The sequence below is a fragment of the Rutidosis leptorrhynchoides genome, chromosome 2 (assembly GCF_046630445.1).
Source record: "Rutidosis leptorrhynchoides isolate AG116_Rl617_1_P2 chromosome 2, CSIRO_AGI_Rlap_v1, whole genome shotgun sequence".
NCBI lineage: Eukaryota > Viridiplantae > Streptophyta > Magnoliopsida > Asterales > Asteraceae > Rutidosis > Rutidosis leptorrhynchoides.
Genome location: NC_092334.1, coordinates 421,133,188 through 421,205,276, shown reverse-complemented (window position 1 = coordinate 421,205,276; position 72,089 = coordinate 421,133,188). Strand labels below are relative to the sequence as shown.

General features: G+C 32.7%; 2 protein-coding genes across 2 annotated transcripts; one reads left to right on the top strand and one right to left on the bottom strand.

Annotated features, from left to right (window-relative positions):
- Positions 1-56,014: 56,014 nt before the first annotated feature.
- Positions 56,015-56,947, top strand: LOC139889185 (uncharacterized). Its single transcript, XM_071872147.1, has one exon. It carries the CDS (start codon positions 56,015-56,017, stop codon positions 56,945-56,947), a length of 933 nt encoding a protein of 310 aa, XP_071728248.1.
- A 3,431-nt stretch (positions 56,948-60,378) lies between these two features.
- LOC139889184 (secreted RxLR effector protein 161-like) lies at positions 60,379-61,059 on the bottom strand. Its single transcript, XM_071872146.1, has one exon. It carries the CDS (start codon positions 61,057-61,059, stop codon positions 60,379-60,381), a length of 681 nt encoding a protein of 226 aa, XP_071728247.1.
- Between the last annotated feature and the right edge of the window lie 11,030 nt (positions 61,060-72,089).

The window sequence follows — 72,089 nt, the reverse complement described above, 5'->3', positions numbered from 1 at the left end:
TTGGGATGATTGCAAATCAGAAACATTATTCATAATTTAACCTCGGAAAGAAGGGCCAAAAGAAGAAATAACTATTGACTTCCAAAGTTGTTTGTGTGAGTTCATTCTCTCCCACCATTGAGCAAGAGGCGATTCTCATGGTTTTGGGATTGTAGCGGGAGATTCATTATCCACCATATCATCCATGAATACACAAAAGTTTTGCAATTCCTCTTTGAAAGTCAACTTTTTTGCCCCGAATTGCTTGCCATTGATCTTGCTTTTTGTATGAGTTGTTTCGTTTGCTACAACATGATTAATTTCGCTTGTAGTATCAAAAGCTAGTGAGAAATCAGGTGTATCTTCCATCCATTTACTATTATCTTTGTTAGTTGCCTTCTTTTGCACGATGAAAGGTTCGATGGGATTGTTAATGCTTAAGCATCGAGCTTTAATCTTTTCACAGGAGCTTCGACATCCCTTATCTATGCACTGATCATGTACACCTTGTAACTCCTGTTCAGAGACTTTCTTGGCAAAAGAACTTCACTATTGACGAATGAAGGGAAAATGACAGGAGGTTTGTTTGCAGTAATTGAAAGGTTGGAAGTATTTTTTGGTGAAAAGTTAGAAGTGTTGGATGTATTATTTGGTGGAGTGTTTGAAAGGGTAGGATAGTCTTTTGAGTTATAGTTAAAAGGTGTCTTTTATTTATTGGAGGAAGGGATGGTAGCAGGTGAATTCATATTGGACAAAGGAGATTTTTGTGAAATACTGTTTTTGGGTACAAACAAACTCTTTTTAATTTCCTCAGCAGCTTTAGACATCTCATTACATAAAGCATTGTTGACTTTTTCCAAAGAAAAATGAATCTCATTAGGTTCATCTGTAACTATCTTAGTTACCTTTTCAGGAGTTTTAAAATTTGAATTTTGTTCCCCAACGGTCTTATTGGGTAGCTCCACCTCCGATTGAGTTTTCGGTATAACTTGCACCGATTCCGTCGAGGGTGTTGTGTTCTTGCACTGCTTCTGCTCATTCATTGCTTTAAGAGTAAATAACAGAGCATCATTGTATTCATTAATTAATTTGATAGAAATAATTTCAATAGGTTCATTTTGAATAACTTCTTCAATCCATAACCTGCAAGTTGAATCGTCTGCCAAACTTGCAGAGACATGTTTTCCAATGGGACCATGAGCACTTGTTTCGATCAATGCATACATGATTTCTGGGTTTTTAAGATGATGTGTGTCGTAATCGATATAAATAACCCTGCCAATATTCTTGACAGCTTCGATGGTACATTCGAGGGAACAACAGTCAAACGGAATGCCTTTCACACCCACCCTTAAAATCCTTGTGAACCTGTTTTTTCTTTGAGCCATTGGGATGACATCTACAAATTCGAATTCGTTCAAACTAGGACCTAAAGTCATTCTCTTGAAACTTTCGGTGTCTTTGCATTGAACGATGTATGCAAAGGGTCCCCATGATGAGATAGAATCAACAGCAATGTAACGGCTTTTAAGCCATTTAATTAAATTGATTGCCTTGACTGGGTTTTTTGTCAAGACCCGTCCTAATCCATCCGGACGAAGTCCATATCGATTATAAACGATTCACAACAGTTGATTACATCGCGAGGTACTTGACCTCTATATGATACATTTTACAAACATTGCATTCGTTTTGAAAAGACAATCTTTCATTACATCTAAAGTTGACAGACATGCATACCATTTCATAATATATCCAACTATAATTGAATTAATAATGATCTTGATAAACTCAACGACTCGAATGCAACGTCTTTTGAAATATGTCATGAATGACTCCAAGTAATATCTTTAAAATGATCAAATGCACAGCGGAAGATTTCTTTCGTACCTGAGAATAAACATGCTTTAAAGTGTCAACCAAAAGGTTGGTGAGTTCATTAGTTTAACATAAATAATCATTTCATAATTTTAATAGACCACAAGATTTCATACTTCCATTTCTCATAAACATACGTCCCGTGCATAGAGACAAAAATATCATTCATATGGATTGAACATCTGGTAACCGACATTAACAATATGCATATAAGAATATCCCCTATCATTCCGGGATCCTCCTTCGGGCATGATATAAATTTCGAAGTACTAAAGCATCCGTTACTTTGGATGGGGCTTGTTGGGCCCGATAGATCTATCTTTAGGATTCGCGTCAATTAGGGTGTCTGTTCCCTAATTCTTAGATTACCAGACTTAATACAAAGGGGCATATTCGATTTCAATAATTCAACCATATAATGTAGTTTCACGTACTTGTGTCTATTTCGTAAAACAGTTATAAAAACAGCGCATGTATTCTCAGTTCCAAAAATATATATTTCAAAAGCATTTAAAAAGGGATTAATGAAACTCACCATACTGTATTTTGTAGTAAAAATACATATAACGATATTTAATCAACTGAACAATGCATGGTTGGCCTCGGATTCACGAACCTATATCATTTGGATATTTATTAATACACATAATCGTAATCGAATGATTTTATATATATATATATATATATATATATATATATATATATATATATATATATATATATATATACTTTATTAATTATATTATTTTTATCTTAATAACATATGTATGTTTCATATACTTATTTTTTTTTATGTGAAAATATAATTTTTGTTATGTTATATGTATTAAACATATTTATATATAAATACCATTTATATATTAAAGTAGTATTTTAAGATAACATTTAAAGTGATAATAACACTTCTTTTGTTTATAATAATAAAAATTCCAAATGTTACTAACACTAATATTAATGATAAATATAATAGTTTGTATTATTTTCAATAATAATAATAATAATAATAATCCTAAGCATAATAATACTTATATCAATATCAATAATACAATAATAACACTACCAATACTTAATGATGTTACTAAATAACTAAAATATAAAAGAAATGATAATAATAATAATCATGGTAATTATATTAACATCATAACAATAACTAATGATAATAATAATAATAATAATCATAATAATATCACTTGTATCAATATTAAACTTAATAACTATAATACTTGTATTAATATTAATAACTAATAATAACAATATCAATAACAATAATAAAGATAATAATCATAATAATAACACTAATAATAACAATAACAAAGATAATAATAATAATAATAATAATAATAATAATAATAATAATAATAATAATAATAATAATAATAATAATAATAATAATAATAATAATAATAACAAAAGGCTACCTTTAATTGTTTTTCCTAAAAAAGATGCCCATGACCAGACTCGAACCTCCGACCTCTAGAATACCCGTCAATGCCTCGAACCAGTTGGGCCGTCGCCCTTTATCCTAAATTATACAAACCAAAATATTATTTAACCTGTAATTTAAATGACTCATCATCTTCTTCAGTCAAGTCGACACAGCTTCCTTTATAATCTTAATAATAATCACAAGCCTGAATTTGAAATTACTAATCAATCGCAATACAACTATCTCTGATTAATTGGATTAACAACAAAAATAATAAAACAGAAAATTAAAAGAAAAAGTTGCTGCTGTGCTTCGTTAGATAAAAAAAAATATTGATCTCAAGTTTGAAGATGTTTTACAGTATATATACAACATGAAACGTTTTTAAGATCATCATTAAAAACTTTCTGTAACTCCAATTTATTCTAAAACATCAAAACCAGGTGGAATTTTAATCAAGAACAAGGTTTGAGTTTTTGAATACGAAAGTTTGACTCGAAAATTCGGTTTCAATTCGAAGAATTAAAATCTAAAACTTTCCATATAGTTTGAGTTGAAGATTTCAAGTACATCTGCATTATTACTTTTTGAAAATATTTTAAATTCGAATTTTTAGCAAAAAGCTACTCGTACAGGGGATACGTTCTATTTTTTTTGAGTTTTTGGCTTTTTAATTTCGATTTGCAGAAGAGTGGTGTTTTAAATAATCTTAGATATCATATAATTGAAGTTTATTACAAATTATTCGATCAATTTTGTCTGTAATGCCAAGTGGTTCGATCTGATAGCGAATATGGAGACAGAATACCTAATCAGATAGGTAAAATAATCAATAGATAACTAATTTCAACAATTCGTACACCTTATACAGTTAAGTAACGAGTTTTAGTGATAAAAACAAAAATCTATTACAGTTTGAGTGTGAAGAAAATTTGAACTTAGGATCCTATGAATATAATACCTATTTATCTATAATTGTATACATATATATATATATATTAGTTATATATATTTATCCATATATATGTATTTATGTATATATATATTTTTATATATATTTATATATAATTGTATTTTATATATGTATATGCATTTATATATATATTTGTTTATATATTTAATTATATATATATAATTCGAAATCTTTAATATTAATAATGTTATAAAAAAATACTAATACAATAATAAAGTTATTAATAACAATAACGAATTATTAACAATTATACTAATCATAATAATAATATCAAAATATTAAATAAGAATAATAATACAGATATACTAATGTTAGTAATGATAATGATTCTTAATGATAATAGTATTAATAATAAATAAGAAAACCAATATTATTCATAAAGAAAATTATAATATTATTACTAGCTATAATGATAACGATATAAATAAAAAGATAGTTTTTAGTATTCTTAATATTAATAATCATGATAATAACTAAAATTATAATTTTACTATTAATTATGATATCAATAATGATAACAATAATATTAGTAATCATAATATATCAACTTTCATATAGAGTAACATTAATAACACTGATACTAGTATTAATATTAATACCTATCTTAATAATAATAATGAAATTAATAATAATATTAGTATAACAACAATATATATATCTTGCAATTACATTGTATCTATATTAATATACTTGAAATTACATTTAGCATAATAATGTTACAATTTATTAATTATATCATAATTACTAATTATATAATATATATTATAACATATTTTGAATATTTAATATTTATTATTTTTATATATATTACAATATATATAATACTACTTATGTATAGAATTTATATCTATTCATTTTAGTAGTAACTTAATTAGTCTATATATTATTTTACATTTAATTCTAATTGTCTAAATGTATTTTATCAATCAAAGATATTATATATATACTTACATATTTTGTCATACACAATGGTTCGTGAATCGTCGAGAATAGTCAAAGAACAATTGCATTCATGTAAACTGTTCCAAAATTTTAAGACTCAATATTACAGACTTTGCTTATTGTATTGAAATCATATAAAGATTAAGTTTAAATTTGGTCGGAAATTCCCGGGTCATCACAGTACCTACCCGTTAAAGAAATTTCGTCCCGAAATTTGAGTGAGGTCGTCATGGCTAACAATAAATATGTTTTCCTAACGAATATGAGCTGAGAAATAGAGTTTTATCATTATTGAATAATACAGATAAAATAATTCGAGTATTCGAAGAGCACGAATGAAGCTATTACAAAAGAGTGAAATGTATAAATGAAGTTTCGTTTTAACTTTTGACGTAATTAGATTTAGATTTAGAAAATAAGATGCGTCTTAACTTTTGACGTTGTCTTGGTTGAATTCCGTAATTCAAGGGCTTTAAAGAAAATCTTCGGAATATAAAAGATTTGACTCTTCGGCGAGTAAGGAAATTAAGATCTCTATAATTAAATACGGTGATCTGCCTCGATTACTCTGTCTGATATTTAATTATAAATTAAACTCTTCCGTTCCATTATTCTCACCATTACTATACTTTCTTTCTTAGTTCGTACATTCAAAAGATTGTGACAATGCTTAATCCAGTTCTAATCCTTGATATTTTTCTAATTATCTTTTCTGTCATCCTTCTTTTCAATCTTCCACCAGAAAATTTGTTTACTTCTACTATTGCCTTGGGGGAATACTATTCTTAATTATACCGTGTCTTTATATTGCTATTCGTATTAATATCCACAGTTTGTAACTTCTGTGTTGTTATTGGGTTTTATATCTTCCTTTATATTTCAATGTCCCTACTTCTGTCTCCTATAATTATTGCCATCCACAGTTAATGCGCTCTCTTATTTGCTGTAATTTATACCCCCTTTCTATTTCGGAGCTTCATGCTTTTGTTTACTTTTTGCAAGTAACGGTCCAGAATTCATAGGTATGGAGTTTCGAATTATCATAATATACAAGGTAGAAAGGAAAGGTAATAGCACGATTTGTTTTGTCAAATTACCTAAATCACTGAGAATAGAACTATCAAGAATATATTTTCTTGATATGTTCAGAAGTTAAGCAGAATGAAAGAGTTATATAACATGGCACATGATGACGTTATAGTCTGTGAATCATCCTGTTCCATTTAGAAACTCAGCATGACTTACTGTAATATAATCACGTTGATCAAGTGTCATTATATTATACTAACTCATGCATCAATTTCCCAACATTACTTCAATAGCTTTCATATGTTAAGCTCGAAAGTTTACAGAATATAGAAACTAACAGTTTCTATATGATGTAACACCGATAGTACGAAAAGATTAATGATTTCAGATAAGAATAGTTATAAAAATATCTTCAGAAATATGGAGGATATTTATAATGAAAGATACGATAATATCTCGGAATATCTAAGATCAGAGGATGATAGAAACTATTGTCTGCAAGGGTTTAGAGTAATGAGCAAGATATTCACTAAAGACCTTAGCAGACATTGAATCATTTGGATTCTTTGAAGTCAAACTTATTCTTTGTGATTTATCCACGGCTTTCTTCATAGTTTCGCATACTCTGCTTTTCGGTACTAAATTTTCTATTGAATATTTCCATTATAATGATACACAGGAAGCACGAAGAGGTATATAATTTCGGACGAGAATATTTATGAAAATATCCTCAGAAATATCGAAGATATTGATGATGATATTTTGGAATTTCTAAGTTCGATGGTTGATGAAGAAAGATTTTTTGCAAGATTTTAACATGACTTCGGAGTAGGATATTCTCTAAAGATTTCATCGGATACAGAATCATCTGGATCCTTTGAATATAGGGTATGGTCCTTGTATTTGTCCTTGGTCTCCTTCGTGGTTAGCTCAATCCGTTTTTCAGCTCCAATTTTTTTTTCTTGGCTTTTCCAACATACTATTCTTTATCATTAAACTTCTGACGATTAAGGTCGTTTACGGTTGTCTACAATTTCTGCTGCTTCATTCAGCTTTTTCAACATCCAGAATATTGATTTGTAGACTGAGTGCTGTTCAGAATTTCAGAATGAAAGACCATAATTCTAAAAGATTAATGTTATACATATAACTGTTGATGTAGATATGCTGTGAGTTTTCAAAGTACTGATTGCTGATTCCCGGTAATTGTTATGGCAGTTCTCTTTACAAGATGCGGATGAGTATATGATAGGGTTTCAATGAATAAATATAATGATCTGTCAGAGAGATTTAAGCCAGGGAACGACGAGGTTGTTGGTACGTCTACTGATAATATGGTGGGATATAAAAGATTCTTCGGTAACGAAGGCGAAAAGACAACATATATCAAGGCTCTAATAAGGCTAATCCGAATAAAAGTCGAAGTTGACTTGCTGGAGCTGTGACAAAATTTGCTAATTTGAAAAGAGATTGCAAAGTTATTTTCAGTAATAACAATGCTAAAGGAACTAGCACAGATACGCGTTAAACATTTACTCAAGTTCCGAGTGTTTTCAGGTGCATAACTATATGCATTAATCTTTTCTTCCGTAGATGAAGTGCGGTTGTTTCATCCTCTCGATTGAGGTGTTTTCAAGAATAATGAAAGGTTTGAACGCAGATTGTAATCGTCGAGATACAAATGAGGTTTAAGATGAAATCAAGTGGCAAACTTGAAGAAATGTTATGTTTCATATGTTATAATCAATATTTTAATTCATTTAAATTGTCCAATCTTATTAGTCCACAGTCGATAGTCCACAATTGACAGTCCAATAATTTATATATAGTTTAATATATAATATTTGAATTAATTAATACGTGTCGTGACCCGTATACGTCTCAGACTCGATCACAACTCAAACTATATATATTATTGTAGAATTAACCTCAACCCTGTATAGAGAACTCGATCTTTACTGCATATAGAGTGTCTATGGTGATTCCAAATAATATATATAGATGCGTCGATATGATATGTCAAAACCTTGTATACGTGTCCCGATATTTAAAGTGCGTAAAATAAATAACAGAAATTAAATAACGATAAATAAAGTGCGTAAAGTAAATAAAAGAAATTAAATGACGATAAATAAAATTACGAGAATGTAAATTGAGATAAAGAAAATGTAATCAGTTAGCTAGGAACAATTAGCTAGGAACAGTTAGCGTGGATTCTTAACAAAATTTCTCATAGTTAATTTGTTTGTTTCTAATAAATTTTATTTTGTCAAATGTTTTCTTCATTATGCCACTTGTTGGATTCTGATAAATCAAAATCCAAATATGAAATTGAATGAAAATGGTTATTCTGCGGTGAACGGATTCGTATCTTTGTAGATGTAAGTACGATAGTAAAGGAATGTTGAATCAGATTTGAAGAATGTACAGTGTAACTTATTAATGTGAAATCTTAAATATTCCTCGGGTATTACCTACTCGTTAAAATATTTTCATCATTAACAGTTTGTACAATAAAACTTTTAATTACAATCTTTATGAAAACATATACACATATATTGAACGTAATCATAGATTTAATGAGTCAATGTGATATTAAACTCATCTGATTTATGGCTAGAACTAGAGTACATAATCTCTAAAACATTAGAGATTACATAATTGCCATGAAGGACGAAGATAGTTTATGTAGAACGATTCGTAGAATGATGATTATATTTGAGGTATAGATTGTGAGGTTGAGACGTGTGATGATGATGTTGTTGTTGGTACTGGTTATGCTGCTGGTGCTGCTGATGGTGGTACAAGTGTTGTTGGTGCTGAGGTTGGTGATGATGTTGATGTAGTAAGTATAGCTTGTAGATCACGCACCATTCTTGTCAGGTTTTCTATCCTACCCTCTATCATTTCTATCCATCCACTCATCTGATTCGATAGATCTTGATTATCAATTCGAAGTTCCCTAACTTCTTCTAATATTCCCCTTCGATTGGTATTCGGAAGTAGAGATTGAATATTTTCTGAGATTGCAGTAATGCGACCTTCGAGGTGGAAAACTTTAGCAAGAATGGTGAATACAGTGTTGCGCATAGGTTCACCGGTGAGTACATCGTTTTCTCCGATGTTAGGAGGTAAGTTTGGTTCGCGGTAGGGCTCGCCTTCTTCATTTCTCCATCGAGTGAGTAAGTCTCGGACCCACCCCCATCTCCTCCAGAAAGAAAAATGACTAAATGGTTGAGGCACTTCTGGTTCATTGACTTCGGAGTCTGCTTCAATATACATCTCAAAATCGCTTCCGGAACTAATGGAATCCAAGCTAGGTGTAGGATCCATCTCTCACGATCAGTTAAAGGGTTTTGATATGAAATGATTTTTGAATATCGAATGATATTCTAATTATATATAGAATATCTATACGTACGTCAAAAGATCCCGTGAATTACGGAGAAAATTAAAGAAACGTGTCAGATAAGGTCTACAGTGACAGATACACTAAGATATGGATTTTGTCTATACACTATTCATGCAATCATTGCAGTAAGATGTGTCTAGACAAAGAATGATAAGCAGGTAATTTCCTAAGGATGATAAACTGATGATTTCCGACAAAGATGATAAGCAAAATTTTTGACATGCAGACACGGTCGAAGTCCAGACTCACTAATGCATCCTAACGACTTATCAGTTATGCACACTAATGCAGACCTGGTTCGCTAAGACCACCGCTCTGATACCAACTGTCAAGACCCGTCCTAATCCATCCGGACGAAGTCCATATCGATTATAAACGATTCACAACAGTTGATTACATCGCGAGGTACTTGACCTCTATATGATACATTTTACAAACATTGCATTCGTTTTGAAAAGACAATCTTTCATTACATCTAAAGTTGACAGACATGCATACCATTTCATAATATATCCAACTATAATTGAATTAATAATGATCTTGATAAACTCAACGACTCGAATGCAACGTCTTTTGAAATATGTCATGAATGACTCCAAGTAATATATTTAAAATGATCAAATGCACAGCGGAAGATTTCTTTCGTACCTGAGAATAAACATGCTTTAAAGTGTCAACCAAAAGGTTGGTGAGTTCATTAGTTTAACATAAATAATCATTTCATAATTTTAATAGACCACAAGATTTCATACTTCCATTTCTCATAAACATACGTCCTGTGCATAGAGACAAAAATATCATTCATATGGATTGAACACCTGGAAACTGACATTAACAATATGCATATAAGAATATCCCCTATCATTCCGGGATCCTCCTTCGGACATGATATAAATTTCGAAGTACTAAAGCATCTGGTACTTTGGATGGGGCTTGTTGGGCCCGATAGATCTATCTTTAGAATTCGCGTCAATTAGGGTGTCTGTTCCCTAATTCTTAGATTACCAGACTTAATACAAAGGGGCATATTCGATTTCGATAATTCAACCATATAATGTAGTTTCACGTACTTGTGTCTATTTCGTAAAACAGTTGTAAAAACAGCGCATGTATTCTCAGTTCCAAAAATATATATTGCAAAAGCATTTAAAAGGCGATTAATGAAACTCACCATACTGTATTTTGTAGTAAAAATACATATAACGATATTTAATCAACTGAACAATGCATGGTTGGCCTCGGATTCACGAACCTATATCATTTAGATATTTATTAATACACATAATCGTAATCGAATGATTTTATATATATATATATATATACTTTATTAATTATATTATTTTTATCTTAATAACATATGTATGTTTCATATACTTATTTTTTTTTATGTGAAAATATAATTTTTGTTATGTTATATGTATTAAACATATTTATAAATAAATACCATTTATATATTAAAGTAGTATTTTAAGATAACATTTAAAGTGATAATAACAATTCTTTTGTTTATAATAATAAAAATTCCAAATGTTACTAACACTAATATTAATGATAATTATAATAGTTTGTATTATTTTCAATAATAATAATAATAATCCTAAGCATAATAATACTTATATCAATATCAATAATACAATAATAACACTACCAATACTTAATGATGTTACTAAATAACAAAAATATAAAAGAAATGATAATAATAATAATCATGGTAATTATATTAACATCATAACAATAACTAATGATAATAATAATAATAATAATCATAATAATATCACTTGTATCAATATTAAACTTAATAACTATAATACTTGTATTAATATTAATAACTAATAATAACAATATCAATAACAATAATAAAGATAATAATCATAATAATAACACTAATAATAACAATAACAAAGATAATAATAATAATAATAACAAAAGGCTACCTTTAATTGTTTTTCCCAAAAAAAGATGCCCATGACCAGACTCGAACCTCCGACCTCTAGAATACCCGTCAATGCCTCGAACCAGTTGGGCCGTCGCCCTTTATCCAAAATTATACAAACCAAAATATTATTTAACCCATAATTTAAATGACTCATCATCTTCTTCAGTCATGTCGACACAGCTTCCTTTATAATCTTAATAATAATCACAAGCCTGAATTTGAAATTACTAATCAATCACAATACAACTATCTCTGATTAATTGGATTAACAACAAAAATAATAAAACTGAAAATTAAAAGAAAAAGTTGCTGCTGTGCTTCGCGAGATAAAAAAAATATTGATTTCAAGTTTGAAGATGTTTTACAGTATATGTACAACATGAAACGTTTTTAAGATCATCATTAAAAACTTTCTGTAACTCCAATTTATTCTAAAACATCAAAACCGGGTGGAATTTTAATCAAGAACAAGTTTTGACTTTTTGAATACGAAAGTTTGACTCAAAAATTCAGTTTCAATTCGAAGAATTAAAATCTAAAACTTTCCAGATAGTTTGAGTTGAAGATTTTAAGTACATCTGCATTATTACTTTTTGAAAATATTTTCAAATTCGAATTTTAAGCAAAAAGCTACTCGTACAGGGGATACGTTCTATTTTTCTGAGTTTTTGGCTTTTTAATTTCGATTTACAGAAGAGTGGTGTTTTAAATAATCTTAGATATCCTATAATTGAAGTTTATTACAAATGATTCGATCAATTTTGTCTATAATGCCAAGTGGTTCGATCTGATAGCGAATATAGAGACAGAATACCTAATCAGATAGGTAAAATAATCAACAGATAACTAATTTCAACAATTCGTACACCTTATACAGTTAAGTAACGAGTTTTAGTGATAAAAACAAAAATCTATTACAGTTTGAGTGTGAAGAAAATTTGAACTTAGGATCCTATGAATATAATACCTATTTATCTATAATTGTATACATATATATATTAGTTATATATATTTATCCATATATATATGTATTTATGTATATATATATATATTTTTATATATATTTATATATAATTGTATTTTATATATATATATGCATTTATATATATATTTATTTATATATTTAATTATATATATATATAATTCGAAATCTTTAATATTAATAATGTTATAAAAAAATACTAATACAATAATAAAGTTATTAATAACAATAACGAATTATTAACAATTATACTAATCATAATAATAATATCAAAATATTAAATAAGAATAATAATACAGATATACTAATGTTAGTAATGATAATGATTCTTAATGATAATAGTATTAATAATAAATAATAAAACCAATATTATTCATAAAGAAAATTATAATATTATTACTAGCTATAATGATAACGATATAAATAAAAAGATAGTTTTTAGTATTCTTAATATTAATAATCATGATAATAACTAAAATTATAATTTTACTATTAATTATGATATCAATAATGATAACAATAATATTAGTAATCATAATATATCAACTTTCATATAGAGTAACATTAATAACACTGATACTAGTATTAATATTAATACCTATCTTAATAATAATAATGAAATTAATAATAATATTAGTATAACAACAATATATATATATCTTGCAATTACATTGTATCTATATTAATATACTTGAAATTACATTTAGCATAATAATGTTACAATTTATTAATTATATCATAATTACTAATTATATAATATATATTATAACATATTTTGAATATTTAATATTTATGATTTTTATATATATTACAATATATATATAATACTACTTATGTATAGAATTTATATCTATTCATTTTAGTAGTAACTTAATTAGTCTATATATTATTTTACATTTAATTCTAATTGTCTAAATGTATTTTATCAATCAAAGATGTTATATATATACTTACATATTTTGTCATACACAATGGTTCGTGATTCGTCGGGAATAGTCAAAGAACAATTGCATTCATGTAAACTGTTCCAAAATTTTAAGACTCAATATTACAGACTTTGCTTATCGTGTCGAAATCATATAAAGATTAACTTTAAATTTGGTCGGAAATTCCCGGGTCATCACATTTTTGTCGATAACCATAGCGGTTAAATCTAAACGGGAGCAAGTAGATTGATTCGAAGATATAAAAATTGGAAGGTTGGAGGGAATATCAGTGTGATCTTGAGCAAAGGTAACAGGGAGGATCTTAGTATTCAAATCGTTTTTAGCAAACCCAACATAAACAATTTTACCATTAAAATTCTTACCATTCATTCTGATGGCACCGGTTGCTTGAAAAGAGTTCTCGAAATGAACAAAAGCAAAGTTCTGATCCTTCTTCCATTAAATTCCAACAATGATTCCATATCTCTGGAAGGTATTTTTGATGATTACAGGGTTGATAAATTTGGATAAGTTACCTAGAAAAATTGTGGATTTTTTTGAGAAATTAGGCTTCGATCGGTTGGAATAATGGGTCGATTGGTTAATGTTAGGGGATGGGTTAGAACAATTGAAAGGAAACTGATGGTGAAAGTTGTTGATTGGAATTGAATTGGGATATGAAGGTTTGAAATTGGGTAAGTTTTTAGGTTGAGAGAGAAAAGGGGCCATCAATCAAACTGTTTTCTATATTTCTATTTTTATAACATTTTTCCCACTAGTTACTTGTATGTTGATTGATGTGATGAGAATTATTAGATCAATTAATTTATCTAGGTTATTGAGAAATAATTAGATAGGTTGAATTGCATGCGGGACACCAGTGTAATTAGACTAATAATTAATCACATCAATTAAGTATGTAATTGTGAAGCCTAAAGAGGGACACCGATTTATCCTTCAACTGAATCATAATCTTGGGTAGTTATAATTTATTGATTGTGTTCTTCAGAAGTGTGCGGGAAACCAGCGTGAAAAACTGACACTTTCATGATATAATTAGTATCTAAGTGCGGGACACCAGCTTATCTTACTAATTGATTAATGAACTAGGTTAACGAGAGTTATACTTAGGGATTTAATTACATTGTTCTTAATAAAAGCAATCCGGAACCTAGAGTATTGAATCTAAGTGAATACCCCTTATCTTTTTGAATTCATTTTTTGTTTACTTTGTTTTAATTTATTTTAAATCACAACCCCATTTACAACTTAAAACTTCGAAATAATTATTAGTTTTCAATAACCTAAACTCTGCTCTATGTGGACGAATTCGTAATCATATTACAATAAGATTAGGTGTGCTTTGCGCATATCAAATCCGTTATCTGTTATATTACATGTCAACTACGGTGTTGAACTTGATCGTGAAGTGAAAACTTATACCGGCTGCTGGCATACAGAGTACAATATAGGTGTGCCCCAGTTTGGGATATCGAATTTAATTGCTTTTTTTTAAGGAAAACATACCTCTCGAGCACAAACATGTATGGTATTAAAAAGAAGCCAATGTTCCGGAAATTGCATCGGGACGTTCCCTCGAATACAAAAAATAATCGGGAGTATCACTACTATTATAGTTAGATATACTTTCGATGATTCGGAGAAATAATTGACGACTCATTCGATAAAGTCGCTTAAAAGTTTTTCACGATACTTTGGCATTTCCGAATAATAATCATTGTATAAACTTATGGCCACATCTTCACGATCCCTTGGAATATATATACGGGCTCGAGGGACTCGTTAAATAGTAGCCTCTCCCTCCACTTCTCTTCCGTTAAATTATTGACAAAATGAACAAATTTTTCATCATCGGAATCGGATTCAAGAAGGAACTCAAGCATTTTGTATGTTTTATTCATTACAAACATTTAATATGTATGTAATTTGATAGAAAATTTAAGATTAAAATGAAGAATTATATGTGTATGAGTAAATATAGTATAAATAATTTTGGATTAATCTTTTGTAATATTTAAACTCATGCCAAACGTTTATTTTCGAAAACAAATCAAAATCAGACACGAGTACAAACTGCCCGTTGGAGCTGCCGTCGGATACCAACCCACGCCCCTGAAACGCCATGCAACGCCGCGATACGCCACCATCGGGCATTGCTTTTCTTCCACGTGTGATTGGACGTTTCTTGTTCCACATACAAATGGTCTTATAGTCATCTTTATTTAGCATTCACTCTAACTAGCTTTAAAGTCGTTTTAATCTATTTGGGTGTTTTATGTGTGTTTAGCCCGTTACTCTTGATAATGGTGTAATTTTTTTGATTAGTCAAATAAATTACTGTAATTGAGTTGAAAATTACATCCCTGACTTATGTTATATGATGTTAATATTAGAATAAAAAGATTGATACGATCCATAAAGTAGTTGTACAGTTGTTAGTTGTTGACGGAGTAGTAGTTATTTCTAGAAAATGAGTAATAACTTGAAATGTACAAGCAAAATTAGAATGTCTAAATTTCTTAGTGACTATGTTAGAGTTGTCATTAAATAACTTGATGAAAAAAATTAGTATTAACGCATCTACAACATGGGTCGGCAAAATATCAAATGATTTTGTTGAGTGATAGGTGAGTAGAACCAGCAAAACAAGTCTATAAGTTCTATTAAAATTTTAAAATGATAATGTAATAATTACTCTTTTCCTTCTATAAAAAAATTAAAAAAAAAATAAAAATTGTGATGACATGTAGATGATGTCATCATAAATAGAATTATTTCTACAATTAAATTAAATCTACTTATATATTAAACTAAATCTTTTTCAACAAATAATAATTGTTGCACGGCTTCTCTATCTCTTCAATTAGGGCTTCTTTATATCAAAAAAACACGTCACTGTACTTCATCCTCAAGAATCGTTCCTTTCCTAAATTCAAAACATGCACGCGTGCCTGACATATCGGTAGAAAATTCATTGATTACCTTAAGCACGCCTCTTCTTTTTAGTCTGTTTTCTTTCATCTCTCTTCTTTTTTGTTTCTGGATTCAAATTGAAGGTGCTCGATGAATTTGGATTTGAAGATTTTTAGGGTTGAAATCCGTGAATTTGTATATTTTCTCTTATGACGTAACTTCTTCAGCTTCTAAACTAGTAATCATGATTTCGTGAGGTTGAACCAGGTATTTTGAGTTCCTCTTTTAATGTTAAATAAGTACCATTTATGACAAAGAAAATAGTAATTGTAATGAAAATTGTAAGAAGGTGGTGGGAGAATTAATGTGGTTCATTTATTCTAACCAAATTAACAATGACAAGTTTCTTAGTCGAAATATGTGGTTTCACGGGTTATTAAACTAAATGACTTTAGCATTTACATTTACTTAATACCTAAAACATATTATTAAACTGTTTCGTTTAAATAACCCCGTAATTCCACGGATCATTTCACTGGTGTACTAATATATTTGAAATATATTTGACGTCTGTGTCACTCCATCTCTGTCGATCTCCACCAAATATTACAAACAGACCATATTTGGTACTATATGTTGCAATATTACTATAACTGAATACAACCCACTAAAACTGAATACAACCCACTATAGTGAGGTTCACGTATTCTGACCCACATTCAAACATGCAACCCCATTTCATCATAGTAGCTTTATCTAATCACAAAAATATATAAGCATCTTCCACAAATCCTTAATCCGTCCTAAAATATTCATGTGTGGCGTTGTCAAATTTTTATCCATTAATTGACTGGTAACATACATATGCTCTTTATTTATTTATATAAAAAGGAAAACAAACGTATACGACATTGACAGTTTAAATTTAAATACATGATAAATTAGGGCTCTATTTATGAATCGTTACCTGGGTGCATCTCATCAAAAAGCATTGTATAATAAAATAAAAGATAAAATAATCAAAAAGCATGTTATTCATGTTGCTAAAGCTTCTTCCGAATTATCTCAACTCGGAATTGCTCTTAACTCTTGTGTCGGTGTGGCTCTAGTGTTTGTTGAATGGGATAGCCCTTCTCCGATATCGAGCGTGGAGAAAGAGATCATGAACAATTTAAATGTCGACTCTTTTCTCATCCGAGTTAGCGAAATTACTGACTTTAAGGATGTTGATCGTTTTTATCACAAGGGTTTTTCACCGGAGTTATTACTTTTTTTTAGGCAAAAAAAACTCTAATATATAACAGATAAACAAAGATATATACACAAAGATATAAACATACGCACAACTTTATAGACCCGCCCTCATAGAACAAACAACATTGAAACAAACCAAAACAAAATACACGCAAATCAACATGACCCAACATATGCAAAACTCTTATTCTAAAGCGTACATATTTCATGACGCTACAAATAAAAGCCAAAACATCTATTACTTTACTTCAATATACAATATAGCTTTTGATTTTCCCATCTCATACCCCATATTCCTGCAACTTTGACCAGGTCCGGCCCAGAGGTAGTGCAACGAGTTCAGTTGCACAGAGCTAAAATCCATATTCCTGCAACTTTGACCAGGTCCGGCCCGGTCCGGCCCAGTGCAACGAGTTCAGTTGTACAGAGCTCAAAATTTTTGGGGGCCCAAATATTATTTTCTTACGCCAGGCCCAACACAATAAGCCAACAATTTTTCTTATAAAAGGTGGGGAATTCTCCAAAATACACTTTTTTAAAAAGTTTTATTCCAAAATACACTTTTAGGAAAAAAAATTGTCTATTTACACCGTTAAGTCGACCACCCATTGGGTCGACTACCGCTATACCTGGTCAACCACACCAAATTTAAATGTGGTCGACCACCGTTTATAACTAGCAAGGTCGACTTTTGTTGGATATCGGTCGACTACTATATTCGACCCCAAAAAACACGGGCGACCTTAATGATGGTCGAGTATAAAAAAAGACACTGAAATAGCGAGTTGGGATAACAAAATTCAAATTTCAACTCTAACATTGCAGATCGTAACCTGATTCATCAACCCTCATTCATTGCAGATTCAATCAAGAGATCACTTCAATAGTTTGTATAGTTTGTAGATAAACCCTAATTCCATCGTCAGTGTATCTATTTCGTCCCTAGATTCAATCAAGACTTCCCTTCAAAGATGACAGATATTGAGGTAAAACCTATTTCGTTGTTGTATGTATATGTTAGTTTATCTGTATGTGTATATATGTATATCTATGTATGGGTCCCTGTATTTATATATATGTGTGTATGGATGTATTTGTATGTGTGTATATGTCAGTATATGATAGGTATCTGTAATTGTATATGTATATGTATATGTATATGTAACTATAGATATACAATTCTCCCATTGTTTTTGCTAAAGTGTATATACCTGTAAATGGTTATGGGGATGCCTTAGGTCAGAAGATCACTTGCATACTCGACCATTCAAAGGGTCGACTTCCAAAAAAATACACTATAGTCGACCCCATTTTGGGTCGCCTATAGTTGAATAAAACTTTAGTCGACCAAAACGAAGGTCGACTATAGTGTATTTGCTTTTCAATTGTATGTACCTGTATGTATGTGTATGTATATTAACATTTATGTATAATGACATTATCATTGTCTGATTACAGGTTTGGTTCGAGGCCAAGGTCACCATTCGAAGCAAGATGTCTCTTATAAGGGAGATTAAGAACAAACTCACTCCGGCTCAGACAAAGATTTTCAGAGAGACGTGTTTCGGTCATTGGTTAGATATAAAGTGTGATGACAATGATCCGGGATACATACATTGCTTATTAATGAATCAGACTGACCGTCCGAAAAAGTTTGTAATCAATGGACGCGAAATATGTGAGGAGCCAGAAGAGCTATGGTTTCGAGTTACCCGAGACCATGTCATTAGGTGTGATAGACGTGAGTTTTGCTTGGTTACCGGGATGCGGTTTGGTCCAGTTACATCTTTTATAGAGTGGATAGGTCAAGAGAGGTCGGATTTTGACCACTCGGTTTCATCTCGTGTTTTTATTAAACGACATATTGGTCAACGTCATCTTTCGGAGTTTCACGACGCCTTTTTTAAAGATGAGTTGAAAGGAACTGACAAGGATAAGGTCATAGTCGCTATTGCGTTGATAATTAACTTATGCTTCCTTGGGAAGCAGTTGCGGGATAGCGTAAACGATGACATGCTTCTTTTATTAGAGGACTTTGAGTTGATGAACAAGTATCCGTGGGGTTCTTTCTTATGGACCAAACTTTACAATAGTTTGCATCACGTGTTAGTACCTTATAAAGAGAGGGTAGTAGATCAAACCCGGAAGGGGGTAATGACATACCATTTGAGCGGCTTCACTTGGGCATTTAAGGTAGTAATCCGTACTTATGAATTTTAAGCAATTAACATGTTTCATATTTAACCAAATTTGGTTTTTGTTTGTAGATGTGGATATGGGAGGCATACAAACACCGAATAGAAGCATATGCTTTTAAGCCGGAAAGTGAAGGCATACCTCGTGGAATCCACTGGAAACGGAAGAAGAAAGTCATGGGCTGGAATGAGTACGCTGAGTTGATGCAACTCCCGGTGAGTATAATTATACCAAATATGGGCGAAAATATTTATGTATGTGTTATGTTTATATGTATGTGTATATCTATATGTATATGTAACTGTATATGTATGTGTATATGTAACTGTATATGTATATGTATCTGTATTTGTATATGTAACTGTACATGTATCTGTATATGTATATGTAACTGTAACTGTATATGTATATGTACATGTATATGTACATGTATATGTATATGTATATGTATATGTATATGTATATGTATATGTATATGTATATGTATATGTATATGTATATGTATATGTATATGTATATGTATATGGATATGTGTATGAATATGTGTATGAATATGTGTATGACAGGATGATATCCCGGACGAAGAACGACCTCTCAATCGTTTGAGGCCCACCAAGACAGAGGTTAAGTGTGAGTGGTGGGTTGCTAGTGCAAACTATTTCAAGAACCCTGATGCTAAAGTACCGGTGAAGAAAGATGATGATCCGAAGAAATTTGATGATGAGACGAAGAAGGAGTTGACGGATATGATTAAGAATTTGACAAAGAGATTAGATGACCAGGAAAACAAACATGCCAAGGAGATTAAGGAGATGAGTGATCGGGTTGAGGCTGGCATCCGTGTTACACGTGAGACACTAAAGATAGTGCAGAGTTTATATGTTTCTAGAGACTAACACAAGACAATGATTTTAAAAATCCATTCTACGATACAAAACCTACAACAGCATATCCGTCAACAAGAGCAGGTAATTTCTTATTATATAATTCATTTAAGCAAGTTGGTAAGTTATATAAACTGTCCAGTGTGCAGATGAGTAGTCGACCCTTCAATGGATCGACTATCACCACGATTACAATGTAGTCGACCAATAACTAGGTCGACTATATTACATTTATACTATAGTCGACCCATGTCAAGGTCGACTATATATATGACTTTCTGATGACTTACTGCTGTGTGTTTCTGTGACAGGATGATGGTGGTTTCATTGGTGGATATGTGTCAGATGTTGAAGTTCAGACAACCAAGAAAGATATGTATGATAATGTGAAGGTTGCTTCACCGGTTTATGTGAGGAGAAGCAAAAGGGACCGTCGGGTTGCACGGGCAAGGATGTCTCCCTTCGTTACACCGTCACAAATGATCAAAAAGGGTGCAAAAAGAAAGCCTGACATATCAGAGAAAGAAATCCCGATAAAACAACAGAAGACGGGGAGACTGAGTGCCCCGGTAGTGCCTGATAATGTTATTCTAGAAATCATTGACGATTTGATTCATAAGTCTGGACTTATCTATCCCGGCCCGTCCACATTATATCATGATGAAAGGAATCTGGACGGCCCTAAGACACAGGAAGAGATGATGACTCCACATTACGAGTGCTTATCGGTATTTGTTCGGGGCCTATCCGACGGATTTATATTCATCACTGACGAGTTTTGGGAGCGTATCTACAACAAATTTGAAGGCGGTTACTTAGATAACTTTGTAAGTGTTTTATAAACTTATTATTAAAGTGGTCGACATTTAACTCTGCTAACTTGAGATTGACTAAGTGATTGTTAATGGGTTAATTTCAGAATATTAACGGTTGGGGATCTATGTTGTTATGGTAGAGCTACCGTTTAGATCAAATGGATTTTCAGCCACTAAAGGACCGCCAAAGATGTACGATCATGCCGGTCGACATGATTAACTGGATGGGGATTTTTTAAAACGGGTGTAACACTTGACCCGAATTACACCAATCCCAATATTACTTGCTATGCAGACGGATCGAGACTCCCTTTCCCACATTGGTCGAAGTGTCAGAAGGTTACAATATCAAATACATATACATATACAGTTTAAATATACATTGACATATACATTCAGATTAGAGTTATCTGTATAACTTTCTAACGTTAATTGTAGGTCCTATTCCCAACATGTTTGGAAGATGCGGATCACTGGGTGCTTATTGTGCTTGATCTTAAGGACTTCACCGCCGTCATTTACGATAGTTTTGTTAAGCACAAGTCAATTGACCACCGCGCTTATTATGTTTCCGAGTTGGGTAAGTGTCTGCCAGAGTTTTTGAGGGCAATTAACTACACTCCTCCACCACACGTCTCGATGCCATCTACATTTACGTATATCGACTCACCTCAGCAGTCAGGATATTACGGTGACTGTGGTGTATGGGTTTGCATAAACATGGAGCGTGTATTTTGCCAGCTAACCTACCCATTCGAGAAAGATACTGCGAAGGTTGCATTAGAATACAGACATAGGATGGGGAAGACATTCTTTAGATCTCGAATCGAAGTACGTAAAAGGTAGATCTAATGTTTGTGTTGGTATTGTATTTTGAACAGGCTCCACTATAAAAGGTAGCTCTAATGTTTGTTTTGGCATATTAGGTCAGCAGGTTGAACATGCTCCACTGTAATCTTTTGACAGTCACCAAATGACTGGTCGACCACTGGTGTAAAATGTGGTCGACCACTGCTTACATACGATGTGGTCGACCCTGATGTTGGTCGACCACTTAATAAAAATGACATAGTCGACCACCGTATATGAAGTAGTCGACCACAGTGGAAAATGTGGTCGACCCCTGCTTAAATACACTGTGGTCGACCCTGCTGTGGGTCGACCACTTAATAAAAATGACATAGTCGACCACCATATATGAAGTAGTCGACCACAGTGGACTTTCATGATTAAAAAGGCAACCTAGGTCCCACATTTAGATAACATTTCTTATACTTATTAGCTACGGATAGGAAATCCACCTTTCATGAATTTAATTGGATAACGTAGATCCTTTTATTCCTGTTATCCATTTGTACTCTATAAGTAATGGGATCCCATAAGTAATTCCCATATTTAATAAACACCATACTTGATCGATATTCAAACACACCAGATTCATATTCACAACAACTTAGTAGTTGAAGTTAACTCTTTGCGCAGTTTGAGGTCATCACTTATTGGTGAGTAATCCCTACTTTTATATGTCTTTACATATTAAGTGATGAGTAAGTTAAAGATATATATATTTGTTCAGGAGGTTATTTTGAACATGTCAATAATCATATAGTTTATATGCCACTTAATTGTCCCATAGTACCTTTGAAACTTACAATCGCGCCAAACAAACCCTTAAATCGTACGCTTTTGTTAAAATATGTGTTAAAAAAAATCGTTGTTTCACAAGATTTAGTTATATCTATGAAATACGTTGTCGATAACTGTGTCTTGGATATAACTGATGATGAAGATGATTTTAATGATTTTATGAATTTCGTCATCTCAAATCAACCCGTTCACATATATCTAGAAGATATTACGAATTCAATGCATGTTTTAGGTCGAAACCTTACTAATCCTAATGATCAGTTCAACCTACAACAACAATACAATAATCGGTTAAACCTACAACATCCGACCAATTATCAGTTCAACCTACAAAATCCTTACAATAATCAGTACAACCTTAATCATCCATCCAATAATCAGTTCAATCTACATCAGCAATCCAATCAACAGTTCAACCTACATCATCCATACAGTAATGAGTTCAACCGACAACAGTCATCCATCAATCAGTTCAACCTACAACAGTCAACCATCAATCAGTACGACCTAGAACACCAAAGTAACAATCAGTTCAACCTACACCACCCATACACTGATCAGTACAACCAACCACATCCATACACAAATAATTCGAACCTATAAAATCAATCTGTAAATCAGATCAACTTACAAACTCACACCACAGATGAAATCAACCAACAAATACAATACACCAATTTGTTGAATGATAAACAACCACCGTTTGAAGGTAACGAAGATCATTACATGGTTGACCTACCTACATCTGATCAAAGCGGATCTGAGCATGATGATATGGAAAATGTGAATCCAATCAAACCAACAAAACACCCTTTTTCTAACTACATAGTTGATGAGGATGATGTTCCTGATAGTGATGATGAATACGAAGATGAATACGTCAACCAAACACAAACTTATGACCAGCCAATTAAGTATAATCCCCAACCAGATGATATATTTTGGAACATGCCACCGTTACTGTCGAACACCCAACCCGAAATGAAACCTAGATCAATGACAATATATGAAACCTCAGATCTAGTTAAATTGAATCAGACTTTCGAAAACAAGGAAGATTTTCTTATGCAATTACGTACAAAGTGTGTTACTGAAGGGTTCCAGATAAAACCAAAGTACTCAGACAAGTCAAGGTATACAGCTACATGCATATCACCAAATTGTTCATGGCAAATTATTGCTAGGTGTATGATAATGCTAAAAACGAACATATATTTCATAGCATTATTCCCCAAGAAAGACAAGCTTTTAGTTGCAAATGTTCTATTTACAAGTGATATTCGTTTAAATATTAAAAGGTGAAGACAAAAGACAGATTTGACGAATTGAAGACGCAAACGACCAAAAAGCTCAAAAGTACAAAATACAATCAAAGAGGTTCCAATTATTGATAAGAAACGTCTCGAAATTACAAGAGTACAAGATTCAAAACGCAAAGTACAAGATATTAAATTGTACGCAAGGACGTTCGAAAATCCGGAACCGGGACCAGAGTCAACTCTCAACGCTCGACGCAACGGACTAAAAAATTACAAGTTAACTATATATATAAATATAATATAATATATAATTAATTATATTAATTATATATATATTATATTTATAAAATAAATCATCGGCAAACAAAGAGCCAAATGTGGGTGAGCTGTAAAAACGATCTCCGTGACTCGCGGAGTTTGAAGAAGAAAAGGGTCGCGAGTCGCGGAGCCCCAAATGTTGAAACTGCCTATAAAGCTCGCGCATTCTGATCGTAAAAATAATCATAATATATCAATCTCTCTATCTATATACGTAATATTTATTTATAATTTATATTTTAATTTTAATTTTAATTTTAATCCTAATAATAAGGGTATGTTAGCGAATGTTGTAAGGGTGTAAGTCGAAATTCTGTCCGTGTAACGCTACGCTATTTTTAATCATTGTAAGTTATGTTCAACCTTTTTACATTAATGTCTCGTAGCTAAGTTATTATTATGCTTATTTAAAACGAAGTAATCATGATGTTGGGCTAATTACTAAAATTGGGAAATTGGGCCTTGTACCATAATTGGGGTTTGGATAAAAGAACGACACTTGTGGAAATTAGACTATGGGCTATTAATGGGTTTTATATTAACTAAACAATACCTTGTTAATTTAATATACAAACTTATAATTCGACGTATTTATATATAACCACATACGCTTGACTGGGTACGGTGGGCGGGATATCTATAAATACCAATAATTATTCATTTTACCGGACACGGAATTGGATTAATAGTTAATAGACTTGTTGAAACAGGGGTGAATTACATTCAAGGGTAATTGGTGTAATTGTTAACAAAGTAGTAAAACCTTGGTTTACACGCAGTCGATAACCTGGTGTATTCATTAAACAAAGTATTAAAACCTTGTTACAATTCGAATCCCCAATTAGTTGAAATATTTGACTTCGGGAATAAGAATAATTTGACGAAGGCTTTCGCTCTTTATATTTATGACTGATGGACTATTATGGACAAATCCGTATGGACATATTAAATAATCCAGGACAAAGGACAATTAACCCATGGGCATAAAACTAAAATCAACACGTCAAACATCATGATTACGGAAGTTTAAATAAGCATAATTCTTTTATTTCATATTTAATTTCCTTTATTTTATATTTAATTGCACTTCTAATTATCGCATTTTTATTTATTGTTATTGTATTTAATTGCACTTTTAATTATCGTACTTTTTAATTATCGCAAGTTTATTTTATCGCACTTTTATTATTCGCAATTTCATTATCGTTATTTACTTTATTAAGTCTTTTTAATATTTTACATTTGGTTTTAACTGCGACTAAAGTTTTAAAATCGACAAACCGGTCATTAAACGGTAAAAACCCCCCTTTATAATAATAATATTACTTATATATATTTGTATTTTTATAAAAGTAAACTAATATAGCGTTAAGCTTTGTTTAAAGATTTTCCCTGTGGAACGAACCGGACTTACTAAAAACTACACTACTGTACGATTAGGTACACTGCCTATAAGTGTTGTAGCAAGGTTTTAGTATATCCATTCTATAAATAAATAAATATCTTGTGTAAAATTATATCGTATTTAATAGTATTTTCTGCTAAAATTTAATAGTATTTTATACCCCTTAGCTTTAACTATCAAGTATTTTTGGCGCCGCTGCCGGGGAAAACAATCTAGCTTAAAAGCCGGAAGCGTAACGCTAAATTTTAAAAAAAAAAGATTTTTATTTTTAGTTTACTTTTATTAAAATTCACTTTTGTAAAAATACGTTTTTAATTATTCGAAAATATAAAAGAAAACAAAAATTTATATATTTTTTAAGATTTTGTTAAATATTTAAGTTTTATAAAGTTTCTTTATAAAAATATAAGTTTTATTTAAATATTTTTATTTAAAATATAAAAAAAAACTGAAAAAAAATTAATATATATATATATAAATCTATTTTTAAGATATTTTTAAAATTATAAAGTAGTTCTATTTTTATTTTAGTTTTTAAATATAAGTTTTTATTATATAAATATTTTTATTTAAACAGAAAATATAAAACAGAATATAAAAAAAAAAAAAAAACGCGTCGAATTTTAATCAACCTGTCATTTGAATTTTGGAACCCCGCGACTCGCGGAGTTTGCAGCTTCGAATACCGTGACTCGCGGAGCCACCCTGACACCGACAGAAACCCTAATCAGCATTTATTACGGATAATTATTATTATTATTAATAAACCCTAATTACTTAATTATTATTATAATTAGTTTAAGTTTTTAAATTAAATTGTATTTTAAAGTTAAATTAGTTTAATTAAAATATAAAATTAATAGTTTAAAAAAATAAATAATATAAAAATAATATTTTTTGTAATTTTTACAACTTTTTGTATATTTTTATATTTTGTCCCTTTTTAATTGTTTTAGCGTAATATTTGTATTTTTCGCACGTATTTAGTTTTAATACATAGTTTTTGCCATAGTTATTTTTTTTACTTCTAGATTTTTAGGCTTTGCCGTAAAATCCCTTAAGTGCCTTTTCTTTAGACTAAGATTTAGGTACTTTAGAATTTTGCGACGCCTTTTTAAGTTTTAGTTTCTTTTTAAGTTATTTCCATTTGGGATATAGTTTTTCTTGTAAGCTTTAATATTTTTAGACACCTTTTACTATGTATCAATTATCATTCCAATTAGTAATCTCAATTTGCGATTATAATTTTAAGTTAGTGATAGTAATAAGGTTGGGTTAGTCGAGTATTTTTAAGTTCTATAAGTCACTCTTTTTCTTTCTTATTTTTATTTTTCGATCTTTTTCCGAGACACTCTTTTTCTTTCTTATTTCTCGCTATTCTAGTTCTTAGGACATAGATTTTTTTATTCTACTTCTTATCTAAATTTCTTAAAATTACGAAAATTTATTTTAAGTGGTTAAATTGATAGACATCAAAATTTTCTGGTTCGTAGTAATAGTTAGATTTGTACGTGGACCGGGTTATTGGAGCCAAACAGTCCTCAATTATATTGAGACCAAACGAATCCTGCCCCTCTGCTGGATCTTTTGGCTATTCGAAACGTGGGCAAAATCAAAAAAGTCTATTGATTGGATAACTTATATAATTTTTCTTTCCTTTTTAAAAACTAATAGGATATTCAGTGAATGCACCGAGCAAGACGTTCACCACCTTTTGTACGTTCACCACCTGTAACTAGATCAAGACATTTAGCAAATATTACCGCCGTTGATTTTTCTTTAGAATCGTCATCCAGTCGACCAAGTACTCCAGTTCAAATTTCCGATAATCCATTTTTTGAACCCGACCTCACAATTGAGAATCCGGAGAATATTCAGGGACGATTCATAGATCCTGAACCATTAAATTTTCCTTCGGAACCACCAATCATTCAAACAGAGATTGTTGAGGAACGAACCATTAAATTAGAATCCTCTAGTGATTCCGATTCAACAAATTCAATTATGGAGAATCTAGAACCTTTAAGTATGGAAGACCGAATGAGAGCTAAACGCACTGGCCAAGGTCACGCAATTACTCGTCCAGACATTAATGCGCCAGATTATGAAATCAAAGGACAAATTCTACACATGGTGACTAATCAATGCCAATTTAGTGGTGTGCCGAAGGAAGATCCAAATGAACATCTTCGTACCTTTAATAGGATCTGCACACTATTTAAAATCCGAGAAGTTGAGGATGAACAGATATATCTCATGTTATTTCCCTGGACTTTAAAGGGAGAAGCCAAAGATTGGTTGGAATCGTTACCTGAAGGGGCGATTGATACATGGGACGTTTTAGTTGAAAAATTTCTTAAACAATTCTTTCCGGCATCTAAAGCCGTAAGACTTCAAGGAGAAATTGTTACGTTCACACAAAAGCCAAATGAAACTCTATATGAGGCGTGGACTAGATTTGGAAAGTTGTTGAGAGGATGTCCGCAACATGGTTTAGATACCTGTCAAATAGTACAAATATTCTACCAAGGATGCGACATCACTACAGGGAAAGACATAGATATTGCAGCTGGTGGTTCTATTATGAAGAAAACCGAAACTGATGCTTATAAAATTATTGATAACACTGCTTCCCACTCACATGAGTGGCACCAAGAAAAAGATATCGTTAGATCATCTAAAGCAGCTAGAGCCGATTCTAGCCATGACTTAGATTCCATTTCCGCAAAGATAGATGCTGTCGAGAGACGAATGGAAAAGATGACTAAGGATATTCACTCAATACGAATTAGTTGTGAGCAGTGTGGAGGACCACATTTGACAAAAGATTGTCTCAGTATTGAATTAACAATGGAACAAAGAGAGAATATTTCATACATAAACCAAAGGCCTGGAAATAATTATCAGAATAATTATCAACCGCCAAGACCGATCTACAATCAAAACCAGAACTATAACCGAAATATTCCATACAACAACCAACAAGGTCCTAGCAATCAACAAGTGTCCAACAATAATTACAATCAGCAAAGACCTAATTTTCAAAACAAACCACCACAACCCGATGATAAAAAGCCGAATTTAGAAGATATGATGACGAAGCTAGTTGAAACTCAAACGCAGTTTTTCACATCTCAAAAACAAACTAATGAACAAAATGCTCAAGCATTTAGAAATCAACAAGCTTCTATTCAAAATCTGGAATAAGAAGTAAGTAACCTAGCAAGGTTAATAGGTGAAAGAAAACCGGGAAGTCTACCTAGTGATACAAATGCTAACCCCCAGAATGAAACAGCTAAAGCCATTACCACAAGAAGTGGTACAACACTTAAACCACCTGAAATACCTGTAACTTCTGATGAAGCTATTCCTACTCTACAAGAACCACAACCTGAACAAGATAAGGAAAAAGAACCGGTAGTTGAGAAGGTTAATGAAGATAACACAGTTAAGGCTAAACCTTATGTTAAACCATACCAACCACCACTTCCTTACCCGAGTAAAATGAAGAAAGAGAAACTTGAAGCCGAGCAATCCAAATTCTTGGATATGTTTAAACAGATAAATGTAAATCTTTCTTTCATTGATGTGATTTCAGGAATGCCTAGATATGCTAAATTTCTGAAAGATCTAATCTCAAATAGAAAGAAAATGGAAGAACTCTCAGCTGTTACTATGAATGCTAATTGTTCAGCAGTGCTGTTGAATAAGATACCAGAAAAACTATCTGATCCAGGAAGTTTCACAATTCCATGTTTTCTGGGTAGTCTTAGTTCAATAGAAGCATTAGCAGACTTAGGTGCTAGTATAAATTTAATGTCGTATTCACTATACGCTAAACTAGACCTTGGAGAATTGAAACCAACCAGAATAAGTATACAACTAGCCGATCGATCAATAAAATATCCTAGAGGGATAATGGAGAACATGCTAGTTAAAGTTGGTACTTTAGTATTTCCAGTAGATTTTGTTGTTCTGGACATGGAAGAAGATTCTCAAGTTCCTCTCATATTAGGAAGACCATTCTTAAACACGGCTAAAGCAATGATAGACGTGTTCGGTAAGAAATTGACCCTAAGTATAGAGGATGAGAGTGTTACCTTTTCAGTTGATAGAGCAATGCAACAACCACAATCTGCAGATGATACATGTTATTATATTCAAACTATAGATGCACATGCAGAATTGTTAGAAGAATTTCCAGAATTACAAGGAACAGGAGAATGTTCTTTAGGAGAAGGAACTGAGCCAATTGATGAAGCTGAAATGTTAGCTACACTTATAGCTAATAGATATGAACCAACAACAGAAGAAATTCAAATGCTAAAAGAAGAAGACAGATATCGATATAAATCATCGATAGAAGAACCACCGAAATTAGAGCTAAAGCCACTTCCAAACCATTTGGAATACGCTTATTTACATGGTGAATCTGAATTACCTGTAATAATATCGTCTTCTCTTACTGAAAATGAGAAATCACAACTCATTTCTGTGTTGAAAGCTCATAAACCAGCCATTGCATGGAAGATTCATGATATTAAAGGAATAAGTCCTTCGTATTGCACACATAAAATCCTTATGGAAGAAGTCATAAAACGTATGTGCAACGCCAACGAAGACTAAATCCTAATATGCAAGATGTAGTAAAAAAAGAAATTATTAAACTGCTAGACGCAGGTTTAATTTATCCAATTTCTGATAGTCCATGGGTAAGCCCAGTTCAATGCGTGCCTAAGAAGGGTGGCATGACTGTCATTACAAATGAGAAAGATGAGCTTATTCCTACTAGGACTGTAACAGGATGGCGTGTGTGTATTGATTATAGAAAATTAAATGACGCCACCAGAAAAGATCACTTTCCCTTACCTTTCATTGATCAAATATTGGAAAGATTAGCCGGAAATAGTTACTATTGTTTTCTTGATGGTTTTTCCAGATATTTTCAAATTCCAATAGCACCCGAAGATCAAGAGAAAACTACGTTCACGTGCCCTTATGGTACTTTTGCTTACAAACGCATGCCATTTGGACTTTGCAACGCCCCTGCAACCTTTCAAAGGTGTATGATGGCGATTTTTCATGACATGATAGAAGAATGCATGGAAGTTTTCATGGATGACTTTTCAGTCTTCGGTGATATATTTGAAACATGTCTAGCTAATCTTGAACGAATGTTTATTAGATGCGAACAATCAAATCTAGTTCTTAATTGGGAGAAATGCCATTTCATGGTTAAAGAAGGCATCGTTCTTGGTCATAAAATTTCGAAGGAAGGAATTGAAGTGGATAGAGCTAAAGTAGATGTAATTGCTAAACTTCCACATCCCACCAATGTTAGAGGAGTTAGGAGTTTTCTAGGGCATGCCGGTTTTTACCGACGTTTCATAAAAGATTTTTCTAAAATTGCCACTCCTATGAATAAACTCCTAGAAAAGGATGCTCCATTCATATTTTCAGATGAATGTATCAAATCTTTTAATATTCTTAAAGAGAAACTCACTAATGCGCCGATCATGATAACACCAAATTGGAACCTACCGTTTGAACTAATGTGCGATGCAAGTGATTTTGTAATGGGAGCCGTTTTAGGACAAAGGATTGAAAAAAGATTTCAACCTATATATTATGCTAGTAAGACGTTACAAGGAGCACAAACGAACTATACAACTACTGAAAAAGAACTCCTTGCTATTGTCTTTGCTTTTGATAAATTTCGTTCATATCTCGTTCTAGCAAAAACGGTGGTCTATACCGACCATTCTGCTCTTAGATACCTATTTTCGAAACAAGATGCCAAACCAAGATTAATCCGTTGGATGTTACTCTTACAAGAGTTTGATATTGAAATCCGAGATAAAAGAGGAGCAGAAAATCTGGCCGCTGATCATCTTTCTCGTCTTGAAAATCCCGAATTAGAAGTTCTAAATGAATCGGCCATACAAGACAACTTTTCTGATGAATATCTATTGAAGATAGATTATAATGAAATTCCATGGTTTGCAGACTATGCAAACTACTTAGTTTGTGGATTCCTTGAAAAAGGATTATCGTACCAAAAATAAAAGAAATTCTTTAGTGAAACAAAACACTATTTTTGGGAAGATCCACATCTGTTTAAAAGTTGTCCAGATGGAATAATACGCCGATGTGTATTCGGAGATGAAGCTAGTAAAATTTTAAACCATTGTCACACAGGACCAACAGGAGGGCATTATGGGCCTCAACTAACAGCAAGGAAAGTTTACGATGCTGGATTCTATTGGCCTACAATTTACAAAGACGCACACCTTCTTTGCAAATCCTGTGATGCTTGTCAAAGGGCCGGAAAAATAAGTCAACGTGATGAAATGCCACAAAATGTCATTCAAGTATGTGAAGTATTTGACATTTGGGGTATTGACTTTATGGGTCCATTTCCAAAATCTCATAATAATCTCTATATTCTCGTAGCCATTGATTATGTATCTAAATGGACAGAAGCACAAGCTCTCCCAACTAACGATGCACGAGTTGTAGTCAACTTTTTAAAACGTCTTTTTGCAAGGTTTGGAACACCGAAAGCTTTAATAAGTGATCGGGGTACTCATTTCTGTAATAATCAACTTGAGAAAGTTCTCAAAATATATGGAGTAACTCATAAAATCTCCACCGCATATCATCCACAAACAAGTGGACAAGTTGAAAATACCAACCGAGCTTTAAAACATATTCTAGAGAAAACCGTAGGATCAAATCCGAAGGAATGGTCCATTAAATTGGAGGATGCACTCTGGGCTTTTAGAACAGCCTACAAAACTCCAATTGGAACCACACCTTTTAGACTTGTTTATGGAAAAGTATGTCATCTTCCAGTAGAAATTGAACACAAAGCATTTTGGGCTTTGAAGACATGTAATCTTGATTTACATGAAGCTAGACGTCTACGATTAAGTCAACTAAACGAATTAGAAGAATTAAGACATGAAGCATACGAAAATTCGTTAATCTATAAAGAAAGAACGAAGAAATGGCATGATAAAAGAATCAGAAGTTCAAAAGAATTTAAAGAAGGAGACAGAGTTCTTCTTTTCAATTCACGATTCAAGCTATTTCCTGGAAAATTGAAATCAAGATGGTCTGGACCATTCATAGTCAAAAGAGTTTTCCCATACGGAACGATAGAATTAATAAATTCAAATGGAATTGAATTTAAAGTTAATGGTCACAGAGTTAAACATTACATACATGGTCCGATGGAAGTTGACAATGAAGTTAATCATAATTTCACCACTAAAGAAAACCTTCAAAATGAAAGCATAAATATGTTATCAACAACATATGAAAAATCAAAATTAGAATATAAGGAGGATTCAAATTTGAGTGATGAAGAAGAATTCTTATACAAACCTCCCATTCCAAGAAACGAAGAAAAATGTGAACAAGAAATTCAAATAGAAGTGAAAGAACCAAGGAAAGAACACCCGAAAAAGGTTTACAAACCAACTCGACTTACTAAAGCAGGAGACCCGGGTGAATTTATCATTTCTTGCTTACTTAATGATGGTGCTGTATATGATGGACTCGCAGATTTAGGAGCAAGTGCAAATATTATGCCTCTTTCCTTATACAAAAGATTAGGCATGGGTAAATTAAAACCAACCAAAATAGGTGTTCAATCATTTGACCAAACCATTAAACACCCGGTTGGAATAGCAAATAATTTACTTGTTAACGTGGGAAGTTTGACCTTTGTTGCAAACTTCATAGTGATTAATATGGAGGAAAACCTTGATATTCCTCTAATTCTAGGTCGCCCATTTTTAGCAACCACCGAGGCATTCATTGATGTAAGAGAAGGTAGAATGACACTTAGGGATGGTGATACATCGATCACCTTTGTGAACCGAAAGTTTAGATCTCCACAAACCAAAACTGTTAGACCAATAAAAACGCATAAGTGTGGGGAAGATGAAGAAACACTTAATGATGATCCAATCACAAAGAATGCCGTTGATGATACGAAATTAGATGAACCCATTTTTAACAGTTCAACGAAGAAACTTTATAAATGGATTCACGATGCTAAGATTAAAGGAAACTTTAAGTTATATAACCGATTAATATCCAATTTATCGTCAAAAGAAAACGCGATGTTAGTTGAATTTGTGAAAGTTACGGAGGAAATCAACAAATGGATTGAAGTAAAAGTCAAAGATATACAAGTTGTTGATGATTCAATTGAAAATAATGTTAATCACAATTTCAACTAAGTATAGGGAGGTTTATGTATTTCTGTTAGAGTTAGATTGTCTGTTTTCGTGTAGTTCTCGAAAATGGAACCCGAATGGTCTTTCCCTAGCAGACCCTAAAGAACTAGTCTTCTCCCCCCATTCTGAATTTTTATTTTTTTAGGTTTTTACGAAATGAAGACTGCCTGTGAACTAAACCATGGTCTAATGCTACACGCTTTGATCACTAAACGTAATAATGACACACTTCCGAGTGAAATAGTATCAGTAATCAGAGAAAGATTGGACGGAGTAAGAAAAGAATCCAGATGCGAAGATAATAAGTCACAATTTGGTAAAGGAAAATCAAAATCCGCAGCGAAAAGAAGAGCACGACACCTAGAAAGATGTCACAAATGCGGAAAATGGTCACATGGAGGTAAATGTTCAAATAATCAAACCTATTCAAACACCGAATTTGTTACTTTATGCAGAGACGGACCGTTCATATGTTTAGAAGAAAAAACACTGAATGCTCGAGGTTACGCCTATGTAGCTATGGAAAACCAATTAAACCGACTATCTTATGAATGGGATAGATCATATAACTAAGAATACTATCTCACAGGTAAGTCTGTACAGTTTTTTTTTTTTTAACCTTTTGATAATAAACGCTAATTTGTTCGCTATAAAGTCTTAAATTGGTATTGAATAAAATTAGGTTTGGCGACCGAAATTATTGATATCATTCAAAAATTTATTACATCACTGCGAAATTTAACGTTTATTCTTAAGGTATAAATATCTTTAATCAATCAACACAAAATATTTCAAAAATTCGTCATGAGTTAAATTAGGTCATGGAACCGAAATTACTTTACCAAAAAGAGGGGCGCATATTTTTAATAATATTTGATTGATTAAAGTGGGATAAAAGCCAAAAAGATTTTTAATTTTATTTTTACCATGTTTTTAAAATTAATATATAAATCTTAAATTAATATTGTAAACTTTGTAAAAATAATATATTTAAAATTGTAAATATTTGAAAAATATAATATAAGTTTGGTGTGATTTTATAATATGAATTTTTAAATTAAGTTTGGTGTGAATTTTTAATTTTTAAAATAAGAATTTTTTTAATTTTATGCATTTCAAATTTTAAGTTTGGTGTGAATTTTTAATATTAATTTTGAATTTTATGTATTTTTATTTTAAGTTTGGTGTGAATTTAAAAACAAAAATTTACTTTATCTCATTAAGTTAAAAATATGATTTTTAAAATTCGTCGTAAGTTGAAGACTAGGTCTTTGAATCGAAATTGCTTTACCCGAGGGACGGACGAGAACTTTTATTATCATTATTTTTAATCTTATTGAATTAAAGTATGCCAAAAACATTAAAAAACCTAAAAATCTTAGTTTTTAAAACAATCGCTACAAAAAGACAAATTTTAAAATTTTGTCAAAGGACGGACTAGGACATCGATCTGAAACGACCTCGTCCTAAATAACAAGGGAAACAAAATTTTAGAATTAATTACTTAATTATTTTAATTAGTTAAGATATATAAAAAATAAAAAATACAAACTCCGCGACTCGCGGAGTTTGAAGGGTCAAACACCGCGACTCGCGGAGGGACCAAAATCCAGAAAAAAATAAAAGCTGAACGAGCAGCTCAGTCCACACACCACAAAAACAAAAACTGCGAAAATAACCCGCAAAAACCCGAAAAATACACACCAAATTCGCAATTTTTGACCGTTAATCATCAAATCTTTCACTAAAATCATGTTAAGAAGGATGCTATCAAGGAATTACTCAAGAAAAACGGTAAATTTCTACACCTAAACACCATTTAATCCGAAAATTGGTGTTCTTGAGCAATTTTATACCCAATTTGATTTTGATGCTTTTTAGTGTAATTATGCTTAAATTGTTTATGTATTATGCTTGTATAACCTAGATTGATGCTATTTAACATGATTAGAAGCCTTAAACTTCAAATTTTGAGTAATCTAGGGTTTGTGTTCTTGAGCAAATTTGGGGCTTTTTAATATAAACAGGTTATGGCCGATTTTTGTCATGAATTGTTGCTAAATTAAGTAGTGTAACATGTTTAGGTAGTTAAATGATCCAAACTTTGAGCCTAAGCATGATTTTGAGAATTAAAGTGGACTTTTTCAAGTCTAAAATTCATGAACTTGATTTTTGAGAGATAATGTCATTCGAAACTTGTTTAATTGCTAGTAATGATTATTTTGACATGTTATTTGAGTTGAATGCTTATGAACTTGGCGAACATTTTCGTATATGCTTATTTGAAAAAGTGTAGATTTGATGAAAATATGAAAATGAGCTTAAGTTTGATATAAATTGATCATGTCATTGTAATTATTTTGATTGATGATTTTGCTGACACTAATGCATATTTGGATGCACAAAAATTGTGTTTGATGTGTTTTGCAGACTGAAAGGGGTGAATCTTCATCCCAAGCTCGCAATGCTCCTGCTGAGAATGCGGAACAACAGGAGGTGGATAACTACTACAAACAAGATATACCTCATCCAGTCATAACATTTTCTGATATGCACTTGGAAGATTTGCACCCGGACCTGAGATTTGACAGACTTTGGATAGATTATCCAAAATACCAAAGGGGTTTGCATACTCTTCATTCTAAAGCTGTTGAGGTACCTAGGGTCATAGAATGGTGACCATTAGAAGCTGTAGAATTGGCCGGGCCAATTAGGGAATTACTTGCACAGAGGTATGGTAATTCTACTTTTAACGATTGGGTACGGTTATTCAACATGCGTAGACCTGTATATAAAGTATGGTGTGAAGAATTGTTGTGTAGTATAGAATTAAATGATCGGGTAGCTAGTTTAACCGATCAATCTTTTATTAGATTTTTGTTAGGAGGTTCGATGCGCCACATGTCTTTACTAGACATGGCTCAGGCTTTACGTATATATACGCCTGAGGAGTTAGCATCTGCCGATTGTAGAGGGTTGATACTAAATGGTAGAAAGATAGACGAAAATTTTGATACGCATGGTGTATGGAGTCAAATGACTAGCCATCACCGATTTAAAGGGGGAATTACTATTATTTGGATATAGATAGAGCTGAATTAAGAGTAATTCATAGGTTTTTAGCTAATTCGATTACACAACGAGGTAAGAACAAAGAAAAGGTAAATGAACAGGATTTGTTTTACCACATGTGTATTCGAGACCCACAAAGCGCTGTAAGTATACTTTATTGTGTGGGTTATTATTTATCAGCTATGGTTAGGGGGATGAGACCGCATAGCATAATAGGAGGTGGTATATTTATTACTTTGATTGCTGAATATCTCGGTGTGGATGTAAGTCGGGGGGGATTACTAATCGAAGAACCAGAACCCCGAGATACAATAGGTTTAAATGTATACCATGGTGCGAAAGTTTTGAAGAGGCGAAATAACGCCGCAGTACGATATAATGGTAGACATCCACAGGTTGAGAGAAACCAACATCAAGGTAATGTAGGAGGGGGGAATGAAATGGCAGAAATGCAAAGGTTTATAGCTTCACAAGAGTACGAAAATGCTAGACATAGAGCATTTGAAGATTGGCAAGTTCATCAAAACCAAATCATAGCTTATTGCCAACATATAGGTAGAAACTATATTCCTACTCAATCGCCCGTATTCCCTCCCTGGTCTATAGAGATTCAACTACCGTATCCTACGTATAACCCAACCGAAGCATTTTATAACACCTATGGTTATGCATGGAACCCCTACTGGTATCAGTATCATCCCTAGTCTACTTAGTTTTTTATTTATTTTATTATTTGTAATGTTAATACATTTAATACTTATGTTGGATTTGTAATAGTTTTATAATTTTCTAAATTTTATTATTAGATTTTAATAATTTTTGAATGTGGGGTAATATACCAAACTTCAAAAAATATGTATATATGTTTGCAGTTTATCTTATGTACACAACAGGGTAAAACAACGTATTTTCAAAGACTGGCATTAAGTTCAGCAAAAGCAACTAATTTTGACGACAAGATGCAAAATATATGTGAAATAACAACAAGACGGAATGAACAAATGATATGCACCATTTATCATTCAGCAAGCAAACACAAATATGTTTGGAAACTTTGGTAAAACTTAATCATTTTCACACAAATCACCCTCAATAATTTAAATTGTTACTGATTTCTTGCAAATGAGGGCATTGCAAGATCTTAAGTGTGGGAAGAGGTTAAATTCTTTCGGATTTTAAAATTTTTACTTTATACACTTGGTTACCATTAAAAATACTAGTAAAGCAGTAGTTGTATTAGAATCTAGTGCTCTCTGATAATAAAGAACAGCCCTAGTCTTATATACTGACTACCCAATTCTAGTAAAATTTTTCAAAATTTTCAATTAAATGAACTCAAAATCATGTTTATACATATTTATGAACGATAAAACTAGGTGTTGTAGTGACCCGAACTTTTCCATGTTTATATATATTAATTGAGATTGATATTTACATGATTAAATGTTTCCAACATGTTAAGCAATCAAACTTATTAAGACTTGATTAATTGAAATATGTTTCATATAGACAATTGACCACCCAAGTTGACCGGTGATTCACGAACGTTAAAACTTGTAAAAACTATATGATGACATATATATGGATATATATAGTTAACATGATACTATGATAAGTAAACATATCATTAAGTATATTAACAATGAAGTACATATGTAAAAACAAGACTACTAACTTAATGATTTTTAAACGAGACATATATGTAACGATTATCGTTGTAAAGACATTTAATGTATATATATCATATTAAGAGATATTCATACATGATAATATCATGATAATATCATGATAATATAATAATTTAAAATCTCATTTGATATTATAAACATTGGGTTAACAACATTTAACAAGATCGTTAACCTAAAGGTTTCAAAACAACACTTACATGTAACGACTAACGATGACTTAACGACTCAGTTAAAATGTATATACATGTAGTGTTTTAATATGTATTTATACACTTTTGAAAGACTTCAATACACTTATCAAAATACATCTACTTAACAAAAATGCTTACAATTACATCCTCGTTCAGTTTCATCAACAATTCTACTCGTATGCACCCGTATTGGTACTCGTACAATACACAGCTTTTAGATGTATGTACTATTGGTATATACACTCCAATGATCAGCTCTTAGCAGCCCATGTGAGTCACCTAACACATGTGGGAACCATCATTTGGCAACTAGCATGAAATATCTCATAAAATTACAAAAATATGAGTAATCATTCATGACTTATTTACATGAAAACAAAATTACATATCCTTTATATCTAATCCATACACCAACGACCAAAAACACCTACAAACACTTTCATTCTTCAATTTTCTTCATCTAATTGATCTCTCTCAATTTCTATCTTCAAGTTCTAAGTGTTCTTCATAAATTCTACAAGTTCTAGTTACATAAAATCAAGAATACTTTCAAGTTTGCTAGCTCACTTCCAATCTTGTAAGGTGATCATCCAACCTCAAGAAATCTTTGTTTCTTACAATAGGTTATCATTCTAATACAAGGTAATAATCATATTCAAACTTTGGTTCAATTTCTATAACTATAACAATCTTATTTCAAGTGATGATCTTACTTGAACTTGTTTTCGTGTCATGATTCTGCTTCAAGAACTTCGAGCCATCCAAGGATCCGTTGAAGCTAGATCCATTTTTCTCTTTTCCAGTAGGTTTATCCAAGGAACTTAAGGTAGTAATTATGTTCATAACATCATTCGATTCATACATATAAAGCTATCTTATTCGAAGGTTTAAACTTGTAATCACTAGAACATAGTTTAGTTAATTCTAAACTTGTTCGCAAACAATAGTTAATCCTTCTAACTTGACTTTTAAAATCAACTAAACACATGTTCTATATCTATATGATATGCTAACTTAATGATTTAAAACCTGGAAACACGAAAAACACCGTAAAACCGGATTTACGCCGTCGTAGTAACACCGCGGGCTGTTTTGGGTTAGTTAATTAAAAACTATGATAAACTTTGATTTAAAAGTTGTTATTCTGAGAAAATGATTTTTATTATGAACATGAAACTATATCCAAAAATTATGGTTAAACTCAAAGTGGAAGTATGTTTTCTAAAATGGTCATCTAGACGTCGTTCTTTCGACTGAAATGACTACCTTTACAAAAACGACTTGTAACTTATTTTTCTGACTATAAACCTATACTTTTTCTGTTTAGATTCATAAAATAGAGTTCAATATGAAACCATAGCAATTTGATTCACTCAAAACGGATTTAAAATGAAAAAGTTATGGGTAAAACAAGATTGGATAATTTTTCTCATTTTAGCTACGTAAAAATTGGTAACAAATCTATTCCAACCATAACTTAATCAACTTGTATTGTATATTATGTAATCTTGAGATACCATAGACACGTATACAATGTTTCGACCTATCATGTCGACACATCTATATATATTTTGGAACAACCATAGACACTCTATATGTGAATGTTGGAGTTAGCTATACAGGGTTGAGGTTGATTCCAAAATATATATAGTTTGAGTTGTGATCAATACTGAGATACGTATACACTGGGTCGTGGATTGATTCAAGATAATATTTATCGATTTATTTCTGTACATCTAACTGTGGACAACTAGTTGTAGGTTACTAACGAGGACAGCTGACTTAATAAACTTAAAACATCAAAATATATTAAAAGTGTTGTAAATATATTTTGAACATACTTTGATATATATGTATATATTGTTATAGGTTCGTGAATCAACCAGTGGCCAAGTCTTACTTCCCGACGAAGTAAAAATCTGTGAAAGTGAGTTATAGTCCCACTTTTAAAATCTAATATTTTTGGGATGAGAATACATGCAGGTTTTATAAATGATTTACAAAATAGACACAAGTACGTGAAACTACATTCTATGGTTGAATTATCGAAATCGAATATGCCTCTTTTTATTAAGTCTGGTAATCTAAGAATTAGGGAATAGACACCCTAATTGACGCGAATCCTAAAGATAGATCTATTGGGCTTAACAAACCCCATTCAAAGTACCGGATGCTTTAGTACTTCGAAATTTATATCATATCCGAAGGGTGTCCCGGAATGATGGGGATATTCTTATATATGCATCTTGTTAATGTCGGTTACCAGGTGTTCACCATATGAATGATTTTTATCTCTATGTATGGGATGTGTATTGAAATATGAAATCTTGTGGTCTATTATTATGATTTGATATATATAGGTTAAACCTATAACTCACCAACATTTTTGTTGACGTTTTAAGCATGTTTATTCTCAGGTGATTATTAAGAGCTTCCGCTGTCGCATACTTAAATAAGGACGAGATTTGGAGTCCATGCTTGTATGATATTGTGTAAAAACTGCATTCAAGAAACTTATTTTGTTGTAACATATTTGTATTGTAAACCATTATGTAATGGTCGTGTGTAAACAGGATATTTTAGATTATCATTATTTGATAATCTACGTAAAGCTTTTTAAACCTTTATTGATGAAATAAAGGTTATTGTTTGTTTTAAAAATGAATGCAGTCTTTGAAAAACGTCTCATATAGAGGTCAAAACCTCGCAACGAAATCAATTAATATGGAACGTTTTTAATCAATAAGAACGGGACATTTCAGTTGGTATCAGAGCGTTGGTCTTAGAGAACCAGAAAATTTGCATTAGTGTGTCTTATCGAGTTTGTTAGGATGCATTAGTGAGTCTGGACTTCGATCGTGTTTTCTTTAAAAATGATTGCTTAACATTTTTGTTGGAAACTATATATTTTTAACATATGAATATTATGTGATATATTAATTTCTTAACGTGTTTGATATTATGTGATAGATGTCTACCTCTAGAACAAGTCCCATTGACTCACCTAATAATAATGAAGAGTCAAATGTAAATTGGAATGATTCGTGGGCTGATTCACAAGTTCCCGAAGAGGAACCGGAAGAAGAGTCGGAACCGGAAGAAGAATCAGAACCGGAAGAAGAATCGGAACCGGAAGAAGAAATAGAACCGGTGGGGGAAATAATAAAACGATTAAGTAAAAGAGAATCCTCAACCAACCGACCAAGGTTAATTATGGTCAATGGTGTTTCCGCCAAGGAAGCAAAATATTGGGAGGATTACCAATTCTCCGATGAATCGGATTCCGACGAGAATTCCGATGATGTTATAGAAATTACCCCAACTGAATTTAAAAAGGCAAAAGAAAATAATAAGGGAAAGGGCATAAAAATAGAGAAATCTAATTCCAACCCCGATGAACTTTATATGTATCATCAACCCCCGAAGTCCTTAAGTTGTAATAATGACCCGGGAAAATCTAAACCACCAGGTTTTTCTAAACCAATGTGGACAACGACGGCTCGTATTAGGGGAACATCATATATCCCTAGAAACTTGGCAAAACGAACCAAAACCGAACAAGAAGAAACGAGCGAGTCGGAATAAGATAGTTATATTCGTGTGGTGTAATATATGTAATATAGTGTGCTTATGCTTTATGATATATGTAAAAAATTGCTTGTATTAATAAGTATTTTTTTTATGAATCTAACTCTTGTCTATTTTACAGTATAAAAACACAAAATGGATAGACAACCCAATATTTTAAGAGACCTACCCGGAGACATGATTGATGAAATCTTGTCTAGAGTCGGTCAGAATTCCTCGGCACAACTATTTAAGGCGAGATCAGTTTGTAAGACATTCGAAGAACGTTCCAAGAATGCCTTGGTTTATAAAAGGCTTTCGTTCGGAAGATGGGGGATATCACATTGGGAAATCCATAAGTTACGATGTGTTTACTTTGACGCATATATTGCGGGGAACCCAAATGCTATTTTACGCAACGGGTTAAGAAATTATTTTGACTCAGTATATCCGAATATAGGACTTCGTGATTTAGAAAAAGCGGCTAACATGCAACATAAAGAAGCATGTTATGCTTACGGGTTAGTAATGTTCGCTTCTCACCAAAGTGAGAACAAGAACATCGGGCTACAACTATTAAACAAAACGTTCCCACAAGTAACGGAGTCGGTAATTGGGGTAAGAAATGAGGTTTTTAGGTTATTACGAGACTGTTGGTCATTACGTAACCCTCGTCCCTTTGACGACGTTACAACACGCTGTCTTATCAACGGCCATAATGGTTATGTTCCACAAGTCCAAGGATGGGAAGTAATCCTAGTAAAACCAAAATGCATGACTTGTTTCTGGACGTATGAATTACGTGTCTTTATTGCCTTTGCTGAACGACTTGTGTACTAGTTAGAATTATCTTCACAACCATCTTGTATCAAATTTATTGTGTGCTATATTTCATGCTATATGTAAAATAAGCGGTATTGTAAGTTTGTAAAATATTGCCTAAAAGTTTGAACGCGAAATATTATTATAATCAGTTTTTCATATAGAATTGTAGTAGTTGAATTGTATATTAGCTACTAAGTATGAACTTAACGGGTAGGTACTACCCGAATTTAAACTTATAAAACGCTAATATGAAGAAAAAGCTTTTATAAATGAGTTCATATTATGCTACGAAATACTATTAACTACTCTTAATATTCTGTATGATTAACTTGTTCCATTTGACTATTTTGAAGGAAATGGCACCGACTACTCGACACACCGTGAATATGAATGAAGAGGAATTACGTACTTTTCTAGCTTCAAACATAGCCGCAGTACAGGCTACGCTACATACCAACAATAACCTTGGATCTAGCAGTACAGGAAATCGTGTAGGATGCACCTACAAAGAATTCACTGCCTGCAAACCTTTGGAATTTGATGGAACCGAAGGACCGATCGGATTGAAACGGTGGACCGAGAAGGTCGAATCGGTGTTTGCCATAAGTAAGTGTACTGAAGAGGACAAAGTGAAGTACGCTACGCATACCTTCACAGGTTCTGCGTTAACATGGTGGAATACCTATCTAGAGCAAGTGGGACAAGACGATGCGTACGCACTACCGTGGTCAGCATTCAAGCACTTGATGAACGAGAAGTACCGTCCCAGAACCGAGGTCAATAAGCTCAAGACAGAACTTAGAGGGTTACGAACCCAAGGATTTGATATTACCACGTACGAAAGACGATTCACAAAATTGTGCCTATTGTGTCCGGGAGCATTCGAAGATGAGGAAGAGAAGATCGACGCGTTTGTGAAAGGATTACCGGAAAGAATCCAAGAAGATATAAGTTCACACGAGCCCGCCTCCATACAACAGGCATGTAGAATGGCTCACAAACTAGTGAACCAGATTGAAGAAAGAATTAAAGAATAGACTGCTGAAGAGGCCAATGTGAAGCAAGTCAAAAGAAAGTGGGAGGAAAACGGTGATAAGAATCACCAATACAACAACAACAGCAATTACAACAATAATCGCAACAATTATCCCAACAATCGCAACATCAATCGCAACTACAACAAACGGCCCAACAACAACAACAACAACAACAATAACAGCAACTACAACAATCATCCCAACAACAATAATAACCGTAACAACAACAACAACAACAATCAGAAGCAGCTATGCCAAAGGTGTGAAAAGTATCACTCGGGGTTCTGCACCAAATTTTGCAACAAGTGTAAAATAAATGGTCATAGCGCGGCGAAGTGTGAGGTCTACGGACCAGGGGTTAATAGAACGAAAGGAACAAATGGTGTCGGAACGAGTAATGGCGGAGCAAGTAGTGTCGGAGCAAGTTATGCCAATGTAGTTTGTTATAAATGTGGAAAATCGGGCCACATTATTAGAAATTGCCCGAACCAGGAGAACACGAATGGACAAGGCCGCGGAAGAGTTTTCAATATTAATGCGGCAGAGGCACAGGAAGACCCGGAGCTTGTTACGGGTACGTTTCTTATTGACAATAAATCTACTTACGTTTTATTTGATTCGGGTGCGGATAGAAGCTATATGAGTAGAGATTTTTGTGCTAAATTAAGTTGTCCATTGACGCCTTTGGATAGTAAATTTTTACTCAAATTAGCAAATGGTAAATTAATTTCAACAGATAATATATGTCGGAATCGAGAAATTAAACTGGTTAGCGAAACATTTAAGATTGATTTGATACCAGTAGAGTTAGGGAGTTTTGATGTGATAATCGGTATGGACTGGTTGAAAGCAGTGAAAGCAGAGATCGTTTGTTACAAAAATGCAATTCGCATTATACGAGAAAAAGGAAAACCCTTAATGGTGTACGGAGAAAAGGGCAACACGAAGCTACATATTATTAGTAATTTGAAGGCACAAAAACTAATAAGAAAAGGTTGCTATGTTGTTCTAGCACACGTCAAGAAAGTACAAACTGAAGAAAAGAGCATCAATGATGTTCCCATTGCAAAAGAATTTCCCGATGTATTTCCGAAAGAATTACCGGGATTACCCCCACAGCGATCCGTTGAATTTCAAATAGATCTTGTACAAGGAGCTGCACCAATAGCTCGTGCTCCTTACAGACTAGTACCCAGCGAGATGAAAGAACTGCAAAGCCAATTACAAGAACTTTTAGAGCGTGGTTTCATTCGACCAAGCACATCACCGTGGGGAGCTCCTGTTTTGTTTGTCAAGAAGAAAGATGGTACATTCAGGTTGTGTATCGACTACCGAGAGTTGAACAAACTTACCATCAAGAACCGCTACCCACTACCGAGAATCGACGACTTAATTGATCAACTACAAGGCTCGTCTGTTTATTCAAAGATTGACTTACGTTCCGGGTATCATCAAATGCGGGTGAAAGAAGATGATATTCCAAAGACTGCTTTCAGAACACGTTACGGTCATTACGAGTTTATGGTCATGCTGTTTGGTTTAACTAATGCACCAGCTGTGTTCATGGACCTTATGAACCGAGTGTGTGGACCATACCTTGACAAGTTTGTCATTGTTTTCATTGATGACATACTTATTTACTCAAAGAATGACCAAGAACACGGTGAACATTTGAGAAAGGTGTTAGAAGTATTGAGAAAGGAAGAATTGTACGCTAAGTTTTCAAAGTGTGCATTTTGGTTGGAAGAAGTTCAATTCCTTGGTCACATAGTGAACAAAGAAGGTATTAAGGTGGATCCGGCAAAGAAAGAGACTGTTGAAAAGTGGGAAACCCCGAAAACTCCGAAACACATACGCCAGTTTTTAGGACTAGCTGGTTACTACAGAAGGTTCATCCAAGACTTTTCCAGAATAGCAAAACCCTTGACTGCATTAACGCATAAAGGGAAGAAAATTGAATGGAATGATGAACAAGAGAAAGCGTTTCAGTTACTGAAGAAAAAGCTAACTACGGCACCTATATTGTCATTGCCTGAAGGGAATGATGATTTTGTGATTTATTGTGACGCATCAAAGCAAGGTCTCGGTTGTGTATTAATGCAACGAATGAAGGTGATTGCTTATGCGTCTAGACAATTGAAGATTCACGAACAAAATTATACGACGCATGATTTGGAATTAGGTGCGGTTGTTTTTGCATTAAAGACTTGGAGGCACTACTTATATGGGGTCAAAAGTATTATATATACCGACCACAAAAGTCTTCAACACATATTAAATCAGAAACAACTGAATATGAGGCAGCTTAGGTGGATTGAATTGTTGAATGATTACGACTTTGAGATTCGTTACCACCCGGGGAAGGCAAATGTAGTAGCCGATGCCTTGAGCAGGAAGGACAGAGAACCCATTCGAGTAAAATCTATGAATATAATGATTCATAATAACCTTACTACTCAAATAAAGGAGGCGCAACAAGGAGTTTTAAAAGAGGGAAATTTAAAGGATGAAATACCCAAAGGATCGGAGAAGAATCTTAATATTTGGGAAGACGGAACCCGGTATAGGGCTGAAAGGATTTGGGTACCAAAATTTGGAGATATGAGAGAAATGGTACTTAGAGAAGCTCATAAAACCAGATACTCAATACATCCTGGAACGGGGAAGATGTACAAGGATCTCAAGAAACATTTTTGGTGGCCGGGTATTAAAGCCGATGTTGCTAAATACGTAGGAGAATGTTTGACGTGTTCTAAGGTCAAAGCTGAGCATCAGAAACCATCAGGTCTACTTCAACAACCCGAAATCCCGGAATGGAAATGGGAAAACATTACCATGGATTTCATCACTAAATTGCCAAGGACTGCAAGTGGTTTTGATACTATTTGGGTAATAGTTGATCGTCTCACCAAATCAGCACACTTCCTGCCAATAAGAGAAGATGACAAGATGGAGAAGTTAGCACGACTGTATTTGAAGGAAGTCGTCTCCAGACATGGAATACCAATCTCTATTATCTCTGATAGGGATGGCAGATTTATTTCAAGATTCTGGCAGACATTACAGCAAGCATTAGGAACTCGTCTAGACATGAGTACTGCCTATCATCCACAAACTGATGGGCAGAGTGAAAGGACGATACAAACGCTTGAAGACATGCTACGAGCATGTGTTATTGATTTCAGAAACAGTTGGGATCGACATCTACCATTAGCAGAATTTTCCTACAACAATAGCTACCATTCAAGCATTGAGATGGTGCCGTTTGAAGCACTTTATGGTAGAAAGTGCAGGTCTCCGATTTGTTGGAGTGAAGTGGGGGATAGACAGATTACAGGTCCGGAGATTATACAAGAAACTACCGAGAAGATCATCCAAATTCAACAACGGTTGAAAACCGCCCAAAGTCGACAAAAGAGCTATGCTGACATTAAAAGAAAAGATATAGAATTTGAAATTGGAGAGATGGTCATGCTTAAAGTTGTACCTTGGAAAGGCGTTTTTCGATTTGGTAAACGAGAGAAATTAAATCCAAGGTATATTGGACCATTCAAGATTATTGATCGTGTCGGACCAGTAGCTTACCGACTTGAGTTACCTCAACAACTCGCGGCTGTACATAACACTTTCCACGTATTGAATTTGAAGAAATGTTTTGCTAAAGAAGATCTCACTATTTTGTTAGATGAAATCCAAATCAACGAAAAACTCCAATTCATCGAAGAACCCGTCGAAATAATGGATCGTGAGGTTAAAAGACTTAAGCAAAACAAGATACCAATTGTTAAGGTTCGATGGAATGCTCGTAGAGGACCCGAGTTCACCTGGGAGCATGAAGATCAGATGAAGAAGAAATACCCGCATCTATTTCCAGAAGATTCGTCAACACCTTCAACAGCTTAAAATTTCGGGACGAAATTTATTTAACGGGTAGGTACTGTAGTGACCCGAACTTTTCCATGTTTATATATATTAATTGAGATTGATATTTACATGATTAAATGTTTCCAACATGTTAAGCAATCAAACTTGTTAAGACTTGATTAATTGAAATATGTTTCATATAGACAATTGACCACCCAAGTTGACCGGTGATTCACGAACGTTAAAACTTGTAAAAACTATATGATGACATATATATGGATATATATATAGTTAACATGATACTATGATAAGTAAACATATCATTAAGTATATTAACAATGAACTACATATGTAAAAACAAGACTACTAACTTAATGATTTTTAAACGAGACATATATGTAACGATTATCGTTGTAAAGACATTTAATGTATATATATCATATTAAGAGATATTCATACATGATAATATCATGATAATATAATAATTTAAAATCTCATTTGATATTATAAACATTGGGTTAACAACATTTAACAAGATCGTTAACCTAAAGGTTTCAAAACAACACTTACATGTAACGACTAACGATGACTTAACGACTCAGTTAAAATGTATATACATGTAGTGTTTTAATATGTATTTATACACTTTTGAAAGACTTCAATACACTTATCAAAATACTTCTACTTAACAAAAATGCTTACAATTACATCTTCGTTCAGTTTCATCAACAATTCTACTCGTATGCACCCGTATTCGTACTCGTACAATACGCAGCTTTTAGATGTATGTACTATTGGTATATACACTCCAATGATCAGCTCTTAGAAGCCCATGTGAGTCACCTAACACATGTGGAAACTATCATTTGGCAACTAGCATGAAATATCTCATAAAATTACAAAAATATGAGTAATCATTCATGACTTATTTACATGAAAACAAAATTACATATCCTTTATATCTAATCCATACACCAACGACCAAAAACACCTACAAACACTTTCATTCTTCAATTTTCTTCATCTAATTGATCTCTCTCAAGTTCTATCTTCAAGTTCTAAGTGTTCTTCATAAATTCTACAAGTTCTAGTTACATAAAATCAAGAATACTTTCAAGTTTGCTAGCTCACTTCCAATCTTGTAAGGTGATCATCCAACCTAAAGAAATCTTTGTTTCTTACAGTAGGTTATCATTCTAATACAAGGTAATAATCATATTCAAACTTTGGTTCAATTTCTATAACTATAACAATCTTATTTCAAGTGATGATCTTACTTGAACTTGTTTTCGTGTCATAAATCTGCTTCAAGAACTTCGAGCCATCCAAGGATCCGTTGAAGCTAGATCCATTTTTCTCTTTTCCACTAGGATTATCCAAGGAACTTAAGGTAGTAATGATGTTCATTACATCATTCGATTCATACATATAAAGCTATCTTATTCGAAGGTTTAAACTTGTAATCACTAGAACATAGTTTAGTTAATTCTAAACTTGTTCGCAAACAATAGTTAATCCTTCTAACTTGACTTTTAAAATCAACTAAATACATGTTCTATATCTATATTATATGCTAACTTAATGATTTAAAACCTGGAAACACAAAAAACACCGTAAAACAGGATTTACGCCGTCGTAGTAACACCGCGGGCTGTTTTGGGTTAGTTAATTAAAAACTATGATAAACTTTGATTTAAAAGTTGTTATTCTGAGAAAATGATTTTTATTATGAACATGAAACTATATCCAAAAATTATGGTTAAACTCAAAGTGGAAGTATGTTTTCTAAAATGGTCATCTAGACGTCGTTCTTTCGACTGAAATGACTACCTTTACAAAAACGACTTGTAACTTATTTTTCCGACTATAAACCTATACTTTTTCTGTTTAGATTCATAAAATAGAGTTCAAGATAAAATAGCTATAGAGGGTTGAGGTTGATTCCAAAATATATATAGTTTGAGTTGTGATCAATACTGAGATACGTATACACTGGGTCGTGGATTGATTCAAGATAATATTTATCGATTTATTTCTGTACATCTAACTGTGGACAACTAGTTGTAGGTTACTAACGAGGACAGCTGACTTAATAAACTTAAAACATCAAAATATATTAAAAGTGTTGTAAATATATTTTGAACATACTTTGATATATATGTATATATTGTTATAGGTTCGTGAATCAACAGTGGCCAAGTCTTACTTCCCGACGAAGTAAAAATCTGTGAAAGTAAGTTATAGTCCCACTTTTAAAATCTAATATTTTTGGGATGAGAATACATGCAGGTTTTATAAATGATTTACAAAATAGACACAAGTACGTGAAACTACATTCTATGGTTGAATTATCGAAATCGAATATGCCCCTTTTTATTAAGTCTGGTAATCTAAGAATTAGGGAACAGACACCCTAATTGACGCGAATCCTAAAGATAGATCTATTGGGCTTAACAAACCCCATCCAAAGTACCGGATGCTTTAGTACTTCGAAATTTATATCATATCCGAAGGGTGTCCCGGAATGATGGGGATATTCTTATATATGCATCTTGTTAATGTCGGTTACCAGGTGTTCACCATATGAATGATTTTTATCTCTATGTATGGGATGTGTATTGAAATATGAAATCTTGTGGTCTATTATTATGATTTGATATATATAGGTTAAACCTATAACTCACCAACATTTTTGTTGACGTTTTAAGCATGTTTATTCTCAGGTGATTATTAAGAGCTTCCGCTGTTGCATACTTAAATAAGGACGAGATTTGGAGTCCATGCTTGTATGATATTGTGTAAAAACTGCATTCAAGAAACTTATTTTGTTGTAACATATTTGTATTGTAAACCATTATGTAATGGTCGTGTGTAAACAGGATATTTTAGATTATCATTATTTGATAATCTACGTAAAGCTTTTTAAACCTTTATTGATGAAATAAAGGTTATTGTTTGTTTTAAAAATGAATGCAGTCTTTGAAAAACGTCTCATATAGAGGTCAAAACCTCGCAACGAAATCAATTAATATGGAACGTTTTTAATCAATAAGAACGGGACATTTCAGGTGTTAACACCGAAATTATTGTTACCTTGGAAAGGACATAAATTGAGAAACAAACCAAAATGTTAGAATTCATTTAAAATGGAATAGAGGACAATAAAAAGGAAAATAAAAGCCAAGTGTGGGAAAAATTACCAAGTTATCTTAAACATATGTCACATATTTCTGTAACAAATAACTGAAAATACTTTTGCTTTTGACTAAACTAAACTGTTTTACCCGATGAAAGAAAAGAAGAGATGGATCTACACGATGAATCAATTCCATCATTAAAAGGAAGTAAAGTCTTCCGAAAAAGAAACGTGCTTCTTGATTTAGGTCAGGAAGTTGTCGTCCAGACCAGCTGTAGGTTGACGAAAAATCTAGAAAAGTCATCACTAAAATCAGCAGGAAATCCACGGACCTCAGCATTAAACAGGGTCGCCAAGTGGTCAGATTTATCCTAACCATGAGAAGGATTTATCTCGTACAATGGGAGGGAACCGTGCAAATTAGCTGGATAAGACTAATGAATCAGATCCCCAGAAAGGATAATCTCCTTAAAGATTAAAAATCAGCTTTTAAGACTGATATTACTCAATCCTAGAGATTGACCTTAAAGATTGAGAATTACAAACTCATGGAATTCAATGATATCTAAACTCGAGCTTGAACGAGAAAATATTTTGATCAAAATTACAAACCGATTTGTTTTCTGAAAACCCATTTTCAATGCGTTCATTACCATTGAACGTAAAATCCTAGGAATTCATCTGGAATTCATTAGGTCATCTGAACCAAATCGGGTGTCAACCGTAAGAACGGTGGTTGCATAGCATGGTCGAAGACAGGACCTTGTGCCAGACCGACAAATTAAAAGGGTGAGCTTTACTATTGCTCCTACAAAGGATAGTAATTGCGTCCGACACGTTATAGACCATAATTAAAAGCATGTCAGGGCACATTGCCTTAACAATTGCTTGTTCAACGCTTTCCTTTACAACCGGACGGTAGTTTACCGAAAGGTAATATACGGGACAAGTAAACTGGACGTGTTGCTTTCCTAATACAAGGTTAGCAAGTGGGTGACACAAAACCGCAAGTTTTGAGCTAAAATTTTCAAATCTGAAACCCACCAAACCCACAAAAATAATTTGCAAACACCGGTGAAGGGTTATTCCGGAAAACTTATCTAGGGTAAAACTAGATTTAATTTTCAAAAGATCAAATGTTTTCATAAAGATCCAATTTCCTTAATGGATCTAAATTTTTATAGTCATGTGGGACTGTAAACCATATCGTTACTACCATTGTTTATACCGCCGTAAAGAAATCACTGATGTACAAAGTGTGAAGAATAAAGAAGTGATTCTAGTATTTCAAGACTATATTGCTTGAGGACAAGCAACGCTCAAGTGTGGAAATATTTGATAATGCTAAAAATGAACATATATTTCATAGCATTATTCCCCAAGAAAGACAAGCTTTTAGTTGCAAATGTTCTATTTACAAGTGATATTCGTTTAAATATTAAAAGGTGAAGACAAAAGACAGATTCGACGAATTGAAGACGCAAACGACCAAAAAGCTCAAAAGTACAAAATACAATCAAAGAGGTTCCAATTATTGATAAGAAACGTCTCGAAATTACAAAAGTACAAGATTCAAAACGCAAAGTATAAGATATTAAATTGTACGCAAGGACGTTCGAAAATCCGGAACCGGGACCAGAGTCAACTCTCAACGCTCGACGCAACGGACTAAAAAATTACAAGTTAACTATATATATAAATATAATATAATATATAATTAATTATATTAATATAATTAATTATATTAATTATATATATATTATATTTATAAAATAAATCGTCGGCAAACAAAGAGCCAAATGTGGGTGAGCTGTAAGAACGATCTTCGCGACTCGCGGAGTTTGAAGAAGAAAAGGGCCGCGAGTCGCGGAGCCCCAAATGTTGAAACTGCCTATAAAGCTCGCGCATTCTGATCGTAAAAATAATCATAATATATCAATCTCTCTATCTATATACGTAATATTTATTTATAATTTATATTTTAATTTTAATTTTAATTTTAATTTTAATTTTAATCCTAATAATAAGGGTATGTTAGCGAATGTTGTAAGGGTGTAAGTCGAAATTCTGTCCGTGTAACGCTACGCTATTTTTAATCATTGTAAGTTATGTTCAACCTTTTTACATTAATGTCTCGTAGCTAAGTTATTATTATGCTTATTTAAAACGAAGTAATCATGATGTTGGGCTGATTACTAAAATTGGGAAATTGGGCCTTGTACCATAATTGGGGTTTGGATAAAAGAACGACACTTGTGAAAATTAGACTATGGGCTATTAATGGGTTTTATATTAACTAAACAATACCTTGTTAATTTAATATACAAACTTATAATTCGACGTATTTATATATAACCACATACGCTTGACTGGGTACGGTGGACGGGATATCTATAAATACCAATAATTATTCATTTTACCGGACACGGAATTGGATTAATAGTTAATAGGCTTGTTGAAACAGGGGTGAATTACATTCAAGGGTAATTGGTGTAATTGTTAACAAAGTAGTAAAACCTTGGTTTACACGCAGTCGATAACCTGGTGTATTCATTAAACAAAGTATTAAAACCTTGTTACAATTCGAATCCCCAATTAGTTGAAATATTTGACTTCGGGAATAAGAATAATTTGACGAAGGCTTTCGCTCTTTATATTTATGACTGATGAACTATTATGGACAAATCTGTATGGACATATTAAATAATCCAGGACAAAGGACAATTAACCCATGGGCATAAAACTAAAATCAACACGTCAAACATCATGATTACGGAAGTTTAAATAAGCATAATTTTTTTATTTCATATTTAATTTCCTTTATTTTATATTTAATTGCACTTCTAATTATCGCATTTTTATTTATTGTTATTGTATTTAATTGCACTTTTAATTATCGTACTTTTTAATTATCGCAAGTTTATTTTATCGCACTTTTATTATTCGCAATTTCATTATCGTTATTTACTTTATTAAGTCTTTTTAATATTTTACATTTGGTTTTAACTGCGACTAAAGTTTTAAAATCGACAAACCGGTCATTAAACGGTAAAAACCCCCCTTTATAATAATAATATTACTTATATATATATTTGTATTTTTATAAAAGTAAACTAATATAGCGTTAAGCTTTGTTTAAAGATTTTCCCTGTGGAACGAACCGGACTTACTAAAAACTACACTACTGTACGATTAGGTACACTGCCTATAAGTGTTGTAGCAAGGTTTAAGTATATCCATTCTATAAATAAATAAATATCTTGTGTAAAATTGTATCGTATTTAATAGTATTTTCTGCTAAAATTTAATAGTATTTTATACCCCTTAGCTTTAACTATCAGTGTATACAAGATAGCAACAACTTTCAAGTACGGAAGTTGAATGATCTACACACGTGCTCAAATACCCAAATTCTTCCGAACAATAAGCATGCCACCAAGAAGGTCCTAGGTAATATACTGAAAGAGGTGATGAAACAAGAAGGTCGTGTCTATCGACTGAATGATATAAGGACTGATATGTCGGCGCGATTTAAAATAAGTCTATCATACCACCAAGCATGGAAAGCCAAATGTTACGCAATTGAGATGTTGAGGGGTAGTCTTGAAGATTCCTTTCAAATACTACCTAATTATCTATATAATCTTAGATTGTCTAACCCAGGTAGTGTAACCAACATTCGAACGGACAACAAAGGCAGATTTGTTATGAGTTACATGTCCATTGGTGCAGCGGTATGTTTAATGCTTTCTTTATTTACTTATTAATTCAACTCGTATTTAAAAATAATGTTTCAATACTTTAATATGCAGACACGTTCGTTTGTTAACTATGCACGACCAGTAATCATAGTCGATGGGGCTCATTTAAAAAGTCGTTACTTGGGGACTAACTTGATTGCTGTCGCTATGGATGCTAACAATGGAATCCTTCCATTAGCCTACGGTATTGGAGCAGGAGAGACCACCTATCATTGGACATGGTTTTTTGGTAATCTAAGAGACTCTCTACAGTCTTCGGGGTGTTGTATTGTTAATCTTACCATTATATCTGACAGGGCACCTGTAATAGCTGCTGGCATATCAAACGTATTTCCAGAAGTATTTCATGCACTATGTGCTAGACATTTGTTGGGAAACCTCAAAAGTGTGTCTAAAAGGGTTAAAAGTTACGAGTGGCACTACTGGAAAATGTGCAAAGCGTATAGAAAATCTGATTTTGATCACCACTATGGTATACTAGCACGACGTATCCCAGACAGTGCACGTACACTCACTACTGTTGGGTTCAACAGATGGTCTAGACATCATGCAGATCGTGTTCGGTATGCTTACCTAACTTCTAATAGTGCAGAGTCAATGAACGCACTGTCAGTTCATGCGAGGAAACTCCCGATTACAATGCTTCTTGAATTCTTTAGAGCTTCAGTTCAACAATGGTTTTGGGAACACCGAAACACTGCCGATGGTTTAACAACCCCTGTCACACCATATGCAGAGCGTAAGCTTGGTAAAAGAAATCGTAAGTCTATTAGTTGGACTGTCAAACCGATATCACAAGTTAAGTTTGAGGTATTGGATATGAAAAAAGGCGGTAAAGTCAATCTACAAGATAAAACTTGCACATGTAAACAATGGCAGTTTTCCGGTATACCCTGTGGACATGTAATGGCAGTAGCAAGGTATTTTGTCCTACGTAACGTTACTACACACGTTCAGAAGTATTTCCACACTGAAACGTACAAGTCGGCATACATGGAAGATATTAACCCGCTAGATCATATTTCTGAATGGATAGATCCAGGACACCTACAAACCGTCCTACCGCCATTGGTTACAAAGCGACAATCGGGTAGACCGAAGAGTACTGCTCGTATACCGTCCCAAGGAGAGGACAAAGACAATTTCAAATCTAAAAGAAAATGCAGTCGTTGCTTGGAATATGGACATACTAGATCAACTTGCACCGCACATTATGATCTTTCTGAAGGTAAACAAAAGTCCAAGTGTAACTCAAAAACGAAGGTAAAGCCGAAGGGGTTGGTAAAGGGCAAGGGTAAAGGAAAACGTGAAGACTCATGCTCAACACAATTTGGCTCCACTTACAATTTGAGTGATGATTAGCTTCTTCTTTGTGTTTTAAATGTGTTTAACTGCAATGGATGATAGGTATGTGTGTTCGTATGTTTTCTAGCCGTTTAACTGTCGTGTATGTGTTGTGTCTGTAACTTGTGTTATTTGTTGTGTAATCAATAAATGTAGTATGAGATAATATATAATATTTGTTGTTCAAATTAAAGTTTATTTCACTAAATTGGATGGCAGACTACATTGGGACTCATGATGGTCGAATAGGGTTAGTCGACCCACTAATCGGTCGCCTACAACGCAAGGATGGTCGAATAGGGTTAGTCGACCCACTTATGGCTAACAAGTCGGTCGACCTTGCAGTCGACCACATCATTGAAGTAGTCGACCAACATCAATGAAGCATGTTGGTCGACTACCTTGAAAACTATAATGGTCGATCGGGTATAGGGGTAGTCGACCCAATGGGTGGTCGACTTAATGGTGTAAATAGACAATTTTTTTTCCCGAAAATGTATTTTGGAAGAAAAGTTTTTAAAAAAGTGTATTTTGACGAATTTTCCTAAAAGATGTATATAAAACTTGCCTAGCCCAACACAATAAGCCAACAATTTTTCTTACAAAAGATGTATATAAAACTTTAGCCCAAGACCTTAAAAGTACCACCCCAATATCATATAATCTAATTATCTGTTTGAGACCAAGGATTAAATACCTCTGAAAAGATATAAGGATGGTTGATGTGGGAAAATGAAACGGAGCTCAATAAGATTTTTTCTCACTTATCTTCCTCACTCATTTTATCTCCATTCATTATTTATTTTTGTGACTTTAAATTTGACGCAAATTAGTCGATATGTTTCATTATTCATTCACACCTACCTATCCCCATTTCCTAATCTCAAAAGATATTTATTTATGTTAAGGATGTACGTATTTTATAAATATATTTGTTCGCCTATCTATATATACAAAAGTAAATGGTGTATCTATAATTAGTTATATCAGCTTTATCAACACAACAAAAAATATATTGGAATAACAATTATCGTTAACTTTTACCTTGAATACACGAAATAAGTTTATTAACCTATTGTTTTTTAAAGTCTCGAAGCGACCTACTAAGGGCCATTTTTTCCGACTCGCTCAGGGCCCTAAAAATTTCAGGACCGGCCCTGACTTTGACCATATCTCTGCTCTGTTTGACTTTAAAAGTCACCAATTTCATTTTAACATAATTTTGAAAACTATACTATCAGTTAGCTCCTTAGAGCACCAGGAGTGGTGCTTCGTTCCAAGCCTGTCCCCAACCGCGTTTCCCGTCGCCCCACTCCCTGGTCCCGTCACTTTTATCCGTTTCGGTTGAGTCAGTTGCCACCGCGACGTACATGAGGCAACATTTAAAAAAAAAAAAAATCTCAACGGTCTCATAGCCGTTTGGGTTTTTTTTCTGTTTTTTTTTTTTCTTTTTTACTTTCTACTTTCTATATATATACAAACACAAATACAAACACAAACACAAACACAAACACAAACACAAATCTCATTCACAAACACAAATCTAATTCAAAAAAAAAATGTCAAATTATTATCATCCACAATGGAGTCCACTCTCACCCTATTCACCCGGATCGGCTCAAGGTTCGGCTAGTGGTGGTGGTGAGGCTAATCTCGATTTTTCAAATTTTGCCAATTCACAACAAACAATGCCACAAATGTCTCCCGAGCAAATACAAGCGTTTATGTTGTGGCAACAACAACAATCACAAGTTTCACAAACACAACAAACACAAGTTCAACAAATACAACAAGCACCAAAACGCAAGTCGAGAGCAAAGGCTAAAGGAAAAGAAGTTGCGGACGATTCGTCTCAACCTAGAAGACGAACTGAGTATTTGTGGGAACCCGAAGATGAGCTACGTTTAGCTCAATCGTGGATTGCGGCTTCTGAAGATCCAAACCAAGGCATTGATCAAAAGTCATCTTCGTTTTGGAACGTGGTTATGAATGAGTACCATTCTAGGGGTCCACCTTACAAACGAACAAAGGATATGTTGACCTCCAAATGGACAAAAATGAATGAATGTTGCAGAAAGTATGGTGGAATCGTGAGTCGTCTCAAACGAGTTCCACGTAGTGGCGAGGGTGATGTCAATTTCAAAGAACGTTGTGATGCACAATACAAGGTGGAGACGTTTAAGAAGTTTAACAATTACCTAGCTTGGGAATTCCTAAAAGACAAGCAAAAGTTGAACAATCCGACTCCACTTAAAACAAGCAAACGTGATTGTATTAGTTTGGATGATTGTGATCTAGATGAGGAACCGGAAGAACCGGAAGAGAATCCAAATGCGGAGCTATATGGGGAGGATGCAACACCACGACCTCCCGAAAAATCAAGAAAATCAAAATTACAAAAGACGTCTTCGAGCTCCACCACTTCCGCAAGATCCTCGTTTGATAAAAGTGCAAGCGGCACTTTTGAATCAATGACTAGTTACTTTGATTTGAAAATACTACAAATGTCTACCGCGGGAATGGATGAAGAAGATGCACAGGTTCTTCAAGCGAAGAAAGCGGCGATTCGGGCCAAGCTTCGAAGTGGAAATTGAAACGTTTGGTATTTGTATTTAATAAATAGGAATTGTAATGTTTTTTTTTTAAAATTTTTAGGAATTGTAATGTTTTTTTTTTTTTTTTAGGAATTGTAATGTTTTATTTTTATTTTAATGGAAGTTATTTTTTGTTAATTTTTATAATTATATTCATTTATGTTATATTTAGAATCATAAAAAAAATAATAAAAATGTAAACTGACATGCCTAACTGACAGAGGTCACCACTCCTCACTTTTTCTGACTCATGAAGTCAGACCTGACATGCCAAGTGACCTCAGTCACCACTCCCAGTGCTCTTAGTAGTCCTCTTCCTGTCTCTAAATACTCTTGAAATTCTTTTCTTGCCATATAAAATAGATCATGGCCGCAATCACCACTCTATTAATGACATTCCAAATGCTCATAGTGATTGGGTATCCAGCAAGCTTGCTAATAATATTTTTCGGTGTTATTTAAGAGAATTAAAGAGCTTAAAATGTAATTGTAATGATCAGTTTCGTATTTCATAAGCTTGAATTGATACAATTTACATGGCTAAGTGTTTCTTTATAAACAAAAGTCCTAACAGCTAATTCTTAATCAGAGTATGGATTCAATATGCTTTTTGAAACCACTTTACATTAAGGGAAATTGTTGTCTTTGTGCCTGACTTGTTAGCCGTTTGACTTCTACTGACTTTTGTCTTGGGTTGCCGCTTTATGTTCACATGTGACCCTCTATACTTAGAAAGGATGAGAATACTTTCTTTGATCCAAAGTTAAGTTTCCTTTAAAGGAAATGCAGGTATGCTGATTTTATTTGATGTTCTTTAATACTCCCCCTCAAGTTGAGTAGTGGGGTTCCCGATATTCAACTTGACAAGAACTTAGCTAAAAGTCTTCCATTTACTGACTTGGTGAGGATGTTGGCTAGCTGATCTTCTGATCTGATGGACGGGAGAGAAATTATTTCTCCATCTAATTTTTCTCTTATAAAGTGTCTTTCTATTTCAACATGTTTGGTTCTGTCATGTTGTACTGGGTTTTCTGAGATGGCAATGGCTACTTCGTTGTCGCAGAAAATTTGATTAGTTTCTTTTGGTGGGAATCCGACTTCAGTTAATAATTTTCGAATCCATAATGCTTCGACTACACCCTTTGCTATCCCTCTAAATTCAGATTCGGTACTTGAAAGAGAAAAGGCTTTTTGTTTCTTGCTTCTCCATGCCACTAAGTTTCCTCTCACAATTGTAAAGAATCCTGATGTAGATCTTCTATCTCTTTTTTCTCCAGTCCAACTTGCATCCGTATATATTTGTGTTTCTAGATGCTCATTTCTTTTAAATACAACTCCATGGCCTGGTGTCTTCTTTAGGTATCGGATGATCCTCATTGCAGCTTTCATATGGTGAACTTGAGGTTGATGCATAAATTGGCTTACAACTCCGACTGCATGTGCTATATCTGGTCGAGTGTGAGAAACATAAATGAGTTTTTCCGCGTCTATCCTTTGGTATTGCCCTTTATCGGTTAGCTCAGCCTCATCTTCCATAAATAGCTTTTGATTTGGAATCATTGGAGTTTCAGCTGGTTTGCAATCAATCATCCATGTTTCTGTAAGAAGATCAAGAATTTATTTCTTTTGACAGATAAATATTCCCTGTTGGGATCGTAATACTTCAATCCCCAAAAAGTATTTAAGTCTGCCTAAATCTTTCATCTCAAATTCTTTAAATAAATTTGTCTTTAAATTAGAGATTTCTTCTTTATTTATAGCAGAATGTTGTTCGAAAATAATTAGCGAAGTATTATAGCAGAAATGCGGAAATTAAATAAACATAGTATATTGAAAGGAAATTTTATATTATATTAAAAGAACAATGAATGAAATGAAACAAAGAAAACTCGGTAATAAGCTAAGGATCATGAAAACAGACAAGTAAGAGTACCATTATCGAGATTATAAGATACCTTAAACGATAAAAGAAAAAGAGAGAAGTAATGGGCTAGTGAATTGGAGCGATTAAAAGAAGTCAATTACAACATAACGACTAGAAGATACATGAGTTAATGTTTGGTAAATAAAATTAACTCGATTAAATAAGAATGAGAAAATAATATTATCAAAACCTTGGTTAACCACTTAGACGATGAGAATTTGATAGCATATGATAAATGTATGTTAACGAAAAGGGAGATTGGAAACCGATAAGAGTGCAAATGCAAGAAATATAAAATGGATTAATTGGGATTGAAAATTTGGATTGAAAACTAAGTCCCATATAAGAAATCTAAAACCAATTACTTAACGATGTAAAATGACGAAAGACGGTTTAAAAGAACATTATAGCAAGTTAAAAGTCTACTCGGACACTAATGAGAGCAAATTGAACAATTACAGATGACATGGAAATATAAAAAAGTTGAAATGTGAACACACTTGTGGGTCATGTGTCAATAAGTGAAAATAAAGTATAATAACGTGAGATGTTATAAATACATCTCAAAAGCTTAAGTGAAGGTTATAGAGATATGTGTTTGTATAAATAATACTGGTAAGCAAAGTATGTAAAAAAAAAAAATTAATAAATAGAAATACGATAAAGAGGTCTATATATGAACAAATTTGTGTTGAGGGTGTAGAACTACACAATAATACAAAAGAAGTAAATGCGAGAATATCGAATATAAGGGATGATTATGGTATGGGGACAAGAAATTAAAATTGATCACGAAGACGTGATTTGAAATCAGTGTGAAAGAGTTGTAACACCCCAATTTTTATAAGGTGCTATTCTAATAAATTGTATATGTTATATAAATATAATAGTTAACTTGTGAGATGAAAAGTTAGGCAAGAAAGTTAGGCAAGGACTGAAGGTGTAAAGAGAAAAAGGACTGACTTTGCTAGTAAATTGGTGGAGCAAAGTAGAAAATGTAAAATTGGTAAATATTTAGAGACTTAAAATCTGGAAGTCTATGTCATTTTATCAAATTAAAAGACAAAAGTGTGTTGTTGGGTGGCAACGAGGAAGAAGGAACTAGAGTGTTCAACTACAAACTTTTATTCTAGTTTTTCTTAATTCTTGCTTTCATCCATCATCAAGTACGTTAAGTAAGGTTAATCTTCCTTGAGAATTAGGGGTTTTCATAAACACTAAGTTGAGGTATAAATTCCTTTAGTCAAATTTTTATGAATCAGTGTGTTAAAAATGTGTAGATGATTGTTATATGGAAGTATTTTCATCAAAAATGGCTCTAAATATCATGAACACTAGGGTTTGTAATTAAAAATGAGTTTTGTTATATGCATGAACTTGAATTTCAAATTTAGTTATGAGTTATATATGAAAAAGAGGAGTTATAAAGATTTAATCTTGAAAGATTCTTGAAATTACAACAAAAATTGAAAGAAAACAAGATATGGTGATTTTGTTGAATTAAGGTGTACTAGTTCATGTTATGATTAGATTAGCTAAAGATGATGATGAATTGTTAAAATCAGCCTTTAATAGTGTTATTAACCAAGGTTTAGTAACATGATGTATTGGGAATGTTTTTGTGTTGGATTAAGTTGAAAGTTAATGAAATTCCTAGTTAATAAAAAGGGCACATTTTCATGTTTTGTAAAGGTCGTGTAAAACCAAATGTAGCCCCGTTTGAGGCGTGTAAGTACTTTTCGGAAAGGGTTTTGAATATCCTATCCAATGAATAAGTTATTGATAACTTAATAGGAGTTTAAGTAGGTCGAAATCTGCTGTAAAAGGGGACTGTCCAAAGTGGTGAAAATGGTTAAAAATTGTATAAATAGTTACTTGTTTGGGATTTTGATATGGTGTAAATTTCAATATGTTAGGAAACTAAAAATTGTATAAAGAGTTACTTGTTAATGTGTCAAGTCTCTCTTGATTCAAGAATTGGTTGAAAGCTTAATTGGGTCGAAATTAAGCTAGCGGTCACTTTTGGTGTCTGGTGGCAATATGGATGGGTTATATGTTAGTTTGATGGCTATATTGGTATATTTAGCTTATTTATGAATTAATGTAATAGGTGAATTTTACATTATAGGCTTGATGAGTTAAATTGGGTAAGTTTGAAAGTGTGGTTATGTGATATATGTGTTATGTGCTTGTTGTTAAATAGGTTGTTCGGATTGGACTTGCTTGGTGGCATGTCATATATTTGTTGATATGATGCTTCCGATGCTTGTGCTTTGCCTAGATTGCACTTTAATGATGTTGTTTGCTTAGATTGAGGTGAGTACATTATATGCATATAATTTGGTAAGTTTGTATTGCTATGTGAAATTGTGGTTGAAGAGGAGACTTGGTCACTGGGTGGATGTGACAAGTTCTCATATTGATGACGACTCGGTTATCGGGTGGATGTGACGAGTTCATGATTCATGGTTCACCGTTGATAGCTTGGTTCCCGGGTGGATGTGACAAGCGGGTATTGACATGGTTCCTGGGAGGATGTCACAAACCTTGCGAGTTTGTATTGATTGTTTGTTTGTATGGTTGTATGCTTGATGTTGTGGATATTGTAAGTGATTTTACCTATCTCTATGAGTTTATCTAATTGTATGTATATGATGTATTCACTAAGTGTTTCGCTTACCAGGGGCAGATCTATTATGTAATGAGTGGTAGCACGGGACACCACTGAAATACGCAATTTAGTGGAAATATTTTTGGATTTTTTAACTACTGAAACCACTGGATAGTGTAAATTATTTTGAGTGACACCATTGAAATACCCATCTAGTAGAGAAACTTTTGGGATTTTACCCAATGACACCAGTGACTACCATTCCTAGATCCGCCACTGTCGCTTACTCGTTGTTGTTTAACCTTTTTATAGGTTACAGATTGAGTAAAGGAAGGGGTAAGGTAGTTGATTAGTTGACTTGTGCATGATATATTTTTGGAATGCGGATATGCTTTCTCATAGTGATTGCTAGATGCCTTTCGTAGGTGCTTTGGGTGGGATAGATATTTCCCAAGAATCATGCTCATGTTACTAGTGTTGTTTTTGATTAAATTATAGAATGGGTCGTATTTACCACTTTTGTTATGGGTCGCAAGATTTATACTAGTACTTGTTTGAGGTAATGATTATGAAATGTTGTGATTGAAATAAAACAGGAGGTAATTGTATTGTTGCATAATGATATCGATTTGGATCATTAGAATTGGGTCAAACTTTGTTTAAATGTGCAGTTCTAGCGCGCAGGGTCCTTGCACGCCGCGCAGTAAATTCTGAAAAACTAAAACTAATATTATTTTTTCTAAAAACGGGCCGAGGTCGTTTCATTAGATTTAGAGAATGAGATTTTTCGATTACTGCATCTACCATGCCTTAGTTACACTGCATCTGCCATCCGTTTCTTGTTTGTACAAAGTGGTAATCCACAAATGTACAGATATTCTCAAATACTTGTAGCAAGATCATCATCCACCTAACATATTTAGGAGAATAGGATGAGTGGTTACACTACATAGGCGGCCTTGTTATGAACATTCCCGCCGTCACTTTTCAGATCCTCGTCTTTATGTGCTTAAAGTTATATCTGCAGTCTGGTGATTAATTTTTCAAACCTTCATATGTACTCCGTATCTTTTTGTTACAAATAAACTAAAAGGTGGGAAAATGGGTGGGTTAGAGGGTACGATAACATGACAAAGTTGTCTGATATTGTTTTGAACGAGTCATGTTGGGTTGTACCAAAACACTTTTTAGAACATATAGTAGTGTTAAATATGATCAAAAGTTACATATAGTAGTCTCCTGTTTTGTAAAATGGCTTTAGACTTCTAACTCATTCTGACCCATTTAGTTTTAAGCTAATTTTTAATCTAGCTTAATCATTTGATGCATTGGAGATATAGCTTAACCTGAATCAACCACAAATAAGTAAACTAGTAAAGTGGTCGAACTTGCTGTCTCCAACATAAACATGCTAAATACAACGTATTTCTTATCCACGGCATTTATATTTGAGAACATTTGGTTGATAGCAAAAGATTTGGTGTTACTTAACGGAATCACCCGAAAAGTTATTCATTTGACCTTCACCTCAAAATTTCAGGAAAACGTCCTATGTAGGAATGTAGGATTTGCTTCGAGCGAGAATTGAAATAAACATGCTGCTACTCCCGTATTATGACCATATCCATTTCAGGTACTGATTTCTATCTTTTTTTAAAGGTAAATGATCTATGATCTATTCTCTATTTATTTTTAAATTGTTATAATCATGTCATCTCTTTTATGCAGTCCCTGCAGTGAAAATGTCAAAAATGTCCTATTTGTTGAAAAAGCTTGTCAGTATATGATGTATAGCTTCATGCGACTAATTAACTGATCATATAATACGAAAGAAGCTTTTATAAAATTGTGTGAACACATGATTTATGGAGGAAATATTTGGAAAACATGTGATAAGAAGACACATTTAGACACTGGAAATGTGCAAGAATACCGAGTTCCGGTGGATGGATGGACAATAAATGTGTAGTTTGTTATTTTTCTTGATTTTAAGGATTTCATCCACATTTCCTGTACAAATACGTACGTGCATTCATGAAATGATGTTAACTAATGGTGAAGTTAACGCATTTGTACATGAATCACGGAGATGTAGATGGTCATTATACTCATTTAGTACAAGTACAATTGCAAATGTGTAACATGCTTAACGACTCGTAAAATGTAGTTTACGCAGTGACATGTGAAAATCGATACACGACGTTATTATTTATAAAGTTCAAAGTATATATTTGGATTATTCTCTACTTTTGTGAACTGCAATTTTCATGAAAGTTCTGAAAATGGGTCATGTTTATTTTGTTCAAGGATTTGGTACATTTTGTCCATGGGGATTGAGATCATATCTTCCTGTCATAAAGATTTGTTCAAGGTTAAAATCTCCGAAAGTTGGTGTCATTCAATAATTATTCGAAGTGAGATTTGAACGTCGGACATTCAGACATGTAACATGTCACTATCGTATGTTAAACTTACATCTTTCTCAACAACGAGGAGGAACTCGGAGTTTGCATCCTTCGTCTTTCTCAATTCCAATTTGTGCGAGCGACTGAGGAAGACGGAAGGTAACTAGAGTTCCAACTTAATTTTGGACAACAGGAAACTTATTTTTATTTTTTTCGTAAAGCAAACAAAAAAAGTTTCGTTAACAAATCGCAGCACCAAGAAAATATAAAAGCACTACAAGGACACCAAAACACAACCTATACAGGACAAACAAGGGCCACCAAGGCAAAACCCAAACTCACAAAACTACAACCACAAAAGTACAAGTAGCTTAACAAGGGGCCAAGCACTAACCCACAAAATACAAACCCAAAAGACCCCAAAATGGAAGCTACAAAAGGATCCAAAAGAAAAGCTAGAGACAGATGCAGAGGAAGCATCTGAAAACCAGCAGCTACCACCTATCGATTTAAGTATGTCTTCGGGTTCGTAAGCCACACATGCCACTCATTTAATTTGTCCTTTTATCTTCTCGCGATCCAATCATAACTCAAAATTTGAATCTCATTTAACGCCGAAGGACCATTCCAACACTTATTATTTAAAACCTTTTGATTGCGATTTCTCTAAATTAAATACCCGCACGTCCACTCGCACCGCTTGCCATAATTTTGAGCCAAAATCTTTCATGTAACGATTGATTTTTCCACAAAAAGATTCACTTACGCTAAGGTTCGTAACATTACCATGACCCCACCACTTGTAGACACGATTCCAAACATCTTGAGCAAACTTACAGAAAATTAATGCATGATCCATTATTCTTCATGGGATACGTTTATTGATTGGCTCGAGGGGGTTCGATTATCGGCTACGAATATGAATCGAGTTATTGCTTCCGTGGTCACGTTACTTTGGGCTTTATGGAGATTTAGAAATGGTCTCGTATTCAATGAATCTTTTTGTTCTAGAAGTAGTATTTTTGATTGTATTCGTTTACTTGTTTTTCGTTGGATCAAAAATAGGGGTCATCTAGTTTCTAATTGAAACTTATGGCTCACTATGCCCTTGTAATTTTTCCTTTAGCGCCTTGCTAGGGAACATTTTTGTTTTTATTTATTGATTTTTTGGCCGTAAAAAAAAATGATCCATTGTTTCCACGTCATCATGACATAAATTGCAGCGAACCGAATGCAAGTCCACTCTACGTTTATCCAGCATAAACACCTCGACTTTTTTTTGGAACAAGACAGTTTCGAGATCACCCCGTCCATCAGTAAGCAGTTTTTCTTCAATTAACTTTGTTAGCGCCCAAGTTGTAAAAGATGCATTTGAAGATAAAGTTCATCTCCACTAATCCAAGGACCTGGAATGACACAAAAACGATTCAACTAAGTTAGATAAGGCAGCCAGCTCGTCCTTTGCACACCCCTGGGTTCACGCGCCCATTTTCATGTGATATTGCACGATTTTTTTTTATTTTTTTTTTTTTTTTACAAATTTTGGTTAATTCAAACATGTAAATCACACTAGTTGTTATATGTTCAGTTTGATAATTTGGTTTGATTTTGACGATTAATTCGATTATGATTAGGATCATTTGATTTTTTTTCTCGGCCTAGTTATTACAATAACACCATCGGTTTCTCCATATAATAAAAATAATTTTTTTTTAATAAATGTGGTTTATAGAAAGTTCGATTCTTCTGTTTATATAAACAATGTTCAGTTATTAATTAATCAATTTATTTGTGAACTTTATTGAGAGTTCAAATTTCAGTTTTTGTCATCGTTATAGTTAGCGGTCTTAGACCTTTCGTAAAGGGAGGTGATCCTCACACTCCTTTTTTTAGCCCATCTACACCTTTTTATATATCTTGGCTATCCTACCCTTTATATTAATATACTTTCTTTTTTTTTGGGACTTAGGAACCCCTACGAACGAATCCTTTGGACTCCCCCGCAGAGGGTAAACCTGGGGGAACGAGCCCGCTGAGCGCCAGACCCGCTACCGGGTGAATTGCCTGTGAAGGCACCCCTCATGGTCAACCTCCCTTTTTGAACGAACGAGGCGGAACTCAGATTCGAACCTGGGTGGGCTGCCAGCTAGGGCAACTCGGTGGCCATCCAAGCTATGCCCGGATGATTATTAATATACTTAAACCACCCTTTAACTATTTACTTTAACCTTTTTTATTTCTAACTTAACACTAAATAAATAAATAAAACTAAAATACTTTAAAAATCCTACTTGTTTTTCAAGACACACCCTGAACTGTAACTACATTTAAAACATAATGAAATCAAGCAATTATCAATTTATTTTTCGAGAGCATCAAATTAAAAATTGTATTATTAACATTTGTACAATGAAACTTTGAAATAAAAACTTCGATTTCTTTAAACCTATTAAATAGTAACAAACAATCAAAAACAATATGTCATCCCTAACATGTAGAAAACATATATATATATATATATATATATATATATATATATATATATATAAAATATGAAAACATAGTTGTATATTTTATAATTTTGCAGTGTATATACTAATGAATGATATTTTAATACTTCGATCACAAGTAAATCTTTACTGTTTTGAGTTAGTAAAAATATATTTTGATTATAAGACTAATTTCTTGTAGTAGATGAAGTTTAATTTCATCAAACTTGTATGTAATTTAAATGCTAGGATTAAGACAGAGTACTGTCATGTATTTTGCAATGAGCTGGATAATAATTGAGGTTACCGAGTGGCTAATAGCAATCTCGCATTGACAATACAAAATAATTACGTAATGGTAACTTAAATCATAAAAAATCATATAGATAGCGTATACATACATATCCATATACATTTATAGATATATATGTATATATACATGATCGTAGTATTTGTCAAATATCCCTCTTATTATTAAAAGAGAAGCTTAAATCAGTAATAAATTTTTCAATAAACTAATCTTGATCATCCATTCTCACTAAAAAAATAAATACAACCGTTGGATTGATTTTCGAAAAGATTATTACGTAATACATTTTTCACTTACAATGAGATTGACATTAATAACCTCATCTTAACTATATAATTTACATTTAACAATTAATTAATAGTTGAATTCAAATTTCAAACTTTGAAAAATACATCCTAATCATAACTGTAGCCCAACATTTTACCATTAAAATTGCAATCATAATTCAAACATCAATTTAAATTGATACTATTCCATATTTACAATTGATTTTTATTGGAAAATATGACTAATGCGTCATTTGAGCTGTAACAACCCTCACTTTTCGACTTCTAAATTTCTGAATTAACCCTAGGGTTATATGTCTGACTATATGTATTAAAGGTTGTTATATACAATTAAATATTGACCGAATAGAAATTTTTAGTCAACAATGTACGCTTAAATAAATAATATATTATTAATTTATATAATTTGACATAATTTAACTAAGTATATAAACTTTGTATCACTTTTATTATTTAGTTAATGTATTATATATTTAACTATATAATAAATCCAATTATATATAAATGTAATAATATTTACAAACTTACTAAAACTATAGTTTAATAATTAAAATCATAATTATTATTAAAAATACAAAATACCGAATTATTTATTATTTTTATGCAAAATTTGTATTTATTAATTAAATAAAACAAAAATAAAAATAAAAATAAAAATAAATATTATTGACAAATATTCTTGGAAAAACATTAAATAAATTTGTTTATTTACATAAAAAAAATCCTTAAAATAAATAAAAAATAAATAAATAAATAAATAAATAAATAAATTACTTTTTAATTAAAAATTTTAATGGAAAAACTACTTTTATTATTTTATTTTGTGCATTATCCCATGACCTAACATTTAATACTTTTTAATTTTAAAATCTCATTAAGAATTAAATATTTCTTTTTCTTTTAATTATTTTATTCTTTTTACCTAATTTTTTCAAGTATAAATACCCCTCATTTCTCATTCAAACTCACACCAAAATTTCTCTCATTCTCTCTTTGAAGAATTACTACTAGCAAGTATTCTTTTCTTACTTTTTATTTTTTTTACTTTTTACTTTTTACTTTTTACTTTTTACTTTTTACTTCGGTTATTATTTTTACCGAAATATGTAAATAATGTTATAAATTATATGCAATTAAAAATAAAATAAATAACATGTATACACTATTACTATTACTAGCACCTATAACCTACTACTTATATTGTAACATAAAAACATTTTGAGATATGTATTAGAAATGTATAGATCTTCGAACTTTCTTGACGAATGGTTTCTATGAGATTCTAGGCAGAGGGTTTGGATTTCCGATTTAAAGGGTCCTATGGCTCAAGCCCCTAGATCTAAATTAGCCATTCGAAGGGAAATGGGTGATTGGAAGCTTATCTAATACGACAAGTATCCTAAAATGGAAAACACTGATAAAAGTAGAAACTCTCTAGTCATAGAAACTTAGTAAAATAAGAAACTTTCTAAAAATGGAAACTTTATAAAAATAGTATCTTACTAGGAATAGAAACTTAGTAAAACAAACTATACTTAAACACATACTTAAACTTAAACATGGGCAAAACACTTAACTACTCTTAAATGTCAATAGGTTGACTTTCCTGCTCACTCGTTCAACTGTTTATTCCGAGGAATAACACTCTCTCTACTTACTAAGGTGAATTCATAGCCCCTCTTTAATTGCTAGCAAACTTACTTACTTTTACTTGGGGTGAGACACATGCTGTTTTTACTTTTTACACTTTAGACACAAGTACCAAACTGTTAAACTATGCTATACCCGGCTATGTCCGACTAAGTCCCTACAGTGATATTTTTAATTGCTGCGGCATTCTTAATTATTGGGGATAGGCCTATCGGGAGTAACGTCCCCGATACATTTGACCAAGTTATTGTATTACTTAATAATGAAATTAAACCGACAAGGATAGACACAACTTGTCATGGGGCAAACTTGAACGTTTAGTCTAAATATCACGCATTGGCATAACTTTTTGATCCTGCGGGAGATCAACTTTACAAACTAAATCTTGTGGTCTAAAACAACGACAAACTTTTTGTTAAACCTATGAACTTCACTCAACCTTTTTGGTTGACACTTTAGCATGTTTTGTCTCAGGTGCTGTTTGATTCAAGATCTTATACTTACTGCTTATGTGATGCTACTTGGACATAGGATCAAGAGATATCGCATTTATTACTTCTGCATGTGAACATTTACGATATTGTTATTCCTGTCATTGTAACAACATTTCATTTTCCGCTGCGTACTTATTAAATTTAAATTCATCATTTAGTATTGTTCTCGTTTATTATAATATGTTAGTATGTTTTGATATTAGTGACGTTCCTTCCAGACCCTATTGTAACATCCCGCGTTTTTTCCGTTAAATTTATTTTAACACCGTCTTCTTTTTTTTTATAATATCTTTCGTTATTTAAATTCGTAGTTTCCGTTGACTAACGTTCATAATATTTCCGCTATTCAATTTTAACACCACTCGTTTACTCTAGCGTTTTAAAATATCTCGTTTG

Coding starts and splice junctions, on each gene's coding strand:
- LOC139889185 (XM_071872147.1), top strand. CDS start 56,015: ATGTGCAAAGCGTATAGAAAATCTGATTTTGATCACCACTATGGTATA.
- LOC139889184 (XM_071872146.1), bottom strand. CDS start 61,059: ATGGAAGATGAGGCTGAGCTAACCGATAAAGGGCAATACCAAAGGATA.